Here is a 60,948-nt window from a genome sequence, read left to right as displayed (position 1 = left end):
TTCACTCATTTTCAGTCCATTTCTTGTAACTGAACATTATCAGAGAAATGACTGATAAATTATTCAAGCAAAAGGGAACCAAACCCAAGGAATAGATACTTTTTAAAAAATTAACAAAGAACCCATTTGTATTTGCACTTTGGGGCACTTTTTTTTTTTACTTACCACTTGTTACAAAAATGCCAAATGTATTTAGCTGAAAGGGTGATTACCTCACACGCGTCAGCAGGTTGTGCTGAGAGAAGAAGAGCTTTTAATTAATAATTGTTCCAACTCCATTTGTGTCTTATGTCCATTTATTTTTGCACGTGTTCCAATAAATTCACTTTTACGCATCACTGTAGATGTTAAATTAGTTGTGAATAACGCCAATTTATTTAAAATTGTGGTTATTTTAAGGCAGCAGGGACTTAATTCACCACATGAGGGCAGTAGCATTCCTACTCCTGCTCCATGCACTTCTCTTGAGGCTACATTTTCTTCTTTAAGCATGAACAAGAAGGGTCTTTTGTGTAGCGAGTGTTTTAACGTCGATCCCAGAGTGTAAATCTGTCATCTTTAATGTCTATAGATTAGGTTGTTTTGTATTTTAAAATGGCATAAAGGATCGCCACAAAACGCAGCATCGCCAGTGGATGTGTTAAAGTGTAACATTTCATCAGATCTGTAAACAGTGAAAAACCTCTCAAGAGGCCTGATTGTTTTAATCCTGCAAACATGACATGACTGTGAAGCAAATTTAAACAATGTGGTGCTTTAAGCACGTTTTGCATTTGACCTTCTGTTAATGACTTAAGCACCAGTAGCAGTTTGTGTATGCTTGTGCCCCCTCCACTCCCTTTGCTGTCATTTGAAATGTTCGGATCTGCTCAGGATCTCAGCAGTGAAGCCTTACAGGTGTTCAGCAGCGCTTCCCCATCATGGGTGTTTACTCTCTGCAGCACGCTCGGGTCACATCGTTATATGTTAATGAGGCTCCAAAAAGCACTGCACAAAGTCGCGGGAGACAGTGTACTGTGACATTTATTGTGATATCCTTCTGCTGTTCTGCCTCTGGGATATCATAGCTCGACACACATTTGGACCCATGAAATCAAACTAAAACCAGCTGAAATTCAAAATCTGGCATCTTCGATCTCCAGTTCTTTCATACAAGGGAAGAACACCAAAAGAAACATTTTTGCTTTGAGTTAGTGAAATGAATTGACAGTTTGTGGTTTTAAGAAAAAACTGCTTTCAGTGTGTGATTATTTTCCATATTAATTGGTGCTGCCAGAACTTTTGGATTTTCTAATAGAAGAACAAAACCCTGTAAGGCATTATTTGAGAATACGCCTTTGTTCTCCAGTTATGAGTTACTGGGGTTGGATTTGAAGTCCATTCATTACTGATTAAGAACCTAAAAGGTCTTAAAATATTGTTAGAGTTATTTATTATTATTTGTTTATTTATTCGGTTTGTTATAGTAAAGGGTCATCTTAAAGGATTGATGTCGTAGCAGTTACCTCTTTGCTCGAGTGTATGTTTGCACCGCCGCATATCTTCTTTCCTCATAAAAATTCCTACCGGGAAGGAGAGCGAAGGAGTGAAGGATGGGGGTGAGGTGAGGCCGAGGGGTTCCATGTTCAGTTTGTTTTAGCCCTCTGTTTGGAGAGGAAACTTTCATTGCTTGGTGATTTATGGGTGGTTAGCTTCCCAGTGGAATCAGAGAGTCGTTTTCCTGCATGTAATAACCCACTCTTTAACATAAAACTTGGGTTTCTCTTTTGTGTTTTGCTGATCCAGTGTGAAAGGTGTTACATCCGGTGCAGAGCTGAAGTGCTCAACAAGAAGCCCTTGAGGACAGTTTAGCAGAAACTATACCACGGGAGATGATTCACATCTATCCACAAAAACCCTCATAGAAATGTAAGGATCTAGGAAATGCATATGACAGCATAATAGCTTTGGTAATGCTCTAGGTCCCTGTGCAGTGTTGTGGTATAGCACATCAGAACTGTCCCACAGAAACAGCAGTTTTGGACTTGACCAGGCCGCACTTGTGACGCACAATGCGGTGCCTACGGCCCAACATGAAACAGGAAGTAAGCGAGAAAGGCCGGGAAATTAGTCTACGGGGATGAGTTGCTTCTCAGGCCAAGCATCACCACTGGCTTGAGAGATCTGTGACTCACTTGTGGAGCATGTGTTTTCAGTCCGTGGGACAGATGACTACAAATAGATGGCCCCAGCAAACCCATGTGAGAGGACCGCAAAGTGTTCTATGGTTACAAATGAGAAAAATAAAGTTTAGTGGCCGGCCATGAATCTGGTGATAGTGAGTGCTGGAGCCTCCTTGGGATTAGTATCATTGTCGGGGTTTTTTTGTTTGTTTTATTTTTGTTTCACTGTTTGTCTTGTGTTTCTGCGTTCCAAAGTTTCCACACAACGTGAGGCTAATGCAGCGCTTGGCAGCTTTTGCGTCGGCCTCTTGGCTTTCGCTGCTGAGCCATCATCTCTGCCTGTCAATCACATCCAGAGTGACACAGCGCACATGAGTCCTCGAGAGGTCAATTGTTGTGTATGTCTGACCTTTGAGCCCTGCAGCAGGAGGGATCCATGTGCAAATGCACTGAACAAAACTGAGCTTGAGCGCGTAATAAATCAGAAGAACGCTTTACTATCCCCATATACACAGGATTCATAATTGGAAGCATATTGCTGAGCGGAGAGACGAAAGGCTGCTCCAGAGCGAAGACGTAGAGGGGTTAAAAACACAGGCTGATAGCAAACTTGAAGGGTGTTGGGGTGGAACTTGCAGTCAGGCTTTCAGTATGTTGACTCAGGCAGAGTAAAAAACTACAGCAATCACCACAGTGAGTCATTCATGGCTACAGCATGCCAGCTCACAGTCGAAGCATGTTTTATCCGTCGTATTATTCATGTTCTACAACACGTGTCTAGTAAATGCAAAAAGCTGCTGTTATAAACCCAACCAGGCTGTTCTTCCAATGTAATGCTTCTGCAAATATGCACTTTTATTCTTGTGTCTTAACAGTCCCTATAACAGTACATGAGTGCTGGTTTAACCCACTAACCCAGTTTTTTTACATTGATGCTGTTCATCTCTTTTTTAGCCTGCCCAAACCTACACCCACGTGCCAGTACCACTTTAAATCCTTTGCCTCTATATTTATGTTAGCATGTCAAAAAGCCACACTAGACATTTCCACACTGTAATAAACTAGATTTTATTAGTGAGAGCCAGTGAAGGATGGGAACTGCAGCCAGGCCATCTCCATGGTTACAGACCACAGAGATGGCTGTCAAGCAGCTTCTGACCGTGGCGTGTTTCGTGGCCACCATCAGCTGATGGCTGAAGACAACCCAGCGCATGTGTACTGTGCTTTCCTTTCCAAGTATGCTTGCTCTCACCTGGGCCTTCGTTTAGGCTTTCAATCGGGAGTTTTGTTTTTTCAAGTTGGCAAAGTAGCCCTGCGACAGACTGGCAACTTGTCCAGGGTTTACCCCGCCTCTCACCTGTGACGGCAGCCATGACCCTGAATTGGATAAGCAGAAGTTGGCAAATTTGTTGCTGCTATTGCACAAATAAACCTTGGAAGAACGTGTGAATGGAAATTTAACTTTATTATTATTTAATAGTAAATAGTAAATAAAGTTATTATTTACTGTCTTTCATGATGATTACTTCCTATATTCACCAAAGTTTTCATGACAACATTCAAATTTTGGTTTGAGAAAGATTGTTGTGTTGCATACCTACAAAAGACTGTGTGTTGTTGCTGGACATGTGGAGATGAGAAAATGCAGCAAAGAGAGACTCTGCCAAGGTTAAGTTCACAGGAGAGCCTTTTCTGTATCTTCTGAGGGTCTTTTTGTCAAATTATATTGTTTCTTTGTAGCCTGGCAGTGACTGTTAGCAGGACTAATTGTGGCCCATTAGTTGGGAATCTCCATTTTTGACAATAATCCCACTTGAGTACTAAGTGCTGAGTTTGTCCCGTGTCCCTCCCCTAACCTTTGCCTCCCTTACACCATATTTGCCAGAGGTCTCTTCCTGTTAAAAGGAAGTTTTTCCTTACCACTCTTGCCAAGAGCTTGCTCATAGGGAGTTGTCTGATTGTTGGAGTTTTCTCTCTATTATTGTAGGATAAAGCACCTTGAGGCACCGTTGTTTTGATTTGTACATATACATATATATATGTATATATGTATATGTATATGTATATATGTATATGTATATGTGTATATATATATATATATATATATATGTACAGAGATGGGCAGTAACGCGTTAATCTGATTACTTTTTTCAAGTAACGAGTAAAGTAAGGGATTACTATTGCAAAAACGGTAATTAGATTACCGTTACTTTCCCGTAGGAACGCTGCGTTACTGCGTTACTAAAACCGTGATTTTTTGCGAGAATGTCTCACGACAGTGACGTAAGCGAGTGCGCCGTTAGTGACAACAGCTGTGTGCAGATCAACAATGGATCACATATCAATTGTGGGAGAGAGTATGAGCGTGCAGCGTTTAAAGCGTGGAAGTACTGACCTTACTTTGAGTTTGATTCCATAAAAAGTGACAAAAACATTAGCGTCCATCGTGCATGGGAAGAAAATTTCTTTTTACAGCGAAAAAAACCCCTAAACTTCCGAGCAAGCACCGGGTGCTACGACTTAATGGGAAATTCACAGAGAAACTCGCGGATTCTTCAACTGACCGCGGCTCACCTGCACCAGGGTAAACCTCCGCCTACCCCACTCCTGCTTTACAGGTGAAAATAGAGCAACAGGACCGCTGAGTCTTTGACTTTATTTATTTCCTGCTGTGTTTTACTTGCATCTATTTGAAAGAGTGAGTGTAAACACAAAAAATATTTTATTTTATGTGCTGGAATGTGCAGAGAATAGGTTTAAATGTTAAACTAATTTATTCAAGTCAGAGAATGTTGCATATAATTAAATTTTTGCTTGATGCATAAAGTTAAAAGATTAAAACTGATAAAACAAGTTAAAAAAAGAGACTTTTCCATTTGATTACATTTTGTATGATGGATTATGTAGAAAAAGTAGAATTGGACTGAAAGATCTATCGCTTTATGTATGTATGTATACATATATATATATATATATATATATATATATATATATATATATATATATATAGATAGATAGATAGATAGATAGATAGATAATTTAATTGAAATTAATTAAGTCAACAAGGAGAATAATACTTGGTTTAGATCCTTTGAAAAAGTTCAACACTTTTTCTTTCTTGCAGACAGTAACAGTAAGTAGAAAACACATGTGCCCGTCAGGTATAACTGCTGTAAATGCAAATTTACAACACTGCAGATGTTCTGTATGAGCATGAAAAGACATGAAACTGATCTCAATGATAGTTCAGTTAAAGGTAATAGCAAAGGCTGGCTCATAGCCAAAGACCCCATTAGAAGGAGCCCAGGGAAGGCAGGTATATATGCTTCACCCGCTCGCCTCTCTAATCTCAGCTGTGAGCCATATCCTCCTGCAACATTTATCTCCTACTGCAAACACAATAACCTGTGACATGTCATGCTCTTGTGCAGACACAACACATTTTGGGCCCCAGTGATTTCTGTTTTTGTGAGGCAAAATTTTCATTGGATACTACAGCAAGTCACAAAATGTATTCTAGGCAGTATCATCACATTTCTCGATCACGCTCTTTGTCAGTTTTCCTTCTTTAGTTGTAGAGCCTACTTAAAAACAGATGTCAGTTCTCTTAGATCATTCATTATTTATCCTCTTGAGGATTAGTTTCTTATGTGTGTCAAAAATTATAAATCTGAGTTATTTACCGGGATGTTTTGCTGGACATTTATCTTCTGCTGCCTACTCCCCCGCACTGATGTACAGCCACAACAGGGGACTGCTGCTGCTTATACTTCCCATAGGGCAGAATCAACAAATCAGCTTCTTTAGATTAATAATGACAACTCCTTATTTGAGCGCGGTATCCTTTGGTTTCAGAGCAGTGAACATGACTGGTGTGAATTCGCATGTCTAAGCCTGTTAGGAGTGAGGCCTTTTACTGGAGAGCTTGCACGTCTTTTTGCTTCGGCTACAGTCCTTTACAGTTTGCGGGTCTCTTCATTGGCCCAAAAATGTGTGCAGAAATTTGATTTACAGTGCAAGCAGCAGCTTTCTTTTCAAACCAAGGGATCATTTAACACTGCAAGTGCCAGCTCTAAAATATGACCTATAAGAAATCTTTGCTGAAAGCTGATATAAGCACTCATTTACAGCCTTAGCCTGGCTAACGATGGCCCTTAATGAGCAGCTCAGGCATCTACTTGTTTATTAGGGCAGACTGACTGACAGGTCAACTGATGGAAAAATAAAGTACTGAATGAGGAATTGGATCTGTCCCCTCTTTGCCACATCAGCGGGGCCCTAATGTAGTGGGGTGAACTTTGAAGTGCCCTAATGGTCTTCATGGTCCTTTAACCATGCAGGCTTCTATTAGGGGTGTCAGTGGAGCCTGGCTGGAGCAGCGTGACCTATTAGGTTTAACGAGTGCTGCTAAGGGCACAGTAGGCTGCTCTTCTTCCTCTCTGTAAGTGTTTATTTATCTCGTCTAGCTGTGTTTTGGACTGAAGCAAAGTGCAAAGGCAGCGGCAATGTCTCTTACGCTCACAGTCCATTTTATTCTGTGGGTCTTTCTCTTTTTAATAGGGCTGTGTGATTAATGGTCAGTTAACAAGGATGAATTATGTTGTATTTTCCATATTCTTGCAGTGGAAAAACACTGAAATTGTTCTGTTTACCTCTGATCTACAGACTTACTTTGTTTAAAAAGTATTAAAACATCAGAATCACACAACTACCAAGTTAATTGGAGAAGGTTTGTGATTGGCTTTAAGATTTACTTTAGAGCTGGGTGTCAAAGACAAGATAAGAAGGTAAAAAGGTACTGAAAAGCATGGTAACACTAGAGTTTGCTGTCCTTTTGTGTAGTGCTATTGTAAGAACACTATGAGGCTTCCTAATGCTGTTTGTAGTTTGATCAGGTTGTCTTCTAATCTTAGGGTCCATCCCAGGCATTTCCAACTTGACCAAGTGACTTTGGAAAACACCAGATGGCAGGCCAGAGGCTTGGATGGCAGCTCTGCCACCAATAGTGTGTGAGTGAATGGGTGAATGAGAAGCACATTGTAAAGCACTTTGTAGAACTGCTAAGGTTAAGAGGTGCCTCATAAGTGCAGACCATTTAGAATTGTAAAGAGCACTTTCTAGTCTAAGTAAACTTTACTTATTACGTTGTTCTGAAAAATCTGTATGCTTTGTCTGAAATGTGCAAGCCTGCAATGAAGCCGTTTTTCTCGTATTCACGATTGCCAGTTCCTCTGCTAGACATGGAAGCTTTATTGGGTGACAGCAGGCGTCTCATGAGTTCTGCCATTGTAACGTGATCGAAGTGCTCCAGTAAACTGTTGCGGCACAGTGGAAAAGTTAGCATTTGTTTCTGGGAGCAAACAGAAATGGATGTGCCTCAGTGCAATGTTTTTTTTCTTCTTTTTTTCCAGGCCAAAGACCAAAGCAGTGGCATGATGTGAATTGCCACAGGTTTTCTATAATTGTTTTTATTCTTTTTTTCCTGGCCATGCTTTCTCTTCCTCTTACATGAGAGTTGTTCTAAGTGGTTGCTCCTTCTCTGAAGGATTTTCAGAACAAAGGGTAATAACGGGGGGATTGATTACACACAGAGATTTTGCAGTGTAGGAAAGATATTTTGGAGCATTTATAAGAAAAGATTTCCTGAACACTGTCTTGTCTCATACTTGTAAAGCAAAAACAAAGAACATCTGTGTGAAAAGAGGTTCTATATTTTCTTACATCTCAGTTTATTCTAGCTCTGGCTACAGCTAGATTGACCACCTGTAGGTATTTAAAGCACATTCAAACTATTAGGCTTAACTTTCAGTCTAATGGCTTAGGCAGAGCATCCCATCTGGACGCTGTTGATGCGAGAAAAAGGATGGAATCGGATATCAACCCCAAGAACACAGAAAGACAGAAAGACACACATCCACACTCGCACACACACATCACTAAAAATGTTAATTATTTCATTTTTAGAGGCACCTATTGTATTTTTCTATTTATGTTAATAAATGCGTGTAATTTTATGTTCAGTTCAGTTACATTTTTTTCTTGTATCACCATAAGAGCTATTTATGTTGCAAGATAAAGAAACGACCCTACAATTTTAGTGAGAGATCCACAACAATTACATGATCCCATGTGAACAACAATTTACTAATAGCGGGGAGGAAGAACTCCCTTTTAACAGGAAGAGACCTCCGGCAGAACCCTGCTCAGGGAGGAGCAGCTATGTGTCGTGACTGGTTTGGGAATGAGGAGAAAGAGAAGAGATACAGAAGACAGAATGTTTATGCATTCAAATGGAAATATGTTGATGTTTTTGAGATTTGAGGTAACTATTATGAGGTCTGATCGTTCAGAACTTTTTATGTAAGGAGACACATTTTAAACGGATTCTGAATTTAACAAGAAACCAACAAAGATGATTTCTCTCTGTATGGAAGAAATATGATCTACTCTTAACTAGCTGACCATAGATAAACAGTTAAACAATAGGTTCTACTGTCAGTGCTTTTTTTGCATATACTGTATGAAAAGTTCGTAGGTCACTGTTGTGATCATGCAGTACACTGCTGAGTGTTTTTAGAGTCTGAAAATTTTACTTTTCTCTTTATTGTGCTACTGCTGAAAACATAAAACATTGCACAACATTATTTCTTATTGTTTATTCAAGAAATGTTTTCAGCTGCTCCCAAATTCACAAGGGACAAAAACACCAAGTAGCTCCAAAAGTTATAACTATAGAGCCACTACTTTTGGTTTTTCAATGTGTCGGTTTAATAATTGTTTACAAGTCGCTGTCCATCTATCCGTTAAATACAATCCTACAGCCAGCATTCACTCACCCAAAGAAACAGCCCAAATAAACCAAACTCCTTCTCTTTCAGAAAATGATTGTGGTGGACATGAGTTAAATTTCTTAACCTTTCAAAGAAAGAAAAACAAAACTATTTGCACTCATTCTACCACTGGAGATCAATTTATTTCAAAATCATTTAGAAACCATCATTAACAAACACAGCGAGTTACTTCTGTACAAAAATACAGCACATGAGCAGCGCTAAATATGGACGGGCTTCGTTTTTTTTCTCTTTTTTTAGTTTTTCTTAGTTTCTCCTGGGACAAAACCAAAACCACGTAGTCTCTGGCTTTATTAAAGGAAGCGTCCCAGTGGAATAGGCAAAAATAATGATTAAAAAAAAACTCGGACAATCTAAGTGCAATAACTTATTGCACTGGCACAATCATACATGGAAATATTTGATTAATATACAAAAAAACGCTTAAAGCCATAAACAAAATGTGAACAAGTTTTCAGCCTTTCTTCCATGGCTACTTTTCAAAATAACAAAGAACATAATTTTACATTTCTCGGCAATATTAAGGTAATACTTCATTGGCTTATCTCTTGTGGTCCATTATTTGACAAATAAGCAAAACAAATGTACAAGCAAATGAACAATATTATTTATATTGTTCATATTCACACAATATGACATTACAACCATGGATTTCAATTGCTTTATTTCAGTAGTATCAACACGGACGGAGCTGCAGAGGAGTGGAGCACTGAGGGAGTACCGGCAACGCAAGGTCAACTTGACAAAGTAAGGATTGAGCCACACATTTCTAATCTTAGAGGTCCTTGTCTTTTACTTTGCTGAGGTTTGAGTACCCTCTGCAGGGAATATATAAAGAGAATACAGACATCATCATCTGGTCCTCCTTAAATGGTCTTTCCTTGCACACACAAAGGTAAACGTTAACATTTTTGATGTTCTGAACGGAAAACATGGTTGTACATGCTAGTGCATGTGAGTCCCTCTCTTTGGGACGTCTTCATAAAGAGACCAGAATGACACTAAAAATGAAAAGACAATGTAGAGGCTGAGCAATCAGCATTTTTCCCAAGAAGCAAATAAGTATTTTATCCATCTTTTTCTGTGCAGTCACATCATTTCAGATTATCTGAATCCTGTTGTTTTGCTCTCTTTTGCTTGTGCTTGTTTCCATCGCACTGTACACACAGTGAGACAGAGAGCAGAGGAGTAGTAAATGGACAGTTCTTATGTAACACGTTTGCTTGTATCAGTCCTAGGCTTGTATTAAGCCTAGCTCAAGACTAAAAGAAAACGTTGATAAGGATCCCCGCTGAAAAACGTTTTAGTCCAGGACTAGAATTATTCCAAGTCCAGGAAACTAAACCTTGAAGATTAAGACCAGTAAGCAACCACTAAGAGGACAGAGCCATGCAAGGTGTGGGCCTGTCACTGAGATTAAACTGGGTTTGCTGTCTTGCCCAGAGAGGAGAATCAAACTGCTAACCCTCCACTTCATTGTCAAATTATTCTACCACCTCAGCCGCAGCAGAACGGAAAAGGAGAACGGCAACACAAACTTTCATCACCACGGTGGGCTCATGATCAGCTGACTTAAAGCACATGGCTACCATGCAATAAGTTTCACAATGCAGACGTCAGCCAATTATCATGACTGGATTTTGGTGTTTTTGGCTGTCATGTAAAATACCTTCCTAACTGTAACTGAAATATGAAATGAGGGAGGTGAGCAGTGGCCAGCGGGCCCTTTTGTTTTGGTTTGAGATGCTGACGCAACATTTAGTGGTTGAATAGACAAGTATCACCATTAAAAGAGGGTTTTTTATATTGCTGAAATCTCAGATGTGACTGCAGCAGTGGGTCACAGTAACTCAACCACTATAATCATATACACTTGATCAATGAAGTCATTTGTCAAGCAAAAGCACCAAACAAACTGTTGAATTGATGTTTAACTTTATCTTATGTTACCATAAACTGAATATCTTTGGGTTTTGGGCAGCGAGACATTTTAAGACGTCACACTGGGTTTCTTGCCATCATCCACGCAGGAGGAAAGAAAACCGATATGTAGCCCAGCATGCGTCATAGAGAGATCAGCCAAAAAGCTAATGAAGCCTGTCTCTAGCCTCGGCCTGGAGCCCAGCTCTGGTGACAAGCTTATTCCGGCGGGGTAACACACACACAGATACCCCTACAATCACTGGACATGCTCACCACATTCCTGTAGTCCAGCTCTAATGTCATCACATTGACCAAACATTACTGAATGCTCTTCGGGACGATTAGGCCCACTGATTTGGCCTGCAGTCTCTGGCATGTATAAGATTCTGTTACCAAGCTATGAATCGAACCTTCATCCCTGCTGAACCCGCGTCTAGTGATGAAGCGATCACTTCTGTGTGTGTGCCGTATGTCCTCACCATGTAGACTGTGATGTACTGCAGCTTTCACAGGGCAGAAAGGCTCATTTTGATGCTAATTAACTGTGTCTATTCCTGCTGGTTGCTGATTAGAGCTGGCGTGGTAAGCTGGTGTTGAAGGTTGCTGCTGTGCATTCCTGTGCCAATGGAGACACCATTTCCTGTAACCTGAAGCCTGAGCCTATTAGTTGAACCTGTGGAGGGAACCCTGGGAGGGAAATGACAACTTCATTTGAAATTGCTGCCAATCCAAGCCCTGCCCTCCACCCAGACTCAATTGGCAGGCCATGTCTGCTCTCGCTCAGTTAGACTCTGTTCACTTACTCTGCCCTTCTCTGCAGGGAAATAAACTCCCAACAACATACTAGTGAAATGTACAGAAATGAACTGGTTTATGCAGTGGAACAGAATGGTGTGTGGTGGGATGGTCGGTATAAAAGATAGGATGAAGAAGGCAAATGATGTGAATCAAGAGCTGCTCTTTAAATGACGATACCGTACTTGGCATTATAGGCTATAAGGCTATGAGGACATTAATAAAACCAGGTTTGGGTTTGCTGAATTTTACTGAAAACAGCGTCATGTTAAACGGTTTATTGGGGTGTAAACACCATAGTTGCATGAGACCTGAGAGATCAAGGAATCAAGAATGAACATCTAGGTGATATTCTCATCTAAGTCACACCTCTGCTTGTCTCTCACTTTCAGCATCTGCTGATTATCATAGACACAGTTGTCTTGGTTGCATCGGCAGCTGCGGTGGCCTCTGTTATCTCCACAGTCTCTCCCTGTTCATTTGACCTGTGTTATCATTAGTGCTCGCCTCCTCCCCCCATAGTGCTTGCTGACGGCTGCTCCGGGGCAGGGGCCTTATGGGGGCAGGTTGGGATCGGGCTGGAACATCATGTAGCCCAGGAGATGGCTGCACTGTGTTCCTTGGCCTTCATACGCAGCGCAGCTATGCTGGAGGACTTTCGATCTGGATCAACATTGAGATCATAGCCATTGATTCCCCCACCGATCCCAGCGCCCCCAAACAGACTGCCCATATGAGTCTGTCCCATGTGGCTGCTTCCTGGACTTGGTACACCCAGGAAGTCAGAGACGCCTCCAGGACCGTGAGGGTGAGGGGGCATGCAGGAGGGCATAGAGTCACAAGGCACGACACAACCGGGCACCGGAGATGCCCCGCTGCTGCTCCCTATCCATGAAGGGTTCTGGATCTGGAGAAGAAAAGGAGGAGATATTTTCATAATAACTGTTGTTTCAAATGAACACATGAAAAATATTAGTCCCGCCATAGTAATCAGAATCAGAATCAGAATACTTTATTCATCCCGAGGGAATAGTCACCTGCACAGAATTATTTTTGATTTGATTTGATTTTTTTGCCACATCAGCTGCTGTTAATAGTAGAAGCCCTCAAATTTAACACTTAGACCGAAGAAACGTTAAGAGAGAGCAAATTTCACACTTCCTAACTGCAATTCTGATATCTGCCATCAGGTGTATCTGTAATGTGCACACCACTGAGGACTGAACATTTACCTGTGCATAGTTCTCAGGTCGAGTGAGCAACGGCAGCTCGTAAGCTGTGGAGAAGTGCGTGCGGACCTGTTGCATCTGGCCAAAACGCTCTCTCTTCCTCCACTTGGCTCTGCGGTTCTGGAACCACACCTGCGAAGAAAACAGACTATCAGGAAAATACCTCTAACCAAATAGAGACCAAACACTATCAAACAGAAATGTGAATATCCTTCTTAAACGAGGCCATTAAAGCTCCTAAAAAGTACACAGAGTGCTTTAGTTTTTCCCACAGAAAACTGGGCCATCTTCTTGCTAAGAAAGACAAAGTAAAAGACCACATAAAATGAGGACAGTGAAGCAAATAAATTCTCCCGCACATGAAAGTCCGAGACCCGATTTTAAGACTTGACGTGTCTTTAAAGTGCCGTCCACACTGAGCTATTGATGTGAAAATGGTGAGTCTCCCCTGGTGCTGCATGTTTCAGCTCCTCCCTTTGATACACAGACGTCTGCCTCCCTTCAGGCTGCCCGCGTCGACAGATCCACATCTGGGCCTGTAGCCGTGCATAAATCACTCTGAGAAAGGTGTGCTCTCTCCCACATGTCAGCACAGTGGGATCCAGTGGGGAATCCTCTGTATAATCCATGGAACAAATGTTGAACTTTTGACCAGGACATATATATATATATATATCACCTCCTACATCGTTCCCTCGCTCACCTGGAGACCGCTGGAAGCACTGTGAGAATCATGTTCTTTGATTTCTCCAGTGCCTTCAACACTATTCTTCCCTCGGTTCTAAAGGACAAGCTGGTGAACTCTGGAGTGGACCATCACCTCACTACCTGGATCCTGGACTACCTCACCGACCGACCACAGTATGTGAGAACTCAGGGCTGTGTGTCGGACAGGGTCGTCTGCAGTACGGGGGCCCCACAGGGAACGGTTCTGGCTCCGTTCCTCTTCACCATCTACACTGCAGACTTCTCCCACAATTCCACCCAGTGCTTCCTGCAGAAGTTCTCTGATGACTCTGCAATAGTCGGCCTCATCACTGATGGGGACGACAAGGAGTACAGAGGTCTGACCCAAGACTTTGTGGACTGGTGCCAGCTGAACTACCTCCAGATCAACGCCAGTAAAACCAAGGAGCTGGTGGTAGACTTCCGCAGGCACAAGCATTCTCCACTGCAACCACTGAACATCCAAGGTATGGACATTGAGGCTGTGGACAGCTACAGGTACCTTGGTGTTCATCTGAACAATAGACTGGACTGGACTCATAACTCAGACGCCCTCTACAGGAAAGGGCAGAGCAGGCTGTACCTGCTGCGGAGACTCAGGTCGTTTGGGGTGGAGGGCCCACTCCTGAAGACCTTCTATGACTCTGTTGTGGCTTCTGCTATCTTTTATGGCGTGGTCTGCTGGGGCGGCAGCATCTCTGCTGGGGACAGGAAGAGACTGAACAGGGTGATCCGAAGGGCCAGCTCTGTTCTAGGATGCCCTCTGGACCCAGTGGAGGTGGTGAGTGACAGGAGAACGGTGGCTAAGCTGTCATCCCTGATGGACAACATCTCCCACCCCATGCAGCAGACTGTGACAGCACTGAGCAGCTCCTTCAGTGGGAGACTGCGGCACCCACGGTGTGGGACGGAGAGATTTCGCAGGTCTTTCCTCCCCACTGCTGTCAGACTCCATAATAAAGACTTTAACTGATCAAGCACACACATCCATACATATGCAATAATACTAAGTGCAATAATCCTTTCTGTCATCGTTGTATTTTTACTCAGTTGTATATAGTATTTGTATTTGTATTCTATTTTTATCTTATTGTATATTTATTTTATTTTATTCTACTGTATATAGTATTTTATTTTATTCTATTCTGTACAGTTGTGTACTGTATTTATTCTTATTGTATTCTAATTTTTGCCTCATAACTTTTGCACTGTCCACTTCCTGCTGTGACAAAACAAATTTCCCACGTGTGGGACTAATAAAGGTTATCTTATCTTATCTTATCTTATCTTATCTTATCTTATCTTATCTTATCTTATCTTATCTTATATACTGTATATATGAGCATAGAGTATATGTATGTGTGTATATTCATCATTAGCTTTACTGAGCATTGTTTGTAGCACATGAAATGACTACTGCTCTTCAGATTTGTAGACTTGCTACTTCTCAGAGGGTTGAGCTTTCGGGAACCTACTGACAGACCAAGTGCAGGCTGCTTAGTCCACTTCTCCATGACTGCAAAGTAGAAGATGGCTATGAAGGCTGAAGCCTAAAAGAACTCCCCAAGAACATTTCCCCCCTAAAATCTTAGTGTTAATTGATGTGATGCCTAATACACTGTAGAAATTCATGATGTTCTACATACTGGAAGACAAATCTCATCACTTTTGCTCTTCCAAAGGTTTCTTCCTTATCTAGGGTTACACGATATTGATGAGTGTGGATAAAAATAAGGAAAAATAGATACTAGATATTGATTACACACATACAACTACCTGGTAAAATAATTAATGTTTTAATAAATGAAGAATTCATTTGTTCTAATAACAAACAATGAAAATAATATTCAGTTGCAAACTTAGTACTATTCTGTTTTATGTAGCCCAGTTGTGTGTCCTATTGTTTTGGGAACTAAAATGAAAAGAAGATGATTAGCAAATAAAACAGTACTTTGCAAAAGTACTGTTTTATTTGGCATAGGCATGAACACATTTATTCTTCAACACAACCTGAACTCTCTCAGGCAAACTTGCGTGTAGTTTCTTTAAGCGGTCTGTGGGAATAGTTCTTCAGGCTTCTTGAAGGACATTTAAAGGTCTTTTTTGGGTGTTAGCGATCTTTTGTTCTATTCTCTGTGAAGATTTTGAGGTCTGGGCTCTGGGGAAGCCATTACATAAGCAGTAGTGTTCTACAGTGTATTTTTTTTCTATCCAGGTATAGTTTTACTGCATTGTCAGTATGTTTTTGATCATTGTGATGTTGAAGCTGCTGCCAATGAGATGCTTTCCAGACGATATTGCATCAAAATCTCACTGGGTCCTTGACACCATGGGCTGAAATGCAGCTCCAAGCCATGACAGAGCCTCCATTGTATTGTACAGGAGGCTGCACTACCTCTCTCTTCACTTTCTCCGTACATATCGACAACCAGAAATATAAAATCTACCTTCATCACTCCAGAAGAGCTGTTGTCACTGATTTTCAGTCCAGTTCTTGTGTAATGTGGCATACCTCTGCCTTTTCTCCCTGTTTCTCTACCTTCAGAATGACTTCTTGACAGCCACCCCTCCACTCAGGCAATTTCTGATGTGGTTCCAGTAAAACAGTAGATGGACGGATCTCACATGTCCTGTGTCAGGTATTTGCTGGATTTCCACCCCTATTTTTTAAGGACCTGACCTTTTGATAGACTTGCCACTTCTTCTGCCATGGTGTGTTATCTTTGGCATTTTTTGTAGATTCAATAAAATAAATATGAACAAATGATGCGCTTTTGTAACAGTTGGCTAGTAAAAAAGTGCCTAAAGATAAAATTTAAAAGTGATTCTTTACTAAGATGCGTTTTACATACAACACTGGTTCCCTTGAGTTCCCTTGAGTCCCCATATCCCTTGAGTTAGATGCTTTTTTTATATTTGAGTGATGCATAAGTCACTGTTAGCTGGGTTAACAAACAAGAAAAAACATTCATCTAAAAATGGTCAGTTAGAAAGATTGGACTGAAAATGAGAGAGAAAAAAGAGCCAATGTCCAAACAAAACCTTAGACCATTTTAAAAACTTCTGAGAAAGTCTGGCGCCTTGGAAGCAAAATATAAGGAAATAAAGGGTAGTCCAAGACTTTTATACAGTACTGTATGTTTCAAAATAGTCAACAGATACAGATTAAACCATACAGATTATCACAGCAACTGCATCTTTCGTTAAACTTTTTTTCTGTAGAATTTTCTCACATCTCCTTGCGAGAGAATAGAAAAAGCAGAGGGGGTTACTGGGAGTCTCCACATGTTTATCTGTATCTATTTGTTGGTTGTTTGAATCTTATCCTCCCTGGAGAGAAGGGGGAAACTTCTTCAAAGAGAAAAGAGAGGGCAGCCTCGGTTTGACACAAGGGTTAGGACTTGGATTGTTGGGCTGATTCCCAGCCCAATCAGCTTGTGGTTTTCACAGTCCCTGACATGCAATTTCCCTTCAGTCATCCCCTTCAAATCCCCACTCTTGTCTCTGGCCATTTCTCTCAGTCAACAATAAAGTTTGGTGGCAGAATTGAGCACTGTCGTACAAATGCATATTTGCAAAATGCTGATTTTCTTATAGTAAGGACTTGACTTTAAACATATGAGATAAGACCACCTATAAGCACCCTAACCTGCAAACTCATCGTCTCATTTTTTTAGATGCATTGACCTCCTAGCAAAGTCAAAGTGAATAACATATCCATATGTCTGTATTTTTGCAAGAAACTGACGTAAAGAAGTCTCGTCTGACTCCGACATTCTTTGGGTCAGCTGGTGAGATTAGAGAACAGCTCACCCTTACTGAGTGGTAAGCTGATATGTGAGGTTGTGACTGAACCCCAATGTCAAGGTGAGGGGTTGGAGCCCTTTGAATTATATCATATGTTTGGAAGTAGGTTTGTGGGTCTATTTTATACTCCTCCTGAGGATTTGGGATCTATTATTGTTTAAGATTTGTCATGCCTTTCCTTTGGTGGCTCTTTGGTTGCACAAGCTCATAATATCACAAGTTTCCAAATATAAGCCCCAACATGAAAACAGCAACATTAAGTTTCATTACAGCCTCAGTTCTACAAAGATATGTTACTAATGTGATTAATGTATTACCAGCTCAAGGACTCAATTTTCCTCCAGATATATGCAATTCTGGCAAAGTTTGAAAGATGGCGTATAAGTTTGTCCATTTACTAACTCGCCACAGGTAAACCACAAGGTCTTTATGATGTCCACGGTACCCTCATTTAGTTTTATAGTAAATGTAACAGTCTATTGATACAACAGTGATTGGTACAAGCCAGGTACATTGTAAACAGTTAATCACAATGTAAACTTACTTATATTCTAAAGCCATTTCAGACTCTTCAAGAATTTTTCAGGGCCCTGCACGAAAAATACGTGTTTCTTTCTCAGCAAACCTAAGTTTTTAATTTTAATTGTGATTTTGACAAATAGAGATGCCTCATTCAGTTTTCATACTGTGCTGGCACCACATGATATGTAGCTAGACTTCCTGGATTTTTATAATATTTAGATACATGCAGGACAAGAGCATCTACTGGATCAACCATCAGAGTCGTACTGCCCTTCCCTCCGTCTTTGTAAACTAGCCTTAATTTTTGGTTACCTGTATTATGAAAATAGTCACATTTCATTTAAATATTTATAAAACTCTTTGAGGAAATGTTGTCAGAATAGCAACAGAGCCTGATGAATGACCTTCTTGATTCTGGTCTTAGATTGTTATCAAAAATATTTAAAAATCGCATATTTCAAAGCTCTGCTGTCAGTCAGCCAGCGCCGTTATTGTACTCCCACTCCTGTGTTGAAGCTCAGGCTCTTCTGTCCCTTGCCACCCCGCCCCCAACTCCGACCCCTCTCTCCATGTCTCTCTCCTCCCTCCGTTTTAAGTCAGTGAGGGGAAGTGGGGATATTGGAAAGTGAGATGGGAGAATGTTCAAACTGGAGCTTGTTTTCATTTCATGTTTAATTTCCTGATGCCTAAGCCCTCGGCTTTCCGCAGCTAACCCCTCTGACCTTTGAGAGGCGTGCAGACAAGAGCAGTGGACCAGGCGTGCACACACATACACACAGAATCACACACATTTGCATACCATGTTATACTCACATTTCAAAGTTGCTCTCCAAAAAATGCAGTATTTTAACCTGGACCCTCTCAAGCACTTACTGGAAGCTTTTTCATAAACAGTTTCTGAGCACATATATTTCCCTTGTCTTGGTTTCTGAGTGTGTAATGTTTCACAGAGAGTTTGCTCTACGTAGCTTTTCCTTTGAACGGCAGTAGGAACAAGACCCCTGCCAAATAGTTTGGCAGAGAGATAATTCGGGGAACATTGTGGAGTCAGATGTGTCCCTTGCTGCTCCATCTCTCATAGTCCCTGACTTATAAATTCATGCAGTTCTTGAGAAACTGGTCACTGCTGTCTTTGTGCAAGCAGTTTTCCAATTAACATAAATTGTCTTAATTGTTTGTCATGATGAACACCAGTGGTTAATAATATATAAAACCCAAAATGATGCTATTTACCAACTACACACACTCACGACTCCTGTTTATTTTATTTTAGCAGACATCTGCAAGGAAGGTGGCTCAGTGGTCTTGGAGCTCAAATAGCTTGGCGGTGATACAGTAATTGCTAAAGACGCTGACAGCGAAATGCAGCTTACAGAGCCATTAAAGAGCTTTATTTATGCTCCAGAGCCAGCAGGCAGAGAGAAAGGAAGAGGGAGAAAGGGAGGGCAGAGTCCACAACTCCAAAAGCAGCTTTGAAGTCCAGCCGTCTCACCTCATCTCTGTCATCTAGGACCACTGCAATTGATAGACTGCCTCAGCAGTCAATCACGTACAGCCTCCTCCTCAATAAAAAGTAGGCCGTATGGTGAAGTTCAAGTCACGAGACTCTGAGCTAATTGCTTCTAAAGAAAGTAATGGCACCAGAAGTCACAGATTGTGTTATTGGAAAGCTGCAGCCTGATTTTATGAAGACATTCAACATCAAAACTGAGGATGAAACCGTAGGACCTTGACACTAGCAATTTGGCAGAAAACATCTGTATTCTGGATTTCAATTGCTGTTGTTTTGCAGATGAAAAGGATTCTCGATAGCTTTCCGAGCATCGAGTGCCCCTTGGTATTCAACAATTGGATATCCCTGGACTTTGTCTCAATGTACCTTCAGTTGAAATTGTGGGGTTTAGTCTTGATTGCGTGCATATTTAGGGTTTGATTTTAGAAGTATGGGTCAAACCTCACAGTGACTCAACAGAGTCTGCAGTGTGCCTGTCAGATGAAGACGTTAATTATATTCATCTGGGGCATAGATGGGTCTGTGTGAATGCAACATGAATGTACTTATTTTACTGTACCACCACAAGGACCAGGCCCGGTTCTCTGTCCCTGACTATGTCTCGGACTATGTGTGGAAATTGAAACTGGCATCTCAAAGTGTTTTTTATATCCATGCCAAAATAGCTTTGATGGTGTTCCATGTGTTTTCCCTCGTTGCCTCCAGAGCTGTGCAGCGAAGTAGTTTAAACATGGCGGTGTGGGGAGAAACCCTTGGCCTCTGACCCTTTCCAGAGTCTACACCGTGTAAGTGCTAAGAGCAGCGTATTCCCTAAGTCTCCTCCATCCCACTCTGATCTAAAACTGGCAGGCACAAAGACAGATGGAGAACAATAGGCTTTGCTGTCTAATGCTAGGAACAGTCTTTGTAACTCTCAGCCTTCCCTGTCAGTTCCCCCAATGATTATCAGCGTGCAAACAACTGTACTCATGGAAACTGTCTTAACAAGACAGAAGGACACCATCAGCTGCTTCAGCAAGTGCACGGAAATGACATATGTTTGTATTAAAGTCTCAAAGTTCTCCAGTGGACAGACAGTTGTTAATTTCCCACTCGCAATGCAACATTGTCTTTAACACGATCATGCTCATTCCTAAACCATATGTTTTATTACAGTGCTAATAGAATCAAAACACCTAATGTTTGTTTGTTTGTTTTTCCCTGAACCATGACTCTGAGTGGGGGGGTATGCATGTGACCCAGTCTGTCTGACATCTCTATGCTGGTGTTGTTCTTACATCATCATAATTATGTTTGTCCACAAGCGCAACTAACCAATCACACTGTTGTGATGTTGCTTTGGACTGTCGAGGAAAATGAAAAGAAATGATTTTGTTCATATAAAAGTCTCTTCTGGGACAAGCATTACAACTGTTTTTATTAATTAATGTATACAATATAATAAATATATTATCAAGTTGCTAGTGATAGTTTTGGTCAGCTGCAATCTTGATCCTGGATCAACATTTTTGTGATTGATATAGGAACAACAACAACACGGGGATATGTCATAAAGTAGATTAATTGTGTATTAAAGTAATTTGTTTCGATGACATAAATAAAATCTGGTGATATTTTGATTAGATGACAGAGATTCATTTTCTCTTATAAATAAAGGACTTCTTAGCTTATGTCAATGCAGAAAGGTGCTTTTCAAGCGTAACCCTCTGTTTTGACTTCATCCTCACCTGTACACGGGCCTCTGTCAGGTCTGTCCTGAGTGCCAGCTGCTCACGGGCATATACATCAGGGTAGTGTGTCTTCTGGAAAACCTTCTCCAGCTCCTCCAGCTGGTAGCTGGTGAACGTAGTGCGATTGCGCCTCTTCTTGCCTTTGTTGCTCTCGGCCTCGCTTTTTTCCAGTGGGCTAGAAAGGTCCGACCCCGGGCGCTCGCTCTGCCCCTTCACTCCAGTGTCCTTTAGGTTCAGGTAGCTGCTTTCCATCCCAGGAGGGTCGACGCTCTGGGGCAACTCAGACTCTGTCAGGCTGCTGCTGTCCTTTCCTGTATTTTGGAGATAAGAAAAGTAAAGAAGAGGTCAAAACGTTTATTTTTAACAGTTTGTTCTTTTAAAGGGGCACCACACAAATTTTATACGTTCTTTTTTAGTTCAAAATGCTCTCAAGCACTAAATCGCTCAAGTACTCCTTCTGTGGCTTCCTGTTACTGCTCAAAACTTTAATGTGGAATTTAAAATGTGAAAATACAAGCGTTTGGGTGAAGCATTAAAAGATGAAGGTAATACTTTATAACTATACCCACAACTAAAGGTGTAATTCCCCTGTAATTAAATGGAATCTCAGTGTATTTTTATTTAAACTACAGTGTCATTATATTTATATATATATACTTAAAGGTAGGTACCTTGCCTTTTAATTACAAGAGAAGGACAATTAAATAATACAAAATTATGAACCATGATGCTCACCATCATTAGGACTTTTAAATAACAATGTAGAAATATAAAGATATAAAAAGACAAGATTAAGTAACTCCATAATGCAACCCAAAAAGTGCAACGTTTTAACGATATTTACGTAGTTCTTAAAATTACTCACACACGACTTAAATTTACTGACAGTATAATTATTTCTTTTTTCCTGTAAAAACCTAACTTGTTACCCCCTTTCTTTCTAGAGTACCAACCTTTAAGTATTTGTATGTAAATATAATTGCCTTGTAAGTTTAAATGAAATGTGCTGAAATTCCATTTGATTAAATATCAATTACACCCTTGGTCGCTGTTCGTATTATAAGGTGTTAACAACTTAGAAAACATTCTCAAAATTGACTAAAGTGTGGCTTTACTGTGAAATCAGTTCATTTGTGTAATAATAAACAGACAGTTATCTTTCTGACCATCTCACAGATGAATAAAAACCGCCATGTGTTCTCAGTAATAGTCCCACGTTTACAGTTAGAACATTCATTAGAGCAACGTGTCTTTAAAATGTGGCTGAATGATCACATTCAAGCCACCAAGAGTGTCTGCTCATCGTCACATTACAGCATCCCCGCCAAATGACATTTACTTTAAGCACACATCATCTCTGTGATGTTTTATTTTAAGGTTCAAAGGCCTCGTCTGTGTGCAGCAGGAAAGAAAGTTTGAAAGATATGTCACGACGCATTGGTGTGACCTGCGACACAACCCTCGAGCCCTTCTCCCCTCACATCTCTCAATCACGCCACCTGAAATCCGAGCCACACAAAATCCTGTGCGTCTCGGGCCGTGTGTATGGCGGGCCTTGTGTATGGGGGCAACCACGCTTACCCCACGGCCTTCCCCCTGAGATGTAAACAACATTGTGTTTGTCACCTTCAATTTTCAGTGCATCCATTTTGTTACAGACCTTGCTCTGTTCCTGTCAGCACATGCTGGCTTTTTGTTTCCTTTTAAGAGATGAAGAAAGCTGTCCCTTCTCCTTCAATAAACAAACAGCCGTGTGAATAAATAAGCAGAAGGGCTCTGGTTGCAGGCCAGTGAGAACAGTGTGCTCGGTCAGCCTCTGTTTGCCTTTCCTGCAAATGGGCATGGAGAGTGCCCTGTCCTAACTGTATTGGTCTGAAACCAGCGCATAATGGTCTCCTCCATATAAACAGACTTGTGAGTGTTGTGCAACACCACCATTACTTTAATCCAACAGAATTTTTCTCAGAGTTAGGAAGTGCCAAATGATTGAAAGTTATGGGCTTGTATGCATGCATTTGCTTTTGTTATGTTGCATTTTTCTTCTGAGTAACGTCAGTAATCGCTGTGTGTCATTCTTAGAAAGTTACCTCACTGAAAGAGTTGACACCTTTTGACACACAGTGAGTCACAGAGTCTTGTTTTTTAGTGGTTAACAAGATGACTGAATAGTTTTAGGGTGATGAAGTTAGGCGGTGGTTGTCTGCAACAAGCATGTTTGTTTTCATGGATTAGTACGCTTTGGGCTTGTGTGTCCCACAATGAGATGTCAATAGTCATCCCCTCAGAACTGCTGCAGCCCTTCCCTGCTTTCTGGCTCAGACCTACATGGGCTGAAACACTAATGGAACAACACAGCGTTGCCCAACTGGAGTTCATGTCCTCATACAGCAGTGGCCTACCTGTCAGATCTTTTTACAGTCTCCATGCAGGCAGATATTCTGACATCACCAACCCCTGAGCTGGCCTCGTAGCCTCGAGCTACGTACAGTCATTTTATTCTGCCTCTGGGCAGGAGCATGGCTCTAGTGTTAGTAAAGTAAGACAGGTCAACTCCAGGTTCCTGTCTGGCATTTGCATCTGTGAGAGAAAATCCAGTTATGCCCCTGAGCAAGGGGCACATATCCTGTGAGACTGCAGCTGCACACAGATGAGGAGATGGGAAAAGGGTAGGATGGAGTGTGGGAGGTACTCCAATTTGTCAGTGCAATTAAAAAAATGATTTAACATTTTGTTAAATACACATATTTCTTTTCTTATCCAGACATTGGATCCACTGATCAATGCCAATCCCATAACCGTAACTAAATGTGAGGCTACCGTGAGCAGCCTGCTAAAGGCATAAGGACTGGAAAGATGAGGTAAATTGCTTGCCTGTCACTAAAAAATTCCACCAGGAAGTAACATATATATAACATATAGTCATGTAAAAGAGGAAAACTAAGTACACCCCATGATTCAGTAGCTTGTAGAACCACCTTCACCCGCAATAACTTGAAATAATTGTGTTCTGTATGACTTTACCAAATGTCTCACATCATTGTGGAGGAATATTGGCCCACTCTTCTTTATAAGGTTGCTTCATTTTACTGAGGTTTGCTGGCCTTGAGGTTTGTAGCAAGAACTTAAGGTCTCTTTGGTTTCTGGAGCATTTCAATTACGTTGAGGTCGGGCTTATACTGGGCCATTGTAACACCTTTATTCTTTTCTTTTTCACTCATTTTGCTTTAGATCTGCTGCTGTGCTTAGGATCATTGTCTGTTTGCATACCCCAGTTTTGCCCAACTTATAGCTTTTGGACAGATGGTCTCACATTTGACTCTAGAATACTTTTGTATACAAAGGAGTTCACTGGTCGACTCAGTGATCCTAGGTGCCCAGGTCCTGTAGCTGCCAAACAAGCCCAAATCATCAACCCCCCACCACCATGCTTGACAATTGGTATGAGGTGTTTGTGTGGATCTGCTGCATTTTCTTTTCACCAAACGTGGCACTGTGCATTATAGCCAGACATCTCCACTTTGGCCTCCTCTGCTTAAAGGTCACTAAGTTCTCGTGGTTTGTTTAGATACAACTGTGCAAACCTAAGCCGTACTGCCATTTTTTAAATTTTTCTTTTAGAGAGAAGAGTAACTTTCCAAACAAGCCATACTTATTCTGTCTTTTTCTAATTGTACTGCCTTGAACTTTAACATCTAACATGCTCAGTGAGGACTGTAGAGTTTGAAATGTCGCTCTTGTCTCTGACCTTGGAGTGGATTTTCTGGGACAGTAAATTAATGATAACATTGTGTTAACACACATCTGAATGCTCCAAACCAGTAAAGTGCTAAAACTTCTACTTTTAGAGAGGTGGTCACATTTGCTAATGATCAATTATTCAAATGCATTTGATTAGCAGTGCCTGGCTCCTACTTACCCTCTTAATTCCCATGGAAGCAGTAAGGGTGAACTTAATTTGTCACAGGACTGTGTCTGGTAAAAACTTTGTCATTTTCAGTTCTTTGTGCATAGATCCAAAAAACATGCCCTTTAACAGAAACATTGTAGGGTATGACAATCAAAGAATCCTGAATAGAAATATATAGGGGAATTTGCCAAAGATACTACCAAAGAGGGGCTTTGTCCTGCCCTTGCATCCAAAGAGCCATCCTGAGCTACGTGCTTTATATCAGCTGAACCCAGAAACATATATTTCAATCCAGTTTTATTGCACTGATGCACACACACATTTAACTTTCATGACCCTTTCAGTTGTGTGGTGGCATGCTGTGTCTCATATCCCATTTTCAGCACTCTGATGGGATAACCGAGTGACAGTGATTGTGTCAGCACTCAGGACTGGGTTGTAAATTCATCCATAATGTGGTAAAACTTTGCTCAAGCGTGGTGGAAGTATAACGTTAAAGGGGAACATTTTTTTGAGGCAAAGTCACTCATCTAAACAGATTTCATCAGATCTGAGTGGTGTGTTTTTATGCCCCTTACACTGTTTAAACTTGGTTATGAGTCTCTCTCCATTCATTTAGGTTGGGATTTGATGTTGTTATACTGCAGTATATTGCACTGGAAATCCCATAAAGCAGTATTGACTATTTGCAATCATTTGCCTCAAGATTCCTTAACTTTGTTTGTTGTTCTTTCGTTGTTCTTTGGCGATTTTGCAGGAGAAATTGAGACTGTTGCGAGTCAGTTTTGATCACCTGGCTGTATTTTGCTCTTCCTGAAATCTATTTATAGATGTATTTTGGGCTTAACTAGTTACTAGTCTACAGTTAGTTAACTGGCTACAGCATACATCCCTATAAGTGTTAATAACTGTCTCATCCATCAGATCCAAGAAGAGACTTAATCAGGGATTTTCCCACGCTGAACTCTCCCTTTAAGTCTCTGAGCTTAACCCAGTCTTTTACCACCATATTTTACACTGGAATCTGCAATAATCAACATCTTTTGTCTGTCTAGTATGCCAAACTCATCCCTTTTCTCTCTGTCACGCTAACCACACAGAATCCTTTCCCACAAGCATCTTTCAGTTTTCCCGCATGCTGAGCTGTCTCTTCTGCACGCTGCTCCGGAGAACACAGCCATCACACACTGCTTTCTTTTGGGAGCCAAGATTCCACTGCGCTGGCTCCGAATTTTTTTGGCATTCACAGGAATGTGTTTTTGACAGTTGTTCTAGTTTGAGCATTCAGCAACGTATATGTGAACGCACCATCTGCGCAATGTGCCAGTTTCTCTGTGACAAGCTGCAGACCTCTTCATTTAGCCGAGGTCAGATGTTTACTAGGGTCAGCAATTTAATCACTGCTGAAAACAGAGAGAAAACATCAAAGTGTAATTTAACTGGTTGTAAAGCAACAGGGCACCCTCTCGGTTTTTATGGAACGGGACAGGGAGGGTCAAGTGAAGCCAAATAAAAGAAACACTATAAATTAGTAACCTGGGGAAGGGTTAATGACCAAACACTAAATAGGGAAGGGAATGCTTTTAAACAAAGTGCTCTGAAATGTTCTCTCAAAGCATTCGGAGCTGACAGCAGCACTCCACCAAATAAAGTCAAATATTCCTTCAGGTTTGGTTGTCAACAGGTGACTATTAATTTACAGTTAATGTCAGCTCGCAGACATGCTTCGGCCCGGATTATTTTTTTTCTGCACCGCGCTCTAAGACCTGATGTTGACTGTTGTTTCCTCAGTGGAAGGGAGGCTCCCAGATGTTCCTGAGGAGAGATCGATGCCAGCGGCTCATGCAAGAATGCAGATTCCCTGGGAAACAGAAAAAGTCTTTCTGTTAAACCTCACTGCTGTCATATTACCTTGGGCTGGGTCGCTCACTGTCTCATATCAAAATGTGCAAAAAATAGTTGTGGGGTTAAGGTCATTTGAGGGGAAACTAGTGGAAGAAGAACACAAGTGTCTTTCTTAAACGTGGAGAATCTTGAGAAAAACATTCACGTGTTTGAACTGTATATAAACTGCATATTAAGCATTAAGATAAATAACATTTGCCACTCTTGGCAAATGTTATTTATTGGCAATGTAATGTGGCAATGCTGCAACATTACAATTAGGTTGGTCATTACAAAATCCCTCTCTTCTAGTAGATCACAGTGGCAAGCAAATTCTTGCCATTCCCATGTCTCTTTTTGATCACACTACAGTCCTGCGCGGCCATATGTTCGCATTGTTCAACAACCCTGCAGAGGTTAGATTAGAGTCAGATTTAACTGATGAAAGTAGTAAAGGTGAAGCCACAGAGCCAGACTCAGCACAACAGGCCCCACAGTGTGTGCCAGCTGGCCCGAGTCAGTCGCTTTATTTTTGGTATGTGTGTTACCTTCGCCTGCAAGAGGGATGACTGAATGTTTAAGCATAAAAGCAGCAAAACACAGCAGAAAGAGTGAATGCAGGAACAGATACAAGCAGGAACTTGACATTGAGAAAAACAACACCCCACAGTACAAGATCTCGGGTTGCCAAAGCTATATGGATGTATATTTCTTTTCATGGCGGGCCAGTTGCTGCTCCTTTGCGTCCCGAGTCACACATTTATATGAGCCACTGCTTCCAAGCATTCACTCATTACGTATTCGAATTTATTCTGGTTCGCAGAAGCATGCTGGTACGATCACAGGTGTCACTCTGGCGCTCGCGTTTTTGCTAAAATCAACACAATGTGTTAGTCATCAGCACATGTGTATCCTGTGACATCACTTCCCCAAGCCTTTTAATGCGTACTTAGAATACTGTATTTTGACAGGACGCTTTTAAAGAGCTGCCAGGACTTTTTGAGCTTGTGTTTTGGTTTTCATATGCTGAGAAAATGTTTTACATATCACAGGATGCTCAATGTCCCACTGAGGAGGAGGAGGGGTTGTTTAAAAGTACAAAGATTGACAATTGTTGTACTTTCGGAGTGTATAATTTGCTTTGGTTATTTTGTGAAGAGGCGAAAAGGATATGAGCCTTTAGCCCGAGTTGTACTAGTATTACCACAATACTAGTGTCTCTCTGATTGCCACCTTTAAGCCTTACTTTCATTTTATAAATACTGAGTGAGAATACTCTAATGATTGCTTTATGTTCATGAAACAATATGATCTCCTCTCTGAAGCGAGCAGCCCCTATCAAAGGCAAAAAACTGAAATTAATTAAAATTAAACAGTGAGTTCAATAAAGTGCTGTGCACGTAAACAGTCGTTCCCACACATGTGCCGCTTTCCTGGAAACCCTCTCATTTCTCTCGAGTCTCTCAAATCATTACCCAATCTCCATGTCTGTTTCTGACTCCTTGCTTATTTGTACAAGGTATTGTTGAGACAGGGTTATGTAAACCAGTCCCACTTTGTCATCTTGGGGACTCTCTGTAGCTTCGGAGATCTGATGTTTGGGGAGTATGAATAATAACTATAGGATCCAGTAATGCACATCTGCCTTGCATTAATGCGGCCCTCTCCTGCGGCGCTGACCTGCATTCCTCAGCTCTCGATCAGCTCCAGGGATTTTTATTTCATTCATCGCCATGTGAGCAGGTAGTCGGCTCCATCCCTGTCTTCACTGCAGGACAGTCTACCTGATTAACGTAGGCTTAGAATGAACAGTCCCACCGATCGGAGCCACTACTGTGCACGGCTGCATGTTGATTCATGCTTGCTGAGTCAGGGTTGTTTTCTGCTTTTTCTACACACGTGGTTTATGAGACAACGTTGTATTATTAATAAACAAGATTTAAGAGTATATCCACACCACCTGAACCTGGATGTTATTTTTTAATAAAGTAAAATAAAAATAAAAAAAAGCTTGAAATATTTTGATTAATATTTAAATTGGATTTTAAAATATTTCTTAGATTTCTATAACTTTACAATTTTCTCAGATGAATTGTACTGAGCTGCACTGAAATCATGTGAATGTAAAGGTGTTTCAGGGGTTTTGGATCTCCTAAATCAAAGGTGTAAATTTAAAAGAAGAAATGTGGATATTATGGAGCAGTTATTAAATACATTCCACGATAATATAAAATTCCAGTTCTTTGCACTTTATGTATATTTAAAAAATGGCAGTTTTAATACATATCTAAAAGAGATGGCCTAGCTGGTTGCCTCTCTTTTGGGTGTTTTGATGTATGAAAATAATTTCATGTAAAATCTTCAGAATGACATAGAGATTTGCCATAAACAGCTTTAGAGCCGTAGCTGAAGTTACCACATTCAAAATTCCCTTTGGGGACAAGACAGTTTTGTCATCATGATGGAGATAAAGCATCAGTATTGAGCAATATATCTCCCATTGAGGACCACACATAACAGCACAACCCTGTTGACGCCTGAGGCTTTGGCAAGTCCCCAAAGTATCCTCCCCAGAGCCACGATGCCTTCATCTGGCTGCAACATTTTCAATATTAACATTGCACAGCTCTCCTCAAGGGAGGCAATGTTGCATTTAATGATGGTGTTTAAATGATTCTGTCAATGCACTTGCCAAGTCGATTTAGTTCAGTGCAGGGGTGCTGAAAATGTTGGAGGCAGAAAAGGTGACAGTTCAGACTAAAGTGAAGAGTGACACCATTTTTTTTTTTCTCAGAACAAAAAAGAACACTTTGCACTTTGTGGCTGTGTGATGGTGGTTATACAAAAATGTATACTGCCGGTCTCCTCCTCGCAGATCACGCAGAGCAGAATTAGACCAAAGCACTTTTATTCATTATGTGTAATGAGCAGTTTTTAGATCTCAAATTTTGGAACTTTTCTGAACTTCAGTGAGAACTGCATTAGATGCATTTAGGATGGATTGCTGCAAAGGACTCGATTCACTTAGTTTTAGCTGTGATCCCAACAGATGTTTTCGTCTATATCACTGTGGTAAACATCTGGAATTGACGCCAACCGGTCTGCCTCAGTGTTCACCAAAATCTGATTTTTGATGTAGAATATTATAGAGATATGACATAAAAATATTTAAGATTACTGTCTGTTACTTTTTTCACCCTATTGCCCTTTTGACATTTTGTTACTCGGAATAATTTGAATCGGATTCATCGGCTTAATAAAGTTGTCTGTTTTGATTTTAATAAAAGCAGAACCTTTTCTTTTGCCGACCTTAAGCGTGGCTCCAGAATTGTCGATTGTCGCAAAACTGTAAAGCTTTCATTATAAACGCTATTTAAATGCATTTGGTACGAAGTTGACTACACGGACAATTAAGGGACATAAACTAAGCATTGCTTTTGGCTTATAAACCTCCATCAAATGGATTAATTAATATTAACAAAGACACCTGAAAAAAGAAGAATTTGCCCTTTTGTGTTTACTCTCACAGAATAAGCAGGACTTGCTGGAAAGAAAATTATAGGCCCATTTCCTGCACATCCAAAAAATTCTCCAAAAATTAGGCCTTATGTTTCATAGGCTGTAAGGCTGAGGGTTCCGCGTAACGCAGACAGGTCTCAAAGTGCCCCAAATAATAATAATAACAGCAATATTCCACGAGTTGAGTTTATTTGTCAGCGATCAAGATAATTTATTGTTGACGATAACATGCTGCAGTTGTAGTTGAGTGAGAATAGTCACAGCGGTGCTGCGGGCTCGCCAGTCCAGCGATGCAGTGACAGACACAGGAAATAAAATTCTGCGTTAGTGCTTTTATTTTGTAGCGTCAGTGCGCAAAAAACGGACAAAAAGTCGATTTAAAGGCACAAAAATACCAAACTGCCTTTGGTCAAAGCGCCTCATTAAATCAAAATAAAACCCAGAGGTTTGATGCATTAATTATAAGTCACCTTGCAGATGTACAAGTACCTAAAATCCTTTAATCTCACTAGACTTGTAAAAAAAAAAAAATCAGCCTACTTCTAATATTTACTTTTTCTGCAATTATCCGGATTTAAGGGCTTTAATGTGAAGGTTATATTCCTGAGTCAGAACCAGTTATGCTCAAAGAAAATAGGTCTGTTTTTCAAAATGTGTTTTCTTTTCATACCTCGGCTTCTCCAGTCAGGCTGATGGGTTCAACAAACGAACTTATGGCACACTAATGCGCACACTTTCTCCTCCTCTCTGCTCTACTTTGACAGCTTATTTTCACACCGTGTGTTAGACAATACTATAAATTGCACTTATTGCTTGCAAATGTCCGGTCCTGCCTCGCATTTCCGTTAAATTTCTGGCCAACACATATATTCCCTGCAGAAATCGCACTTTGTCTTGTGCGCACTCACCATAGCAGGAGATGAGCGTCCCGTTGTGTGTGCTGTCCGGGTGCAGCTTGCTGCCTTCCGGGGGAGTTTTGCAGGTCGGTCGCTGCATGAAGAGCTGGTATTTGTTGAAGGTGCCCTCCTCAGCGCCATCCAGTGACTGGCAGTCCGGCTGGAAAGGACTCCTGGACTTCTCTCCGTAAGCCTGCCCTTTACCCGGAATGAACGTGGGACTGTATTTTGTTTCAGTGGTTGGGAAAGTCCTGAAAGGGTTCGCTTGGTGATCTCTACTTTGCGCAGTAGATGTACTATAATATGAATCCATCGATGTCATATCGCAGTATGAGACGCACGTATCTGCGTTCATACCTAAAAAGATATATTTTTAAAAAAATCCACACGGTTCTTGTTTCCCTCCCCTTCTACAGACAGCAGATATTCTCCCAAATTTCTCTCGCACTGACAGGCTCACACTGCCGCGCTCATGCACACACACTCTCACACTGGCGCATCTGGGACTGGTTAAAAAATGAATCAGATGTTTTCCAGAGACTGCAGACTGAACAAATGCTAAAAGCCCCCTGAAGGTTTGTCGGGGTAAAGAGAAATGCCTTCCTCAAGCTGATGCCGCCTCAGTAGCCTACAGTGGATCAGACACACGCACACGCAGCACTCCGACCTTCAGGCTCGACGCACGTCTGAAGTAGGGCCCACACCGAGCTTCAACCTCCGCTATTATGCAGCCAGTAGAAATGGGAGGTCAAGCTCAGAAGGGGGACAGTTTTTTTTGTAAACACGCGGGAGATACAACACATGACATTAATGCAATTAGGGGATGAATATGACCGCTTTGATTCCCGTTGTTGCATGGCGTAGGACCTTAACCTCCTACTTAGAGAAAAAAATATATATTTTTATTAACCTTTAAAGGACTCTTCCCTTCCTTTCCGGGGAAGCCAGATGCTTATTAAATGACATTTGTGGAAACATTTGTGTTCCAAATATGTGGGGGAAAAGAGAGAAAACAGCACAAGTGTAAATGGATCAAGCCGGAAATTCGAGCAGCAACAGCTCCTAAATTCAGTCGTCGTTAGACTTCAGTGTTGCATAAATGTTTTGTTTGTGTTTATGTTGTGGAGGCCCGCACGAAGCGCATTATCAGGGGGGGTCCGTTACTGCGCACACGTCCATTCACAGTGGAGGAGAATCAGAGCATCATTAAGCAGCTTTGCCATTTGAAAATGAGCACTTGTAAATATCGAATTGGCCTAATTATGAATCGTTAAGCCCATCATGCTCGCTGAAATAGGTTACTTGGCTTCGTGCGCAAAGATCTGGTACAACGAAGCCGCGCCGGCAATTTGCCTTTTCTAGACTATAAAACGCTGGAATGAAGCGGTTAAGGAAACAAGATGGGCCTTTATGTCTGTCGGTAGTCAAATTGGTTAAGCTGGCTCCAATCACGTCCTTAATTTTAGGATATTGTCAAGATTACCTAAGAGTTTGAGAGACAGCGAAAATGAGAAAAATAAATCCCAAATCTTTTACAATCTGGCGCAACCGAGCGTGTCTGATTCGCATTAATATCACATGGTGACATGGTAGTATACGGCAATAGTCCCTTAATATTTGGCCAAACATTATTATTATTATTATTATTATTATTATTATTATTTGTTTCTGCATTTATTTTTATTAATCTAAATTCTCGAGTCCTCTTCTCTTTCTTTCTTTCAGGTTTAATTAATTTTATAACTTTTATTTGTGGCTCTTGTTTAGCAACATGATGCAGTATACTCAGCCAGCAGGAGGATTGAATTTCTTAAAACATAAAATAAAAAGAGACACCAATAAGCGAATTAGCTCTATTTTTAAGCTGTTAGCGGTTTGTTTTTGTTGCTTTTTTGCCCGAAGCAGTAATCTTTTAGTATGCATTATGTTTCTTTCTCTGAGGAGGTCCCTTTGTTCACATTTTAAATGTGTTCACTTGTAAAATAAGAAAAGAGCCAAATGACCGGTTGAGGCCCGGTGCACGTGCAGTTTGTCGGCGATGTCCTGTCCACCGCCGGCATCTCTCCGGCTGTGCAGATATTCCTTAACGAGGCTTTTGACTGTTTTGTTAGTAAAAGTCTCCCGCAAAGAGACATTTCAGATATAATGAGTATGACTCTGGCTGCACACCACACCGACCCCAACTTTTCTTTAGTCATTTTCTTTTCTTTTTTATTTTGAGCCTGTGTTGCGGCTGGTAATGTGAGGGGCGATTAAACCTGTTCGGCTTTTATACTTCAGATCCCTGCAGTTTATTTCAGCTGTTTTATGTCTTCGTGTCTCGACGAGAGCACGAAGCACACGAATATAAACAAGCAGCAGAAAGCTTGGCTCCCACAGAATGATCAGTGTTTGTTTACGTTATCAACATTATGATGTGAGACAGAAGACAAGACAAACATACGGGTTTTTAATGCAGTCTGTAATTATTCATTTCGCACTGTTTTCTAATGATAAGAGAGATAAATAATTTTTAGATATTTTTTATGCGCTAAAACCGAAAGTCCCTGTTGCCTTTGAAAAACCCTTTTCTGTTATTTGGATTTTTGAGTATTAAAGTTAGCACATTTTATAATTTTACCAGGCTTTTCTTTGCAAATAAAGAGGTTTGTTTTGAGAGTGTTTAGCTGGTGTATGTCCAGGATTTTAAAAAAGAGAGAATTTCTACATGCATGATTATACCTCATTTATAGGAAATCAATATAAGTGGTATGACTTGGAGTTGTTTTGCTGTGCATTTGTATTTCTATATATTTTTTTATTATTATTTTCAGAGTAAGATCCCACAAAAAAAGAAAAGAAAATACAAATTTTTTAAGGTAATCGTGTCACAATTAAGGAACAAGAAGTTAACGGTTGTCACACAGCTCTCCAAACCGGAATAACAGAGTTTCCCTTTACTACAGTGTATATGCAAGCCATAATACAAACCATTCTACTGCTACAGGCTAAAGCCTCAGCTGTCACAGATATACATCACCAATGCATGGCATTCTCCGTGAAAGGTTTCCACTTAACGGTGACCTGCCTGTTTAATTTCCAGCAGGAACCATGTCCAGGTATTCACCACTGAGCGGCCGGGCTCTGCACTGATGCAGCAGCTCTCTGCCTCTGGGGTTTGTGTTGGCACAGGCCTCGTGTGCATCAGCAGCAGAATCCTCCGGCTATCAGTTTCTTGTATGAGAGGTGTGGCGAAGCGGTAATGGGCTGGAGAGAGGGCTTTAGGTTAGATTACTTAGTCCCAGCGTTGCCATGCTCTGTTTGAAAGTGGGAAAGCTATAGACATGAGGGACAGGAAATATACACCCCGCAGAGAGTTTCTATGCTTGCTGGGAATATATATATATGAAACTATTGGAATGATGACTGTGATTTTAATGTTGTCATGCAGATGGATCACTGGTTCATTTAGCAGATACATGTCATAGCATGTCGTAGTTTCCTGTGATGTCCAGTTACCTTATAGAAAGTAATGTTGGAAATTCATAAACCGGCTGAGACTCCTCAGACGAGCCTGTCACATCACAGCTTCAGATCAAATCTCCCTCTGCCTTTGTGACACAGTCTAATTTAGGGATGACATTGCTGTATGGAGTACCAGCATTCACCCCTGCTACAGCACAGTACTTTTGGCTATATTGAAATTCTCTACCCCTCAATGTTTTTGCTTATTGTTATTTCATTCACATGTTGGTGCTTAAAAACTTGCAGCATTAGTGCAGGAACACTGTTTTCTGTGACTGAGAAAGACAGATTTGTTTTTTGACACGAGAACTGGTGTGTAAATTAATCACTCTCCACACAGACTAAATATAATTTCATTTCAAGTAGGAAACATCTTGTGTCCAGAAGTTACTGTAAATTTTCTGTGTTTTTCAGTAAAGGAGAAGCAGTGTGTGCATGTGTGTGTGTGTGACTTTTTCCAACTTTAAACTTGGAAATCAAACTTTGTTTTTCTGTGGAAAAACAATACCAGACACAAATTGCTGCAGTATTCACAGCAGCGTAATTTTCTTAATAATGTCCAGAAGGGGCCTGCTTTTGAAGAATTCAGCACACAAGACGGTCACTACTGTAACTGCTTGTTGAATTTCTTCTGTCCGAACACGTTGCCATTGTTGTTTGAGTAACCTTATACAGTAGCAAAAGCAACAAGATAATGGACCTCACTGACGTTTCCACGAAAACGCCCTCCTAAACCTGCTGTCATTCTGTAAACATCACTCTGCTCACAGTTGTTGCCCCATAATTATATGCAGTGCCCAGCTTTCACCTGCTGTCCCCTGCTTAGATATATACAGGCAGAGTATTAATAGAAATGGGTCTCTGCATGTCTGACAAATAGCACACACCACGCCCTTTGTATATGTGTGTGAGAGTAAAAGGGACAGCAGATTTTTATGTGTAGCTTTAAATTGGTTTCACATGAGCTGGGCACACACTGCATCAGCAGATTCTCTGATCAAATTAAGCAGAGATGAGGGGGAAGAAAAAAGAGGCAGCGGTTGTACTGATGTGTAATTCAATAAACAGGACCAAGTAGGGGCAGACAGAGTGAACGCTGTGCTGCCTTCATCACTCAGCTCTATATCTGGTTCAGCCATGGATGGAGACACAGAGTAGCAAACGTCCGTTCACCATTGCTGTCGTAGTCAACAGAAAATATAGATACACGTCTAAGGAAATAATATATATCCTCTTTGCAATCTGTATCCTAACAGATCTGTCACATTACAGTTAATTCATTAGTCAGGATTTATTTTTACTGCCTCAGTTTTGAAATCTTCAATTAGCTGAATGTAAGCAAAGGTTTGAGGATTTTATTATGAGTTTTTATTCATGCATTATAGCTCAAATTATTAAACAAAATTTATTAATCAATGATTTTTTTAAAAATGGTGTTAAGGTTTACTGTTAGGTTTAATTAATGTGATCTCAAAAGTTTTTCACTTTGATTGTTGTACAAATGATGCACATTTTTAATAATGTTGAATAACTGCTGACAACAAATTAATCACATTATTATCTTGTCAAGAAAAAGACCCAAACATTCACCAGCTCCAATGTCATGATTCTGTTCTCAAGTTAACACATATCTTAGGTTAATTATAATTTTATTTAAAAGAATTGAAAAAAAGATAAAATGTCCGATATTCAGTCTTTCAAGTGGCATAAATGATGCTGCTGTCTGTTTTAAAAAATATATATTTTTAACATAATATTTATGTTAGTATTTTGGGGATATGGACTTCCTTTTAGACAAAACAATTTTAAGGTGTCATGTTGTGGTCTGAGAAATTATAAAGATCATTTATTTCTCCATTTTCTAAAAAATAAAATAATCTGTGGATGAATTTAGGAAATAATAAATCCATCAATCGTTTGCTAGACTACCACTGCTGTTTTTTCCATAACCACATTTACATCTGCATCCATTAACAGTATTATATGAATGTAGTCCTTGTGCATTTAGATGCAAAAAAGCTAAAAGGATAAAATGTCTAAACTTACGAAACAAGTGTTTAGACCCTTACTGCAAATATCAATCATTCAACCTGAAACAGAATATGTGTACTGTAATAATGAGCCGAGTGTTGTCATTGTGTTCAAAGGTAATTGGACACATATACATTCGGTCCAGCAGTGTCAAAATATTTAATATTTTATTCAGCGAAAGCCTGCAGCCAAGTTCAGCTCTCACTTATGAAGGCTTTTTTTTGCCGTTAGTCTGGTTTTCATCGGGTGACTGAGTTGGCCCATGAAGGATATTCCATCTCTTCACCATGAAAAGCTGTTTTGTTGTGTTTTTGCCAAACAATTTGCTAAATGATGAAATGTCTGGTGAATTTGGCTGAATTGGAGCACAAAGAATACTTTTGTTTCTCCCGCTGCTTTATCAGACTATATCTTGTCTTTCTTTTTTCCTTTCTTTGAGGTCTACCAGTGGTGTGCACCATTCAATAAACCTTCTGAGGTTCATTAAGCCTCATGTGCATCTGCATCTTGAGAGCCTTACTGATCACAAAGAGGTTTTTCTTCATCATGGAAATTATTGTTCTGTTTATCCAACAGACTTGTGCTTCTTTGTCCACCAGGTTTGCAACTTTTTGACCACCTCTGATTTTATTTATTTTAAGCCACATTATTATTTTCTTCACTCACATGGCCACATCTGTGCTTCTTATTAATTCTCTTCAACTTAAACTCCAAGTTTCAGGTAGTTGTTTTGTGCATTAATAAACTAGCATTATTAACATTATGTCAATTTTTTTCTAGCCCAAGTTTCACTGCACTTTGTATTAAAAGGACTGTATACACACACAGATAACCTAAATTGCTCTCACTGAGGTTTAGCACTTTAAAGAAGACCGATTAAACCTTTCCTTGAGACATGCTGTCAGAGAGGATGCTCACGTTAGACTAAAAGTTCAGTATATGTGTACATAATCTTTCACACTTAAGACCACTCTCAATCCTGATTTTCAGATTGTTTTTGTTACCCCAGTCTCTGTATGGTGTCACTCAAAGCAGACATCATTAATAGTGTAATGGCCACCACCTTTCAAACCTTCTGTTTGTGAGAAGTAGGCAATCAGAAGAAAGGTGGCTTGAACTGGGGATTGATAGCTTATAACTGATTGGCCGCACCAAGGATCAGCATACATCTATTATAATTATGAATAATGCAAAGCTACTGTAGTGGTGTACAAGAAAAAAAATATGGAGATGGAAATTATTATATATAAGGTCTTTTTTAATATGACATTCTGTCAACATTTGTAGTCTTAAAGAAAAAATAATAATTTTAAGTAAAACATAATGACCTTGGAGAAATGCCCATTATAAAAGGGTTGTGCTAACAGAACAAACACTTAAGATCTGGAAACTTGAATGTGCAATATATTTATTCATAGGGGTGCCTTAATGAAAAACTGAAGCAGTTTCAGTTCAGGTATATACATCTGAAAGATTTCAGAGCATGACTTTGAATAATTGTGGATGCCACGGCACTAAAGAAACTGCCTTAAACACTGAGGGAAAGGTGAAATAGAAACCTCTCTGCGCTTGTGTTGAATGTCATTATATCAAGCACTAGTTGACGACAGCTAGCGGGCATCTTTAGTTTTAGTTGAGTTTGCAGTAGATCACATGTTAATGATAATGAGTCTCTGTGATAACGCTGTACAATTTGAGTGCAGACAGAAATTGCACCATCTGCCAAGAATTCTGAAGAGATAACAAAAATTGTATGTGCTTTGATAACAGCTCTTTATGAAAAGAAACTATGAATGCATCTTACATCATAATTATATAACTTTACCACTAAAATTATTGTTTTCCTTATCTTCATTGTAGTCAAATATGATTATAAACTATTTCTAGAAACACATTTAGCAGTATAAGATATCTGCTCCTGAGCACTTTCATACAGAGGATCCTATTCAAGGCCAGCCTAATGCAAGTCAAGTGCTTCCAGACTGAAAACAGCATTTGTTGCAGCTCCGTGCACTCAGGTTTTATAGTTTCCATTGCTCTGATTTATAATACATGTTCTTACGCATGGTGATGTTTTTTAAGACAGGCCAAATTAGCTGGAAAACTGAGTTTCAGTTCCATGCTTTTAGATAAGAGCAGCCTAATAAGAGTGCAGTATTTAGGCAAGGAGAATGGCTAAGTTCATTCAATTAAATGTATAATGGCTTGCATTGTGTCAGTACAGTGTCATTTCCTTTTTACATGTGACTTGAATTTGTGGAGGCAAGGAACAAAATAAAAGCAAAGGGAATTACACTTGAGCATTAGTCTCTCACTCAAAAGTGTTTATTATGTGGAAGTCATCGTTCAAGAAATGTCTTCGTGTTTTAATTTCGGAGTGAGACTATAGCTATATCAGCCACTGGTGGCATCTTAAGACTGTGAGAGGTAACGGCTAAAAATACTGCAACTTTTTTTTTTTTTACCCAGGTCTTCTCTCGCTCCCCGTTTGATACAGTTTTAGTTAAGTGTTTGGATTGTAACAGAGCACCGTGTGTGTGCTGACCCAGCCTGATCTTCCCATAGCAATGTCTGGACCAGGCCAAGCAATGTGCACAGAGACGCAGGACCAAAACAAAACAAACGGGTCTCCGGGAACAAGTCTGTCAATCCTGGGTTCAGCGCAGCCACACAGAGCTCAGCAAGGACTCCTATCTCAATAGGGAAAGAGCCACATTCCCCTGAAATGAGCTTCTATGGGATGAAAGCCTTGTGTGAGCCCCCCAGATGACCCACGACCCCGTCTATATTTGTGCAGGGGGGAGCCCTGATCCTGAGCTCTCTGCCTCCCTGCCAGGATCCCGGGGAGTCAGGTTGGGGTGGCCAGACAACCCCACCATTCTGCCCTCGGGTGTTTTGCTTTTGGGGTAAAGAGAGATTCTCAGATGAGCCGGCACTGTCACAGCAGTAACCTTTCACCCAAGGAGTTTTTAGAGGTGGACCATAAGAGGGTCTTCCTGGAATGCTATGCTATCCCATGTCAGGGTCTGCAGGACAGTAATATTTCACTAAATCTTGGGATCTGCTATCATGGTTTGAGGTTTTAATATTGTCTGTAAATCATATGTATCTGCTTTCAAATCAAAGTTGTGTGATTTTAGTATATTACACAGGCAGCATGATGTCCACATTTTACTTGCCAGTAGCTGAAGCAGTCTGGCATGTCTCAGCAAAATGGAGGCGAGCTCCAGAAAATTAAATCTCTGAGAGAAGAGTTGAGGAGAGGAGCTGTCATCACAAACCTGTCTGTTCCTTTCATCTTTGCCAGCGACGGCGTGCTGACATCTTCACACCCAAAAAGCTTTGAATCATAATTCAGAGATTAGAGAAGGAGAGATACAGATTCACAGACGTTCAAAAGCACCCCCTCCTCTTTTTTTTTTTTAACTCACCCCTAATACCTTTGAAAACCAAGGATGCTCTGGAACGTCACCAGGCAGCTTCGTGGCACATGTAGAGTGCATGCCGGGGCTACGATGACTAACCTATGCCCTACCCCTTAGGCTTTTCAGGATGTTAAACTCAGTCCCAAACATACCCAATTACAAACAAACACACATGCTCGAAATTCCACTTTCACTTAAAGCAGCTCGCTGACCCTCCTTTCCTCTCTATTCAGGTTACCTCTTCCCACTCTCTCCCTCAGGCCAGCGGTAATCCAATAGAGGACTTACTTTAAAGGAGTCTGAACAGGAAGGCAATGTGAGTGACTGGGTAACTAACCCAGCTGCCTCCTCCTCCTCCTTCCCCACCAACTTGTATATGTTCAAGGGGAGATGCAAAGACGAGTGCAGCTTGACCCGATTGTTATCTGTTCCAACAACAAAGTCCAGATTTCTGCAGCTCTAGAGCAGCTCTCAGAGGGTGCAGACACAATAGTGAGCTAAATGCTAACATCATTGCTGTTTTGCTTGTTAGCAATTTCATATTTAGTTATTAACAGAAAGTACCGCTTGGTCTGGTTTTGCAGTTTGTTTTTAAAGAATTGATTTATATCTTGTTCTGATCATAGCACTATTTTGAAAAGGTTTAAATATTGTTATTATTCATCATAACGAGGCATACTCAGAATTGTATTGCATTTCAAGGCAATCCATCCAACAGAGGAACTACCGCACTGTTTGTTCACACTAACATGCCACAGTGCAATTTTATTTTAGGCTTTACTGCTTAATAAACCTTTTAAATATTCCCAAACACAGCTGGTGTGAAGATATGTTACAGCCACTTAACTAATGATGAAACTGGCAGAAAGTCACCAAACTTTGAGAACTTCTACAATAAACATTTCACTTCAAACCACAAATGTGAACTTCTCTGTGATACAAGGAGGAAGTCAGACTTTTACCTAACAATAGTCTTTACAATTCCTCCTCTGGGGATGATGAACATAGGTACAAATAATCCCTCCAAGTTGTTGAGCTATTTCATTTTAGACGAGAGTGAAAGATAGACAAAAGCTTCCATTCTTGTCAGATTACAATTTATTTTCTTGGTTCAGTGGTGTTGCATTAGTCAGTTCTTGAGAACATTAAATGACTTGGGATCCTGTTTGGCTGGTATTATGAACCACCCAAATAATTGTCCAATTTTCCTAAGTTTCCATTATTCCATTGTTTGCGAAGTTTCCTTTTGCAAACCCTTTGTTGGCCCACAGCATTTTAAGGTTGCATGACTTCTTTTATTTTCCCTTTGTTGCTCAAATCTGACTTCTCTTTTCCTTTCTGTTCCCATCTGTTACAAAAAAGAAAACTTTTCTTCAATGTTGCCACTTTTATTATGTCTGACCTTTTTTCCTTTGTCACATAATCACTCCCATTCTTTGTCTCTCCTCTAGTGCGAGGGTTTGGCATTTCTGACTGCTCAACATCCCAGATGGCAACATCCAGATTGATTTTTGTGGCTGTGTCATAATATATTCTGACCATGCGACAGCCAATAAATGCTCTTGGTCGACCCTGCAGCTGAGAATAAAGCTTCAGATTCCAGTCGTCTCAGAGGCAACAACAAAAAAGCTAAAAATCCTGCTGTTTCTTTATTACTTCTTTGCGATGTATTATTTGCAACTAATGTGAACAGTAGTAGTATTTACTGTAATTGCTGTAACCTAATTTAACTAACTATTAGGGGCTCCTCACCTGCCATGTGTTAATGCTGGCACTGAAGAGCTGCATGCAGATGCATCACATGGACTCCCAGGTAGTCTCTGACCCAACAGAAAAGGTTGCCTCCAACAGACAAACAGAGCTCCACTCATTCACCTAATTGTCAGGAATGTTCTCATTGAGACAAGAAAGAAGCTCTTTCACATGGCGTCTAATCAGAGTCATGCTCCCAGCACTTAATTTTGTAGGACACTTGTTGAACAACTGCCTTGTCCTCTTTCAAACGGCTGAAGCGACTCGGAGTCCCGTTCACCCCCCTCCGCACATCCACCACAGCACAATGTTAGTTCACAGCCTCTAACCTTTTCTCTTATCACATGTCCGTTCACTGCTGCTTTTAACAAAGCCTTACCTTCTTCTGTTGTACTACTTTAATTACTCAATTTGCTCTTGGTTTGAAGATCTGAGCGAAATTCAAAGAAAAATTATAGCTTTTCCAAAAAAAAAAGCAAATAAAAGGCGTCCTTGCTTCAAAACAAAGAACAAATGCTGGCAAAAAATAAAATAAAATTGCATTACATTGTATTTTCAACACTATTTAGCCCTTTTGTTTTTAACATGTGTCATTGTGGATGTATAAAAGAGACACCGTTTCATCCAGTATTCAGACTTTTGGTAGAGATATCATTGTTTCAGTTGTTTTTGAGACATTTTGATTTTTGATAAAAAATTTCAAAACTAAAATTTCATATGTCAATACTTCACAATTACAGTAGCCTGTTGCTATAAATCATGGCTATTTTTGGGTACTGTTTGTCAGTCTGTCTGTTTCCAGGATTGCAGACAGACAGCGTATTTGCTATTCACTAATAGTCTTGTCAGGAGACCACTCTCATAGTGCCCTTGTAGGTTGTGGACTAAATTACTTACCTATAGATGTTTCTATCTGCGTGTTACTGTAAGCCCATTTTTCTTTTGTTCATTGCTGCAGATGAAGCTGACTCAACTATGATTTGTGGGTTCAGCTGTGATCTCAGTCAGCTGCAGTAGTCATCATAGCATCCAGGAGTCTATAACAATTATTAGTAACAAAGCTTTACAACATATAACTTGAGAATGGAGCCTCTGGCTGGCCTGCAGACCTCGGCTCTCACTATTGCAGCAGGTTATTACTGTAAATCTATGGGCCTTCTTGGCACAAGTGAAGAGGGTGCTGTCTATCTTTAACATATGACAGTTGGCATGTGCAATGATTAGGCATTAAAGACACATGTGGGATAATACACTTGTCTCCACACACATTTGCCAAGATTGCTTCCACAAGTCAGCTCCTCAAATGGTGGCAAGAATTCTTTGACATTTCTACAATCCTGGATTTAAAATTAACATTGTCTTTTATATTTTATAACCAGCCTTGACTTTTCTAATCCTGCCGAGGGCTCGCGTCTCTTTGGTTTAGTAATGAGCCATATTTTACAGACTGCAGCTCCTCTGTGGACTTTGATTTACTCTGAGAATTAGCAGACTTGAGGTAATTTATGGAGCTATTTTACTGCATCATAGTACAGCTTTGGATCGGGACATTTTTATTTTCTTTATTATAATGCCAACTGTTTCCTTCCAAATGTGCATGAGCTAGGGCAGAATGACAGTAAACAGCTGTGTGAACGTTTGGCTAATGGGTCTTCATGCACGGGTAATATTTCAAGCTGGGATAAGTTTTGCCACAATTCAGAAAAATTTCACAATCTTGCTTTAGCTGATGTTTACGCTTTTCTTTGGTTGAAACCTGTCAAGTGTTTTGTGATCTTTCTGGACTGAATGTTTGTCTATCAGACTTAGCTAAGGCCGACATTCCCAGAGCTTGATGTATCCAAGTAATGGGATTTGTGGAAATTCTCCTCTCAGACAATAATAATTGGATGTTTTTGTGTGGTTGACTCCTGTCTAAAGATAGTGACTCACATGGCAAACACAAGACATGGCAGTCCCTAAACCTGTAAACTGTTCCTGAAATTGGTGGCCGAGCATATTGGAGTGGAGTGGTCCACACAGGGATGCTGGCCAGAGGCCGATCAGGCCGCATGATTTAGCCTGAAAGGTAGCAGCAATGATGGAAGGTCACAGACAAAGAGCCCACTCACCAGTGCTCTTTTGCTTTACGCCTCAAACTCACGCGCACTGCCCTTCGATTGCTTATTGAATTACATCTAATCATTCAATTAAAGTCACATGGAGGAGCAGCATACATTGTCTGAACCGAGGCACTGGATGGTGGATAAGGGGCACTGTGTTGTTTTTCGTGGGAAGTTACAAAACAAGATGTCTGAAATGTTAGCACTATGACAGGCGTCTCAATCTTCAGCTTCAGCTTGGGAAAGCACCATCGGGAATCTAGATCAAATACTGCGATTTCCGTTTTCCCATTCAAACAACAGCTTGCGTACACTGACATACATGACTAAAGTGTTTTTTTAATCTATGAATAAAAACTCTGCTGATCATGGAATAATTACCACATCTGTACAGCAGAAGTGTGCAGGAGACAATTTGGTAACACTTTGATGTGTCTAATAGACTAATGCAGCAGAAGATCCTGTGTTCTGTCAGCAAAGCAGATAAAGATGTGCGTCCAAGATGCAAATGAAGCAATGCACATATTCATACCAACCCCAAGTAACCAAAGGATGTATAAATAATATTCCTTCTGCTGCAACATCAAGATCAGAAGGATTATTATTATTATTATTATTATTATTATTATTATCATCACAATATAATATTCACAGCTTCTTCCGTTTATTTCTGAAAAATTTATTCCTGTCCGTGCTATAATGGCTTTTCAGTGATAAATTAGCCACACAAGAGTTCAATTTCATTAGGTCTAAGGATTTTTTAAAAATGTTATGTGAATCCACTTTAAAGTCTAAAATCTTTGAGGATCTGATGAATTAAAATAAAGTGAAAAAAGATGGTGAAAAGGATAAGTGAGGACAAAGGAGGGCAGCTATGAAGACTGGAAAGATGGCACCTCCATGTCTCAGAGAGAGGGAAGACTGTGTCTGAGAAATGGAGAACAAGTGTACTGGTACCAAATTTCAAGAACAAGGCTGATGTGCAGAGCTGTAGTAAATACAAAGGGATAAAGTTGATAAGCCATACCATGAAACCTTGGGTAGAAGTTGTTGAAGCCAGGTTAGGAATAGAAGTGATGATCAATGAGCAGCATTATGGCATCATGCAGAAAAAGATGTGATGTTTGCTTTGAGAAAGTTGATGGAGAAGTATAGAGAAGGTCAAAAGGAGTTCCACTTGAGTACCTAGAGGAAACCATATGCCAGGGTGCCAATAGGGGAACTGCGGTACTGTGTGAGGAAGTCAGGAGTGGCAGATAAGTATGTGAGGATAGTGAAGGACATGTAAGACAGTGTGACAGTACAGATTGGTCCAAGGTGGGGGTGGGATTACATCAGACATCGCCTCTGAAACCCCCTGTTTGAAATAATGATGAACAGGTTGACAGATGAGGTCAGGCAGGAGTCTCTGTGGACTATGATGTTTGCAGATGACACTGTGATCTGCAGTGAGAGTCGAACAGGTGGAAGAAAACTGGGAGGTACGTACTGGTATGTATGTGTGTGAATGAGAAGGAGACAGCAGTAGCCTGCCTCAGTACCTAGTGAGGTGTCTAGGTATTGAAGATAGAAGAGTTTAAATACCTATGGTCAACCACCCAAAGCATCAGAAAGAGCACAAGAGAGGTAAAGAAGAGCATGCAACCAGGGTGGAGTGGCTGGATTATGACAGAAGTATAGCAACAATAGTGAAAGGGAAGATGTATGGTTTGGAGATGGTGGCAATGACAAAAAGAAGATTCACGGATGTAGAGAAGGAAGACATGTAGTGGGTTGGTGTAACAGAAGAGAATGCAATGTGAATGCAGTGTGAGATGGAGGTAGATGATCCATTGTGCCAGCTCCTAAAGGGAACAGCAAAAACATAGGATTAATGGGGGTAATTATCATGATCCCAATCACTTGTGTTTAATGTCTCATTTGTCAATAAAATTTTAAAATCAAAGCAAAGTTTATTACTTTATCGTAGGAAGAAATGAGACTTATTCATGAGATTTATTGGCACATTTACCCATGTGTATTTAAGGCCTTATGCGGGGTCACTTCCAAGGTTTTCCTAATCTATACAAGCGCCGTGTGGAGATCTACTGTGGCTGGAGCAGGTCGGGTGTTGAGAGGCAGCAGTGAGTGTGAAGGAAATGGGGTCTGGCATGTTGACTCAGGAGTAAATCCCTTCGGACTTCTCAAAAGACTGTTATTAGAGTTTAATAACCCCGCGATCCTGGACACACTCTGAAGCTGAGAGGGATGACTGATGAGCAGGCAGCATGCAAACTATAAGCATCAACTCATCCAGAAGCTGCAATCAACGCTTTGGATGGATGAGTGCAATCCAGTGATGAGGGAAAGGGGGGGAAAGCTTTGAAAAAAATGACATTACACTTTTGTTTCCACTTTTCACGCTTCCTTTTTTTTTTTTAATTGTCTTTTTCCTGGTGTTTGAACAATTGGGTTAGAAACCACTAGATTACACTTGTAAATGATATGGCTAGCACAAGTTATTTGTTTTCATAGTTAGATTTTATTACCTCAATTTTCCCAAGGCCTTCACAGCAGTGTTCTCAATTTCTCAACAATTGAGGCTCTTAGTTGTCATTAGGCGCAGCATATTTTTAGACAAAGGGTACATTCTGTTGTCTGCAAAAGCAAAAAGCAGAGCATGAGTGAATTGTTTCAAGAGAATCTGCATAATGCTTAGTGACCGAGTCTCCATTTTAAGCTGAATTTTTTCCAGACATGCTGTAGCGCTACCAGAGAAAAAAGAAAAAGACCAAGTGTGGAGAGAAATGGACTATCAAAGGAAGGAACTGAGCTTTCATGTTAGGACACTTTGATTGTGTTACAGATTGGTTCCAGGTGAGGCTCCTCTGAAAGTAAAGAAGTCAAAGGGAAGACAGAAATTCGTAACTAAGGATGGCATTGGCAGGATTTAAACATAAAGGCAAGATGTAGAACAACAGGTGTAGAGAATTGAGGAGGCTCAAACACTGTGTTGTTGTTGTTTTTTACAGTGGGTGGCGTGGAGCCCTCCAGATGTTTGTGGAAAGTGTCTTTCTTAATCATTTAATAAACTTTCAGACATCCCCATTTCCCAAAAAGTTGGTATGTCAGTAAAAACAGAGTCCAGTGATTTTCACCGAACTGTAACTCATATAAAGACAATACATTTATGCCAAAACTTAAGAAATATACATATTGGGGGTTTTAAAAAAATCTATATTCCTATCAAATGTTTTAAGACACAACAAACAAAGGGGAACATTTATGATATATTATAATGTTAGTTAAATACATTGTGATATAATGGTGGAAAATCCCAAAACTAATTAGGTAAAATACTAACATAAGTAAGTATTTAAAAGATAGCGAGTCTCTTATAAGCAAATATGTGGATCAGTTTAAGATATAAGATTGTAAATATGTGGGCTTACTCATTATCTATACCATATAAAAGCATTAAATGATTTAGAAAATCTATAGAAATCTTTGTATGCAAGGGACAAATCCCAAAACCGAGACCGAAATGGTTAAAAAGATGATTAATAACCGAAACTATTCTATAGTGAAAAATATTGCATTGGGTTTGAGGCACAAAAAACATTTATAAACAAGGTCTAGAAACACTGTTACGTTTAATCTTTCGACTAAAAATGAGCAGGACTATTCAGCTTGTTCTCAGTGCAGTTCAAATGCTGGCATCTATGGTGGTAAGGAGGAGTGCACGTCACATGGGTAAGTGAAGGCACCGTTAATGCTAAATAGTATGCACAGGTTTTAGAGAAATACAGGTGGCTATCTCTCATCTCCTGAAAACATTTGTTGCATTATGAAATTTAAAAACATGACAAATGGAAGCACAAACTGTTGAAGAGCTGAGAGACAAACTGAAACATTTCACTTTCAAAGCTACATGATTTGATCTTCTAACTTTCTAAGTGTTTGCAAAGTATTGCTAAAAAATGAGGCAACACACCCATCCACCCCCTGTCCCAGCTTTCTTTGTTGTTGTTGTTATTGGCATCAAATTCAAAGTAATAACATCTTAAAAAGACATTTAAGTTTCCTACTTGAAAGATTATTTGTAATTTCCTGCATTGTTTTCATTTTTCACAGAAAGTCCGACCATATACCACAACCCCAAAATACTTAGTTCATAATGGAAAACCAAGGCGTGCAACCTAGTCTCACATTTCAATCAAGTGAACTGAAAGCATCAAATATTTTCTTTTTTTTCTTGAAAATGAATGAAGTAGTCAATTACTGAAATACTGGGAGTCCTTTTCAAGAATAGTGATTGATTAATCAACTTCAGAGCCATTTTATGAATTATGATGCATTGTTACAGATGAAAATTTGCCATGTTTAGTCATGTACAGCATAAAAATAATGCATAGAGATGCTACTGTCAGTATATCTATATTTTATTTTAGTCAAACTTTCAAAGCCAATACAAATATGCAAGTTAAAATCTCTGCCCAGCCAGTTTTCTGTTTTTAGGTTCTTCATAATCCATCCAAATGCGGCCTACCATCCTGCCAATGTGACTGCCTGCACTGATTAGAAGCAGGCATTGCATGGGAAGTCCAATTAGAGACGGAAATTGCACTGAGGCTGGCGCTGTATAGCGAAGGTTTGCCGCATGGTCACTTACCTGCACATCTGTACCGATTTTTTAAAAGCAGTAGCCACCTTTTTCCACCACCTTAATTGGAGTTTCCATCACTGATTGCTTGAAAGTGAAATACACTGCCACGGTCTGCTTCCTGGTAATGGTCTGGCTTCTCACTGATGCCTGATGAGAAGGAGGTATGTGTCAGACTTAGATTTATACCAGGCAGGCCGTTTTATGCTCATCTAAATAGAGCACGTAAGGGATCCCAACAGTGTTTGGTACAAGAAGTTGTCTAATGTTGCTGGGATAAAGTGCCTCGATAAAATATTACGTGCATGACCGGGCTGTGTTTAATAAGAAACAGGAAGTAGTTGGCTGAAGGAAAAGACACCACAGCAATCAATCACTGAAACGTTCCTAACTTTACCATAGCATTCACATGTAACAAAAGAGAATAAATCACAAAGGTTATTAAGACTCTCAATTATAAGCATAATTTTTTATATTGCCTGACAGCTTTGCTCTTTATACTGACCTGTTCTCTGCTTTCAGCACAGGCACAGTTCACCTTTGACCTTTAACAGTTACTCATGATCATACTGAACCCTCAAGAATCTTTTCATGTGTCACGTTAGCTCATTTTCTCTACTATTCATCCATGAAAACATAAGTCGGTGGTTTTGGAGTTATAAAGCACATAATTCCTACGATTGTAGTTTCTAATCTGTATTATGTGCTCACAGCATGCAGCTGCATTTATTATTGTTCTGCAGTTTTGCTGCTTGTCCATCCCAGTAGGGCGGCACTTTTCCCCTCAGCATGTTTGATGAAGGGCTTGTGTAGTAGGGTTATCAGAAGCCAACGCTGCTCAACATATGGGGATCATTTAAGAGCATAAAGTGACTTATGGCCCAAGAATTTTGTATGCTGAAAAAAGAAAACATCCTGTAGATTGGTTCAAAACAGATTTACTATCCCTGCATGATAGATCAAAAGAATTTGGACCGTGACAAACTGTAGGATATCTATATCAAACGAATAAAAATATATTAGGCCGCTCAGACTAATTTAGTTTGAAAAATAAAACAGACAAATTTGTTTGTGTTTGAGATGCAAAGTGTATGCCAAACATTTCCAGAAGTTGATGCATCACAGAGAAGATTTCTCAGATTTCCCAGGGAGTTTGGACATGTAAACTGGATATCCTGATGTATTGGAAAATTCCTAATTCACTCATTTACAATGAGATAAAGGAGAAGATTGAAGGATATGTACTACTTTACTGCTTATATGGTAGAACTGCAGTTAAAGCTGGCAGCTGGCTAGCTTACTTAACATGGATAGGAAAAGGAAGGCTAACAACTAGCCTGGTTTTGGACGTAGCAAAGTCTGTATATTTTTGTTTTCATGCTGGGACTAGCAGGGAATCAGTGATGCTCCAGGTCCTGTTTAATCCTTGAAAAATACTGAATTTCACTTATTTTCTAACTTCGGTTAAATAGGGCCAGATCTAAGCTAACTAAGCTAACAGGTAGCTTTGAGTTTCTTTTTATCACTTTTTATTATGTGACTATTATTAGTACTAGTATTTTAGTACTATTACTTGAATATGCTGTTTTTTTCATTTTGTGCCACCTTACCTCAATTATACGGAGAGAAATGAAGCTACCTAAGACATGAGAAAAACTAAGGAAACTAAAAAACAATTAGCTTATGAATTAAGGAGTTATGTAGTCTAGTTATAGCCTGAATAGTTCAATTTGTTATGCTGCCTGATTACAGCATTCTTTTAGTGATAAAATTTTTAGTGCAGGGCTTTTATATTGTTGCTTTATTGCATTTGATTGAGTAAATGATTTGAATGATTCTGCTCTGTACTTCTTCAGCCTTCCTCTTGACATGAGGCCTCCAGGCTAAAGTGGTAAACATCATCATAATCAGACTCCATCATGTCACACGTCTGTACATATGGCTGGCTGAAAGGACAATAAGAGGGGGAAGATTAAAAGACTCAAAAAGACATGGTGGGGTAACAACACATGGGAAGGTAGATGAGAATAGGTGAAAGAGGTTGTGTGTAATAAAAAGAAAGAAAATATAAAGTGGGAGAAAAGTCAATGTGGATGGAACTCAGTCATGGAGTTTTTCTGGGGCCCCAGATATTCTCTACCTAATAAATCCTCGGCACATATTTAATCTGTTCAGAAGGACATGCCCGGAGAGAGTTAAAGGATGCACGCTTATTACTCACCTATCTCTGTCTAAGTTTGCTCCCATACCAAATCCCTACAACCCAACCCCCCCAAACCCTAACTCCCACAGCCTGTCCTGCAGCCAGACTGCAGGCGCTACGGGCTATCAGAGAATCGGAGCAGGAATGTGACTCCTGACAGACACATCTCTCAGGACCTCAGACTAAATATGTTCCCAATTAGCTCCATCTGATAAAGTGTGAGTGCAAGTGAAACCCAAGGCGGGCATGATCAATAGCACTTTGCTCTTTTTTTTTTTTTTTAGATGGCTTTGACATTGACAGGCCGCACTGTGATTAATCGCTGTGGTGCTGAAGATAATTGTCCAACCACATCTTCCTTTAGAGGTGTTGCTGAACTTTCATTCATGTCTACAGAGCTTTGAGTGTAGGTCGTCACTTCCAATTCACTTCTAATCGTGGTCCTGAACTGGCATCCATATGAAAACCAGCTTTCCCTTAATCTTCCTGTCGTGCGCCACCCAAGACACAGAGCATCTACCTGGAGAAGAACTGCCATCTAATGTTCATGCTGCACACTGCACCAGAGTGAGCGCTATTAGTGGTTGTTGTTTCTGTGGGGCCAGCTGTTTGATAGAAACAAGCTGCAAGCTGCTGTGGTTTAATTCTCAAAAAGTTTCCTTGGTTTCCATGCGCTCACAGCTGGATGTTTTTAGGTTTCCCCATATGGGACTGCTGTGACACGGGCACTGGAGATGAAACAGGCCTCCCTCGGCACACAAACACGCCACTACACTCCCGGCCTTGTGTACAGCTGGTAGGGATGACACAAGAGGCACAGGGCTTTATTGAGTCCTGCTGAGACTGCAGTGCAAGTCAATGCAGTGCTCTGGTAACGCTCAGCCTGCAGGGCAGCAGTGGAGAGTCAGTGGATGGAACACAGGCCGCTTGGCCAATGTAGAGAGTTTCTGTAGGCCAGTGTGTTGTGTGTGTGGATGTTGTGAGATGGGCTATAACCATCCATCAGCTCCATCCCTTTTAAAGAGTACAACACCTTCATTTAACCCTAATGTTCTGTTTGGTGTTTAATGGTTCAAAATACAAATCAAACATTGTTTAATTACCCTGAAATACAAGTTTCTGTTTCGTAGGCTTGGGATTATGAGGGAGTTAGGAGATGAAGAAAGGGAGCCACGTTTCCTTTTTTTCAGAGAATTAAGTCATTTTCACACTTACACTTCAAACCTGATTTTTTTCTAACACTTCACATAGCCTGCTTAAACATTAGCTGATCTTTTACATACAAGCTCCGTGGTATAAAGTTCGTCTGATTGGCCCAGTGTGTGCATAGCACAGCTAATACTCGAGTGCATCCATTGCTAGCGAGTAGGCATCATGTGCACTGTCTCCTGCCCGCTCTATCGGAACAACTGCCTCAGCTAAAACACACAGAGTATTTCAAGTAGTTTGAACTGTGGAAAATATCCCTATACTAAAGTTTCCCTCAAATTGTCAGAAGTTTCTGTGCAGTTGAGAAGGTTAGGCTTCTCTCCAATCTGTTCATCAAATCTAAAACCACGGGAAAGCACAAACACAGGCCAGGCTCTATGTATTAACTGGTTACGTGTCATTTGTTAAAATCATACAGAAGCCAGAGAGTTAAAAGGACAATTTATTGCTCTGCAGGTGTTATGATATATTATTTCTTGGCCCAACAAACAGCAGAGGCTCAAAGAAATTACTGACCCGTGTGCCGTTATGCTAAGCTAAATGCTAAGGCTAGTTTGTAGTAACCTGCCACCTGTTTGTGGTAAGGTTTTATACTTCCAAAGCGTTTGTGGTCAGATGGCGAGACAGGAATAAATGAATGAAACAACCCCATTGTTTTTATTATTCTTAAAAATGATGATGGTAGATGGTATTCTCTGCTGTGTGCTACTCATATCAAGCCGGGTGTTCAGTATGGAATTGATTTATTGGTGAGACCACCGCATAGATTTTTAGGTTTTCTTTGTTATTCTTTTCTCTTTTTTTTTTACTATGGCACCATTCCTGAAGCATTGCCTAATGCCACACTGATGATTCTGGAGACCCCCAAACGAGCACAGGGCCTATATCTCTCTGGGTGCCCATCTAGTGTATTCCCATCTCTATTGTGGTAAAACTCGTTAGTTTTCCCCACAAGTGTCTCCTTCAGCAAGAATGTAATCCCCGTCTGGGGTGGGTTTGGTCTGTTTCTTCATTCCTTCCTTCTCTATGAGGAAACTATCAGACCCAGCTAATCATCCTGGAGCTTCTGTGCTCTGACATGGGTTTTTCACCCAGTTCTCTCCTTTTTAGTCTCTCCTATGTCTCCTTTGTTGCAGACTGTTTCCCAATCACATCTTTCAACCACTTCTTAATGCCAGCTTAAGCGGTCTCCCTCACCAGCTAATATCGTGTGGTCAGGCGCCTTTATTCCAGAGCGGTTCATGGATTCAATTACTGGCGGGTGCCAGTAAAGATAACTGGGGATGGCAGGACGTTGTTGGATGGCACTGGAGGAGCATGCTTTGTGGCCAGTTCAGAGTGAGTTGTCAGCTGGCAGTCGTGAGGAGAGAGAAAAAACACTGTGTCCCAGCTTTGAAGACAGACAGTGAGAGAAAGGAAAGGATTGAGCATTACAGCCCCAGACATCATGACTTCATTAGAAGATTCTTCTGTTTCTGTCTCTTGGATTCATCGATCATGTCAGACGAGTTTGATCTTATTGGGGAGCTCTCCTTCTCCTTGGCAAAAAACAAACAAACCCCTAAAACAAACTGAAATGTCATTATTTTAAGCTTGAATTTATAAATCATTTAGTGACCTCTTGTGGCTAAAAACTGGGTTGAAGAATTGGTATCTATTTACTTAGTTGCCAAATCCTTCTATTTACACCTTCTAATAAGCTTGATAAAACAAGCTTTTAATCAGATTTATTGCAGCTTCGCTCTGCTTTCAGCTTCTGAGATGTTGTGTACAAAATATTGATCATAATAAGAAATACATTAACTTAACATCTATTACTCAAGGTGATTATAGTTTAATGTTTGCGTTTTATTTTTAAGCAGTTATAGTCATGACTCACTTAACCTATCAGGATGCAAACGACACAGATGAAGCTGGTTTTCATGTTGTCTGTTGGTCAAAGTGGTACTAAGTGGTACTTCAAATCTCTGCTTCTTGTGTTTACATTCTAGATAACTTCCTAGCATGTTTGTTTTACTGTTGCTGTGACCAATGTGCAGTATATATTCCAACTCTGATTTGCCATTCCTGTTCGGAGCATAAAGAGATTATCTTGACCATAATTAACGCATTATTTGCTGTTATTCTGGTAAATAACGTGTTACAAATTGTATCTGCATCACGATCTCACAAGCTGTTTGACTTTTTCTTTGTGACTGCCAGGAAGACACCCAAAGATTATCAGTATTGCTCTGAATTGTCATTTATTAAATAAATTCAAGGTTAATATACAAAAAGTCTTGAATGGATGTCCAGAGAATAGGTAAAATTACAAAAGACGCATGCAAAACCTCTGAAAAGTCAGTAAAACAAGAATTGCATGGGTTCCTTGACCACTAGAGGGCGCCACCGGTTCACCCCGGTAATACATAATCATTCTGATCAGACCCTCTTTTTTTTTTTTTTTTTTTTTTTTTTTAAATAAGTGGATGTTGTTTTTCATTTATAATTTGAAAATCAGGTAATGCTTTAATTACAGGTCTGTAATTTCCTAATAAATTCTCACAAATTTTCTTGTAAACTTTCAGAAACGATCATAGATGTACAGACACAGCATTCACCTGGCACATATCCACTTCATTCATTCCACCTAATTTCTAGTGAATCAGCCAGTGCAGCAGGCCGTTCGAGCATTTTAAATTTGTCCACAGGCAAACAATGACTTTAAGAGATTGTTTCACAAACTGTGAAGTGGACCTTGGTTGTATGTGGAAAAATATCAACTTAAGTTGAATGAATGAAGTGGAGCGCTATAATGATGACTTGAATTTGATTTAAATTCAGCTTCAATGCTTGTTTCGTTAATTTTTCATAAAAATACGAAGAAATATATGTTGGTGGAAGTGATAAGGTGGTTGATCTCTTCTCAGCTTCTTACTGGAGGCATGCAAAATAAAGCCTGACAACCACTGCTTTAACATATTACAGTTACAATTAATAAGCATTCAGTTAATGTATGTTTAGATTTAGAGAGAGACGCATTCTTTTAACAAAGTTCAAAAATAATTAGCGCTGGGAAAGTATTAAGAAATTACAAATCCATAAAAGACAAACTGCTGATCTGCTCAGTGTAAAGACTGCAAGAAACTGGACAAATTTTTTTTTTTATCTTGTTTTTGTTCCAGTGTACAACAAATGACCAATATTGCATTTTTAAACATTGTCAGTATTGGAGCATTTATTTTTTGCCTTCAATAAAAAAAGCTCTCAGTTATTGCTGGTGCAGTCTTCATTAGTCCCCATCAGGGAGACGTGCAGAGCCCCTCGTTTGCTTTTTTTTAATGATTCCATATTGATTTCAAATGCATTATAAAGCCTGCATTTTAAATATAAAATGTCTATCAGTAGTCCATTCCCTTTGAATCAAGGGGGAAGAAGACATCCTCCTAAACCATATTATTGTTGTTGAGCTTGGTCCACTCAAAGATGTCCTGCTCGCACACAATGTCTGAGTTGATGAGAAGGTAACGATCACCCACGCAGAAGTGCTTCTGGCAGGCAGCGCACTTGAAGCACTCCAGATGGTAAACCTTGTCCCGCACACGCATCGTCATCTCAAACGCTCGGATCCTCTTTTCACAGGAGGCGCAGAGACCGTCCTGGCCAAAAAGCCTGAGTGGATGAGAGGACATCAACATGTTACTGGGAGGAAGATGGAAAACATTTACTCGCTCTTAATGATGTGAAGCTGTAAGAGAGACTGACAGTATCTCCATTAAGGTACTCTGGATCTTTCCCCTGAGCCTGAGGGATTGAGCTGTTAGAAACCACCAGTGCTTCACAGACTTTTTCTATCCTGCTCAACTTCAGAAGCTGAAAATGTCACACAAACACCCACGATTTTTAGCAATTATTAGCAATAATAAATGGATCAGAGCTGAATTTCTGGGAAATGGTGCGGAAGTATCGAAGCATTGCATTACCTGCTTCTTGTTTGTTTATTTTACAGATAGGTTGTACTGATCTGCTTTACTTTCGGTCCATATTTTTCACCATAAAGTGGAAATGCATCGTCATCAAAGCAACACATACCTTTATAGTGGTGATACAGAGCATTCACAAGCCAGGTCCAATCATACAGGTTCTGCCACTGATTGATACTACATATTTGAGAGCACATTACGTATTAGGAGTACACCAGTGGGTCTGCCTGATTTTGTATCTCCTCCTGATCTTATCTTAGGTAAATGTGTTTACCTGATATGGCTGTGCACCACACAGCTACATATCATATCAAATTTTATCAGTTCTTTAACAGAGACCTGCCTTCTTCTCCTGAATCTATTTCAACTTGTCCGCACTTTCGTCAATAAAAAAGTTACAGCAGGAAAGAGGTTAGAAATTTCTATACTTGCCCAAAGTGTTTCTCCATGAGCCTTTAAGGTGTGATAAAAGATATACATACTAGTGCATCTCAAAAAGTGCATCTTTTTCTTAACTAAAAGGGCGAACATCAATATATTCTACTACATGTAGACTTCAATATCCTCAGTCTACTTTGGTTTAATGTTGATGCTTATGGCTTTAAGCTCCATGCTAGGACATTTTAACATGTTGACCAGACCTCATTTAGACGACCTAATTGATTAATTCATAATATCACTACCAACTGAACCAACCTGAGGTAATCTCTCCGACACAGTTTCCTTCCCAGCTTGTAGTAGAGCCGACGACCCACCTCTCCCAACCGACAGCCACACAGATCGCAGCTCAGGCAGTCCTCGTGCCAGTACTGCTCGATGGCCTTCAGGAAGAATCTGTCACCAATGCTCTGCTGACATCCACCGCATGTCAGCAGAGATGGAGGCATCTGGAGGACCTCATCCACTGGTTCCCTGGGGGAAAAAAAAAAAAAGCAATAAGGATTTAGGGCTGCATCAAATTTTTGTTTCCTTCATCAGTTAATCTGCAAAGGTTTCCCTCAGTTGTGTGATTGGTTAGTTAGTCAATGTAACATGCAGATCTCTCAAACGTTCTGCTAACTGATGAATCAAATACTGGAAAAGAACTGTTCTAGCTCTGACACATACTTGTTGGTAACCTGTTGATATTTTGCTATTATTATGCAAATAAACCAAACATTTCCTGATCCAAAGGCACAGTTAGTGTTCTGCATCAATATTCACACTGTGTTGTATCTAATAAGTGCTACACAACCACATGTATATCTGAGCTGGAGCTGTGTGCACAGATGTGTTTTATTCCCATCCACCTGAGGGAGCCATTGGATATTAAACCGCTAACTAATAAAAAGTATGTCACACACAACATTGTTTGTTTTTTTTAAATGTCGATTTACGCTAGGAGTGCCTTAGCGCTCCACTTTTTCCTCGCAGGACCTTCATTTTGTTATTATTCACATTAACATTAACACATCACTCTGTTCTTAAACTTTGCCATTTTTAATCTAACAGCAGGATACTTCAGACCTTATGCTACCAGCTCTCTGGAGCTGTCTCACCGGAGAGTTGTGGCTGTCCCGTGAGTGCTGATGCGTCACGGATACTTTTACATGAATCAGAAATGACATTATTTAAACATCATTCATTGCTACTTACTCGCTGGCCTCCAGCGTCTTCCTCTCTATAGTGGATGTCATTCTTCAAAGATGATGTCCAGCCTGGTCCACCAGATTAGATTTTGAAGTCACCGGCCAGCAAGCTCAGTGGGGACCCGCGAAGCGAAGCTGCGTGCGGGCGCTGCACCTGCTCCCCCTCCGAGGCACCACCAGCACCACCAGCAGCTCGCGTCAGGCTTTCAAACGTGTTCAATCGAAGGCAGCTGAGTCCAGACGAAATGGCCGCAAGACGCGAAGTGTTCGCTTTAAGCGGCTAAGCCGTGATGGAGGACACTGTCATCATTTCCTGAGGCAGTGACCCGCGGAGAGACTTCGCGTCTTTTCTTCCAAGTGTGACTCCTCACCCCGCAGGGACTTTGCTGCCTCTCCGCTCTTTTATTAAAATGCACACGCCGTCTGATGCGATCAGAAGGTCACTTGCGTGGCTCTCCGTGTCCGTGCGTGCCTTTTCACAGGCGCGCGACTCCACATGAAGCAGCGGGCACCGTTATTGTGCAGTAGCAGCAGCATCGTGTTTTAAATACACCCCCCTCCCACACCCCCTTCCCCTCCTCACACCCCCTCTCTCTCGCTTGTCAGGCTGTGCTTTCGTTTTCCTCTTCCTGCTCACGACTGTTTGACAATGGGGGGAAATCGGTCTTAAAGCGACAGCTTAACACGGCCTTGCTCTGTCAGGCATGGGGTGGGTCGTGACTGAGGCTAATGATTATTATGCTTTGCTTCGCCAGAGTGCAGATAAGACGAAAGATAAAGAGTGGCACGCTCTAATTCTTTGGGGAGGAGTATTTGTGTTTTCTCTCATAATTATGCCCCAGGTGTTGCCAGTTCTAAAAGGTTTTGACGGTCACTTTCTGTCAGGGTTCAGACGATGATGGTTATCACTGCGTTAAGTAATGTGAACTTGAATTCAGTGGATTTATTATATTATACTTAGAAGCAAATTCCAAGGACTTCATTTTACTTCCTGAATTGTGATTTTACATTTTAGAGGTCCTACATAAACACACAGCTGTAAACATGGTTGCCAGGGCCTTTTCAGACAATCAGGGAAGTCCCTTACTTTTTATTTTTTATTTATTATTTTTGTTGCATAACTTCTCTGTAATGTAATCTTAGATCACTGATTATGCACGAGAGTATTTTCAGACACTTTGAGCAATAACTTTGCATCACATATCTTCTAAACTAATAATTTTAAGGTTAATTGGCGTGGCTGTAGTTTAGGAGGTACAGCAGGTCACCTACTAATTGGTTTGAGCCCTGGCTGCTCCGGTTTGCGTGCCAGATTATCCTTGGGCAAGATCCTGAACCCGAAGTTGCTTTTGAAAAGTGTGGAAAAAGCACAAAAAAGTGCTTGTATGAAGTACTATATAAGTAGCAGTCCATCCACCAGTTAACTCACTAGTAATTACTTTAATGTTAATATTTCCATCTGACGTTTTAACGATTATGTTGAGGGTAAAACCCTCATATGTGTACTTGCTGATTCTTCACACAAAGCTCAGAGAAATCGTGAAGCTGGAGGAAGATGTGATTAAGCTATGCTTAGAAATAATCCAAAAGAAAGAGCTTGTGAAAGCTGCCTCTTTGGGGAATGAATGCATTGATATTTCTACATAGTTGGTGTCCTCATGGCTTTTCCTTTTCAAACCAGAGCTGCTGTGGGCCCTTCTCTTATCTCCTGCCAGTGCCTCAGGGCTGCCTGTAAGAGGGAGGGACACCGACAGCAGTCTGACTGGACAGGGAAGATAAAGCACCTAAACTCCAGCACCCAGAATCAGCTCCGCAGCCAAATGTAACAGAAAAAGATCACAGGCGAACTCTAAGATGAAGGCTGAAAGCATCCTTGGGCCACACAGTTTTAGAGCTGAGTAGACTCACTGGATTGATACCAAGCTGAGAAAGCCCAGGAGCAAGGTGAGCATGGCTGTTGTGTGCCAGCTACGCAGAAAACAGAGCAGTTTGACAGAGATAAAACTCAAACTACAAATCCTTCAGATGAGAAACACGTTCAGATTTTGTACAACACAATAACACAATGAAGGGACCATTTTGAGTATAGTGACTTTAATCTTCACTAAATAAAAATGTCATGCAGTTAAACCCTCTTGCTTATATGCAGTGCAGGAAATCATTATTTTATCCCCTGTAGAGTTTGTAAGTTTGCTCACTTACAAAGAAATGAACAGTCTCTAATGTTTGTGGTAGTTTCATTTTGATAGAGAGACAGAATATAGAACAAAAATCCACATGTGCCATGTGGCACATAAGCTACAATCAGTCAATCAATTACAGATACTCCTGATCTCAACTTATTATGTATACAAAGCACAACTATCCACTGAATCATTTTTTTCCATTCCAAGACCAAAAATCTGGCAAAGGATATCAGGGCCAAAAATTTAGACCTGCATTAGGCTGAAATGAGCCACAAGACCATCAGCAAGAAGCTTGGTGAGTAGATAACAACTGTTGATGTGATTATTCGGAAATGGAAGAAATATAAAATGAGCATCGATCTGGAGCTCCATGCAAGATCTTGCCTCAAGGGGTAAGGATGATCATGATAAAGGTTGTGGATCAGCCAAAAACTACATGTGAGGAGCTTGTTAATGATCTGAAGCAAGTCGGGACCACAGTCAGAACACCATTGTCAACACACTACACTATAATGGATTGAAAACTTTCACCCGCAAGAGAAGTCTTGGGAGAAAGAGCTGTGGTCAAATGAAACCAAAATCAAGCTCTTTGGCATCAAGTCCGCCAGCCATGTTTGTAGGAAGAGAAGTGAGCATGACCCAAAGAACACCATCGTTACAGTCAGGCATGGAGGTGGAAACATTATGCATTGGGTTTATTTTTATGCTAAGGGTACAAGACAACTTCACTGTATTGAGGAGCAAATGTATGGGAGCATGTACTATAAAATCTTGGACAAGAACTTCCTTTCTTCAGCCAGAACGCTGAAGATATGCTGTGGATGGGTCTTCCAGCATGAC

At 40.4% G+C, this 60,948-nt stretch overlaps 2 protein-coding genes across 2 annotated transcripts; both read right to left on the bottom strand.

The window, feature by feature from the left end:
• Positions 1-8,841: 8,841 nt before the first annotated feature.
• On the bottom strand, positions 8,842-32,088 carry alx4b (ALX homeobox 4b). The gene is made up of 4 exons (XM_086299041.1): positions 31,477-32,088; positions 21,256-21,569; positions 12,964-13,092; positions 8,842-12,638 (listed from the first exon to the last, which is right to left on the bottom strand). The coding sequence occupies exons 1-4, from the start codon at positions 31,817-31,819 to the stop codon at positions 12,318-12,320; spliced, it is 1,107 nt and encodes a 368-aa protein (XP_086155167.1). The 5' UTR covers positions 31,820-32,088; the 3' UTR covers positions 8,842-12,317.
• Positions 32,089-54,536: 22,448 nt separating this feature from the next.
• On the bottom strand, positions 54,537-58,465 carry lmo2 (LIM domain only 2 (rhombotin-like 1)). The gene is made up of 3 exons (XM_086299040.1): positions 57,930-58,465; positions 56,991-57,206; positions 54,537-55,983 (listed from the first exon to the last, which is right to left on the bottom strand). The coding sequence occupies exons 1-3, from the start codon at positions 57,968-57,970 to the stop codon at positions 55,758-55,760; spliced, it is 483 nt and encodes a 160-aa protein (XP_086155166.1). The 5' UTR covers positions 57,971-58,465; the 3' UTR covers positions 54,537-55,757.
• Between the last annotated feature and the right edge of the window lie 2,483 nt (positions 58,466-60,948).

The sequence above is a fragment of the Aulonocara sp. 'chitande type north' Nkhata Bay genome, linkage group LG7 (assembly GCF_057382095.1).
Source record: "Aulonocara sp. 'chitande type north' Nkhata Bay isolate Kocher_YH1m ecotype deep benthic linkage group LG7, A_spYH_male_GT1.1, whole genome shotgun sequence".
Lineage (NCBI taxonomy): Eukaryota > Metazoa > Chordata > Actinopteri > Cichliformes > Cichlidae > Aulonocara > Aulonocara sp. 'chitande type north' Nkhata Bay.
This window is presented reverse-complemented; position numbering and strand designations above follow the sequence as displayed.

Bases quoted from the DNA above. Each gene is read 5' to 3' on its own strand.
- alx4b (XM_086299041.1), bottom strand. From the start codon at position 31,819: ATGAACGCAGATACGTGCGTCTCATACTGCGATATGACATCGATGGAT. The intron at 21,570-31,476 runs GTGAGTGCGCAC...TCCAAAATACAG, and splicing joins GACGCTCATCTCCTGCTATG to GAAAGGACAGCAGCAGCCTG. The intron at 13,093-21,255 runs GTGAGGATGAAG...TTTTCTTCGCAG, and splicing joins TGACAGAGGCCCGTGTACAG to GTGTGGTTCCAGAACCGCAG.
- lmo2 (XM_086299040.1), bottom strand. From the start codon at position 57,970: ATGACATCCACTATAGAGAGGAAGACGCTGGAGGCCAGCGA. The intron at 57,207-57,929 runs GTAAGTAGCAAT...TTTTTCCCCCAG, and splicing joins AAGACGCTGGAGGCCAGCGA to GGAACCAGTGGATGAGGTCC. The intron at 55,984-56,990 runs GTTGGTTCAGTT...TCATCCACTCAG, and splicing joins TGTCGGAGAGATTACCTCAG to GCTTTTTGGCCAGGACGGTC.